The 72,089-nt window shown below is 35.0% G+C and overlaps 3 protein-coding genes and 1 pseudogene across 3 annotated transcripts; all 4 read right to left on the bottom strand.

Moving 5' to 3' along the window:
* Positions 1-1,103, bottom strand: part of LOC109505735 (wall-associated receptor kinase 17-like) — a 7,721-nt pseudogene extending 6,618 nt beyond the window's left edge.
* A 33,159-nt stretch (positions 1,104-34,262) lies between these two features.
* On the bottom strand, positions 34,263-43,448 carry LOC109505736 (wall-associated receptor kinase 17-like). Its single transcript, XM_073256209.1, has 4 exons — positions 43,333-43,448; positions 36,890-37,045; positions 34,961-35,456; positions 34,263-34,310 (listed from the first exon to the last, which is right to left on the bottom strand). Exons 1-4 carry the CDS (start codon positions 43,446-43,448, stop codon positions 34,263-34,265), a joined length of 816 nt encoding a protein of 271 aa, XP_073112310.1.
* A 5,290-nt stretch (positions 43,449-48,738) lies between these two features.
* LOC140857410 (wall-associated receptor kinase 17-like) lies at positions 48,739-51,676 on the bottom strand. Its single transcript, XM_073256208.1, has 3 exons — positions 51,369-51,676; positions 49,437-49,965; positions 48,739-48,786 (listed from the first exon to the last, which is right to left on the bottom strand). The coding sequence occupies exons 1-3, from the start codon at positions 51,674-51,676 to the stop codon at positions 48,739-48,741; spliced, it is 885 nt and encodes a 294-aa protein (XP_073112309.1).
* A 3,449-nt stretch (positions 51,677-55,125) lies between these two features.
* Positions 55,126-62,911, bottom strand: LOC105042605 (wall-associated receptor kinase 17). Its single transcript, XM_073256837.1, is given in 12 exon segments — positions 55,126-55,545; positions 55,548-56,387; positions 61,115-61,173; positions 61,175-61,220; positions 61,223-61,285; positions 61,943-62,014; positions 62,017-62,054; positions 62,056-62,224; positions 62,227-62,413; positions 62,416-62,620; positions 62,622-62,673; positions 62,676-62,911. Coding segments are annotated over 12 exon segments (2,187 nt in total). The 5' UTR covers positions 62,791-62,911; the 3' UTR covers positions 55,126-55,204.
* Between the last annotated feature and the right edge of the window lie 9,178 nt (positions 62,912-72,089).

The following is a 72,089-nucleotide window of genomic DNA, read 5'->3' as shown; positions in this document are numbered from 1 at the left end:
ATTTGATATTGAGAAGTTTGATAGTATTGGCAATTTTAATTTATGGCAAATTAAGATGCGTGCAGTCCTAATACAGAAGGGCTTGAAAAAGGTACTGATAGGAAAAGAGAAAATGCCCAGTAATTTGATAGAAGAGCAGAAAGAGGAGATGGATGATAAAGCTTTGACAGTGATCCACTTGTGTCTGTCTGATGGGGTTTTGCGAGAGGTGTTTTCAAAGAAGACAGCTACTAACTTGTGGTTGAAGATGGAATCTTTGTACATGATAAAGTCTCTTACCAATAAGTTATATTTGAAGCACCGTTTATGCATACTGTGCATGGCTGAAAGTACATCCATGAAAACTCATGTTGATGAATTTAATTCTATTATTACAGATTTAAAGTCTATTGATATTAATATTGAAGAGGAAGATGAGACCCTATTATTATTGTACCTCTCTCTTATAAGCATTTTAGAGAAACTTTTCTTTTTGGTAGAGAAACTATATCCTTAGAAGATGTTAAAGCTGCATTATTTTTTAAAGAGCTACTTGAAAAGCATATGTCTGGGAGTGTTACTGAAGGACAGGGTGATGCTTTAGTTGCTAGGAGAAGATCTAATGATAGGGGTTCCGGTAATAGTAGCTAGAAGCATAGGTTTAAGTTAAAAAATAAAAACTTGACTTGTCATTACTGTAAAAAAAAGGAACATATTAAATCTGAATGTTATAAATTAAAAAATAAGGAACAGAATAACAAGCAAGATCAGGGTCAGAAAAAGATTGAAAAATAGGCAAAAGCTAATGTTGTGGGAGAAGATTTTGATGATGCTGCCTATGTTCTTGCTGCAACCAATGATGCTTATTTTAGAAACAACTGACTCATAGATTCGGCTTGTTCTTTCCACATATATTTCAATAGGGACTAGTTCTCTACCTATGAGACTGTGAGCAGCGGAGTTGTCCTAATGGGCAACAATACAGTTTGTAAAATTATAGGGATGGGAACATTTGTACAGGTCAGTGGAAATGATGAGTTCTTTGCCTTCGAGATGTATGCACCGAATGGTGCTGCCAAGCATAATAGCAGCAGCCCAAGAATCAGTAACAACCTGAAAATCATGAGTTTGATTGACCTCTCTAGCTGCTCCCCTCCCCAGCAAGATTAATGTTTGTGGATCCCCACTCAACGGCAACCTTGTTAGAAGGCAGAGACAAAATCAAGGAGCGCCATCTATTGTTTATCCTATTCGATTCGTAGGTTTAGGATAGTTCTAAAAAAAAATCCTAATTTTCATTTTTTGAAAAAGCTAAAAATCCATGACCTACATAGATTTTTTTTTTCATAAAATATAAAAATTTTATTCCCATGATAATGGCACTTTCCAATCTCTTTCTTTTAAAAAGTCTAATTAAGCAAAAGAGGTTTCTTCATTTTCTCGTTAACCACACTTCCCTCTCTTCTTCCTACAAATCAAATGAGTCCTAAAAACTCTAGAAGCAACCAAAAGTAGATGATGAGGTCATTGGATCAGTGAATCAAATCACTTGCAATTCATATGAAAGTTCTTACAAAGGATGCATATGACGGACCCATTGAATCGATGGTATCACTTACTCTTGCTAAGGATACAATAGACCTATTGAATTTATGGTGGTATCATTAGGGAGTTACATGTGGTCACGCTCACATGGGAGGAGATTCGAGCATAGCTTGATAGAATCACTGTAACAAAAAGCAAAGCACAAAGGAACGACATGTGGCTTTAGGCTTTCTAGATACTTTGATTGGAGGGGATTCAGGGAAAGCGAGAAAGTTAGTCTTGGTGCATACATGGTGTCAAGTGGGTATACACATTTTGATTCTATAAGCACGAGGAACTGCAAATTTTTCTAGAATCATACAATAGATGCATAACTAAAAAATATGATAAGTGCATATATTTTATTTTTAGATATTATTGTTAGTTTATTATAAGTTGCAATTGCTGAGGAATCTACCTCATATACCACATGATACTTTTGGATGAGAAAATGATCAGAAAAATGACTTGATCTAACCTCTCCAAAATGAGAAAACAAAAGACATGCTCCAGAAAGTGGGAGAAGTCAAGCAGAAATGTGATGAGCCAATTTCTTAGTGGTTACCTTGTAATCTCTTGCACGTTCTCTTTACATCTACCTCACATTTGTGGAAGTATTTGTTACCACTGATTTTTAAATTAACATCGACATATTATGTCCTAACCTGTTTCCTATGGTGGCAATCATGATCCAAAATGTTAAACAGTTCTACATTCTATTCTATAATTGAATCAACATATTAGAAGAACTCGGCAACGGCATACACGCATGACCCATTTGGCAATCATACTATATAGCATGCAATTGATACAATAGAAAGTTTGAAGGCATCACCTCTTCTTGTGTACTAACAGTGGAAGCTAGAGAATCTATAGAAACACGGTTTTGGAGTGGTCTGGCATCATTAAAATCCTAATCTTAATTAGGAGCACAATGGAGCGTCAAAAGCCAATTGTTTTTGCTAAAAAGCTTCCCGGTGGTGTAAAATAGTGGGTGGAGGCGCTTGCTCCTTGCCCGTGTGGCGCGGGTCCTGCCATGGGTCCCACTTTTGGTGAAGATACTGTCCTTTTTTTTTTTTTTTTTTTTGAGGAAAGTTCGATGGGGTTACTCATGAGAATATTATAGTCACATATGAAACCAAGTAAAAAGCTTGAAGATTGAGTGGGTGTTTAATTTCTTTCAAGGATCTCAGAATTTTTGAGCCCCACAATAGTGAGTTCCAAAAGGTGGAGGTGGTGGAAGAGTGGAAATAGACTCCCATCACCCTACTTGGTCCATCATTTTTGAATGCAAAGGAGGCAGAAGTGCCACCTGAAATTTATTAAAGGGAAGAAGAACTACTTACAAGTGCCAACAGCAGTGCTGTCTAATTGCAAAGAAAATTCAGCAAATCGCCATTAGGCTGATCGGCTTGGCAATAGCAATCCTCAATCCAGCCGATCACTTCAGTGTTCAGCAAATTTCTTGTGGAAACAGGGTTTAGGAGCAACAGCAATCAACAGAGATGGTCTGTGGCAGCACTGATGATTTTAGATCATACCGTATTCTTTGTTGACCTTGCATTATCGTCTTCGAACCCAACTGCTCCCAGAACCTGAAAGAGTGCGGAGTCCTTTGTAACATGGAAAACACAGAGCTCTTTTTTGTTAAGGAAAATTAATGTCTGTTGAGCCCCACTTAATGGTGGCAGCTGGGCTCTTCTTGTTAGAAGGCGGAGACAAAATGAAGGAGCGCTGGGTTGCTCTAAATATGGAGGAGAGAAGTCATTGGAGCCAACGGGTAAACGATGCAGAAAAATTGTGCATGGGAGGGCCACGTGTGGTCCAAACATGAAGTCTTTGAAGTCAACGGGCAAACGATGCAGAAAAATTGTGGATGAGGGGGACAGGTCTGGTCCAAACATGAAGTCGTTGAAGTCAGGGCAGACGATGCAGAAACATTGAGGAAAAGGGGGCAAATGTGTCCAAATATAAATTCACTGAAGTCAATCGGCAAATCAACGGGCGAACAATGCAGAAAAATTGTAGATCAGAAGGGCCATGTGTGGTCTAAACATTGAGTCATTGATGGGCAAATCAACTGATAAATGATGTAACTAGACGTTGTTGGAAACTGTGGAACAAGCTCGTGATGAGTGAGAGAGGCTAGTGAGGAAAAGTAGTGGCTTGGGTTTCGGCATCCATCCCCATCTCAAGGGTTAGGGAATCTACGAAGGGCAGCGAGAGCTTTGATTTTGTTGGAAATTGTATGTCCAATTAGAATTTTATTTTTATTTATTTATTTATTTATATTTTATTTAAAATAAAATTTTATTTTTATTGTTATCTTATTTAATTAAGATTTGGATTGTAGTGAATTTTATTTTGTTAATCAGGAAAAGAATCAAACTCTTACCCACGTGGTGGTCTATTTAAAAAGATCTTTGGTGTCTCTTTAATGGTGTAACTATGTAGAGAACGATGTAGGAAGAAAAAAAGAGAAAAGACTATTTGTACATGTGGAGATACCTTTGTGAGGCACTTTTGTAAGGTTTTAGATTTTTTTTGAATAAATTTATTTTTTTCTTTTAATTTTAATTTTTTTATATTTTTCTCTTACGATTCTTTGCAAATATTTTTTTTGTTTGAAATATTTATTTTGAATCTTGGACCGGCATAATTGATTTACTCCATATAACATGCCATTCTATATAGTATCAGAGACAGATTTTGAGATTGATGGTTCATGTGTTTGTGGTTCTATATGGTAGTAGAGCCATAGGCTTGAAGAGTAGTTGAGCAATTTATGGCTTCAATTAGATGTATTCAGAGCGTAGTTTTTTTTGGAACAGTAATTTGATTGTTGGTGATCCCTTTATCGTAGCTTGGCATGATTGAAGAGCTTTCAATAATTTATTTTATGATGGTACAAGTGTATAGACTCTTGTTTGATAATTCAAGAGATGAATTATCATGATCGATGCTATTATTATCTCTCTTAATGAGTTTGAATATAAGATGCTTGATCTTACCAATATCAATAAGACTGCTTTTACCAATACCATCGGTCTTGGTAAGTTGAACAATATCTATTATGTATATTGAAAGACTCTTGTCAAATCTTATTCAACATGTCAAAATTTATGGGATATTTTGTATGAGTCAGAGACAATGCCAATAGATGAGATTACGAGAAGAAAGTAAAATTTAAAATCTCAAAAGGTAATATAGATTCTTTAGATTTTAGTTGATAAAAAAATTATTTTCATGTTCTAAATGCAAAGGAGCCAAAGAAAGTATGGAATATTTTTGCAGCTATCTACTTAAATTCTGGCAATGTCAAAAACAATAAACAAAAATTATCTGAAGAGTAGATCTGGTTCCAAGCTTTTTTAAATATTTTAAAAAAGAATAAAATTGGTTTAAAGATAAAGATTAGAAATAGAGGGAGTTTAATTAGTTAGAAATTGGAGCAACTTCTAGATATTTAAAGCATGACAAGGTTGATCAGCTTGAGAATCAATTAAGTCCAAAAAAAATCTTGAGCAAGAAAAGTTTGATCAAATATGGCTATATATGAAGTTCAAAAGAGATCATGATTGAAGAATCTATTGATTCTGAAATTACTTAGGATGAGTCAGATGATGCTATAGTTGAATCGATTATGGAGATCCCTAATGAGGAATCAAATCATATAGAATAAAACCTATCCAAAATTTGGATATTTTTTGTAGAGATTTAGTCAGTTATGAAGATATACTTAGTGAAGATGATTCTTTTTATACCTTGGTACCAATTGATTTTGAAGCTACTCCAAAGTTTTAACTGTTTAAAAAACTTTGTATAAAGAGTTGATTTCATGTTCAGAAGAAGCCAACCGTATACAGATACTTAAAGCAATACAAGTAAGGGCATGTGAATATGATCAAATTTTTGTTTTTGATTTTACTTGTATATAGGTAAGGTCGATGCTTATAGTTCTTGCTACCGATAACTTGATGTTCATTGGGATGAGTTGGATGCTCAAAGGAATCTTGCCATCATGATTGTTGAGTCAATGTCGAGAGAAAATACTATAGAACATCATCATTTTCGACATATGCATTGAAGAGGATGAGCCAGCGAAGAAATTATTGTTCGAGCCAATAAAATTATGTTATTCAATTATTAGTTTGATAAATTATTACGTATTGCTATTACTGTGATGATGATGGCGCTGGCTATGATGGTACTTATTATATCGATAACTTTTAGCATTGTCGATATGGATTTTACAATGAGTGTTGAAAATCATTGCATGTCCAACTAGAACTCCATTTTTTTTATTCATCTATTCTTTGTGTGTGTCCTATCTGAAATAGGGCTTTATCTTTATTGCTATCCTATTTAATTAAGAGTTTGTATTGTACTAGATTTTACTTTGTGAGTCAAGGTAGGAGTCAGACTCTCACCCATATGGTGGTCTACTTAAAGAGACCTTTGGTGTCTTCTTAATGATGGAACATGTAGAGAATAGTGTACAAAAAAAGAGAGAGGAGAGATTATTATGCATATGGAGACTCCTTCATGAGGCATTTTTGTGAGGTTTAGGTTTTTATTCTTCTTTGAATAAATTTATTTTTCTCTTCTAATTTTTATTCTTCCATAATTTTTTTATGATTCTCTGTAAATATTTTTTTATTTGATGTTTGTTTTGAATCTTGGACCCATACAATTATTTTGCTCTATGTAGTGTGCTGTTGGATGAAGGCAATATGGTCTGATCTAAGGTCCAACCTCAGATTCAGGGTATAGAAGATTGCAGATGAGGGTAGGAGGGTTGAGATAGTAGAGATTCCCCTCTCTAGCTCTACAATAGCCTCACATCTAAGCAGATTGGGTAAGAAGACTATGGTGAAGGAGGTTGGTAGGCAAAATCCGACAAGTGTATCAACTCATGGTGAAGCCTTGGCATTGGATCTAAAGAAGAAAGGCCTAAATGGTTTGCCTCCTTATAGTGGGTTAGGAACTCTGGCTATAGCTTCATCTTAGGGTGAAGCCTTGGCATCAGATCTGAAGAAGGGGCCTAATGGTTTGCCCCTTAGGAGTGCTGCTAGAGCTCAGATCTCGAAGCTTCCAAGATATGGGCTCAGGCTGTGCAAGGGCTTCGCATGTTCTATTGGGAGATGACAATGGTAACTGCAGAGTAGGTAACTACTTTGGAGAGAGATTCTCATAGGTTGTGGTGTTTGTTGATGAGGAGATGGAGCAATCCTGTCCATTCTGGAAGGCAGCTCCAGTGGGTAAGTGCATGGGTAAAAATTTTCGTCTTGATTTTATCCAAAAGGAGATGATGGTGAGATGGAATATTGAAGAAAAATTCTAGATCTCTTCTTTCTCAGAGGGTGTTCTTATGTTTGATCAGCCATCGGAGGAAACCTAGGCCCAAATTGTAGCACCCCACCCCTAGATCGGGCGTGGGTACTGCAAAACTATATCTGAGCTGAACTTTATTAATACCTTTCATAAGATATGATAAATATCGATCATCTTCTGATAACCTGTTCTTATTTAATTCAATCAACTTCTCAATCGGCTAACACAAGCATTTCAATTTAACTCATCATTTCTTTAAATCAATCTTAAGATTTTAGTCATCATGCTATGCTCTGCATATACGGTTCAAAAGAAAATAAAATACATCCAACATTTATTGATTTTCATAACTCAAATACATATAATATAGCTCAAAATATATTTCTCTTATAAGCTAATATGAACAGTTCAAACATACTAAATATCACAAAACATGTTCTTCTCATTAGCTAACAGGGCCAGTCTTTTCTAGTATTAACGCTGATAAAGATGCTGATGTTTTACTTCTTTATCTGGCTAAGATGCTCCAAAACTACAATAAAAAGAAGTGTGGGGTGATGAGACCTATGTCCCAGTGAATGAATAATCTATTTAATAATGAAAAAATAAAAAAGCTTAGCTGTAATACTTATCATAATATATAGTTGATATGACTGATAGGCTTTCAAAACCTTTACTAGAAAATGCTAAAAAAAATATTGATAAATGCTGCTAAAAAATGCTGTGGCCTGCTGTCGACTATACCACAGGACACCACTCCCATAAGTAGTCAATGTATAACAACTGATACTGCTGAGCCTCACTAGGCATGCTAAAGCTGAGCTCCACTGGGCATGCTAAATTTATGGTGTTTTTATGTTGTTTGTGGTACTGACTGTTTTGTTGCAGCTCGAAATGTTGATGCTATGACACACCTCATAGGTTAATCACTCCTATAGGTAGCCTTTTTTAAAATATGCCCAATAAAATTCTATATGCTAAAATGCTGATTTAAAAGCTAATAAGCTGATTTAAAATATTTCTCAAAGCAAAATGCTAAACTGTTCAAACCAGTAAGAGCACACACACCTTCAACAATCAACAAAATATCACTTCCTGTTCCCAAGCTTGTGTGTGTGTGTGTGTGTGTGTGTGTGTGTGTGTGTGTATATATATATATAAGCTGCAAATAATAGAAATCTAGCTCTCTTTTTAGAGGTAATTCCTTCATAACAAAATACAGTGAAAAAAACACCATAGTTAGATAGAAAAATTCACTCACCTCCTGATAGCTACCGCATCATCTTGGTGCTTAACTCACTCAAAGCACCCCTTGAGAGTCTTCTTCTTCTCCTATAACATTATTAAACACTGATAAATACCATACTACTCTTCTTACTCTTACTTTTATTCTATCTTGCTTGCTTTAGTTTAGATTTAACTAAATCTCAATATAAACTTAAGAATTTCCAACAGTTCAACTATATTTCCATTCTCACAAATGATTCTAAGTTCAGCCAACACAAATTCAGCTAATTGTCAAGACTGTTTAAATAATTTTCAGCAAAATTGACCGTACAATTCATCTTCAAATTTAAGTTTAAAGGCATACTTTGATTCTCCAAAATATCCAATATGATAGTAATGACTCAAAATTCAGTTTGAATCTAATTTAGGGATTACAAGTCTTACCTTAAGTGATTGAAACCCTGTTGCCATCATACCAGCTTCTTTCTTTTCTCGCTAACAACAACTTTTCTTTCTTCAAATAAGTTTATCAACAATTCACCTTTTTCCAGCTAACTTTTCTTTCATTTTAGACTAAGAAAACCACCTTCTCCAACTATCTTCCTCCTCTATCTTTTCTATTTTTATTAAAGAACCAAAACAGCAAACAAGAAAAATTGATGGATAACCTTTGAGAATGAATAATTTAAAGAACTAGCTTGCGAGGTGTCACTCCCATGGAACAACCAACAATTAGCTTGCTTTCTAGCTCTTTCTTTATATAAAATAACTGCTAAGTTATCCCCTTAAAAATACTTTTTAAATCCCAAGTTAAAGCACCTCGGCTGAACCCCATCTCTCAGATTTTCCTACAGCCCGAGTCGACTCCCCTTCCCCTGGGTTGCTGAATGTGCTATTGATCATGAATTTATACTTCAAAATTGCCACCCACACCAATGTTTTCTAAAGGATCTTTGAAAATATCATTTATTCTATGCTCAATAACCATCAAAATTTAACTCTAATACCATTGTTATTGATCCAGTTTCTCAATTATTTCTCTTCTTTATTAACAACTAGATTTATGCTTCATTAATGCTAATCAATTAATACTCAAAGGCTCAAGTATATCACGATTGAAATGCTATGCTATATATACATAAATGAATGCTAAACATGAATATAAATTTCTTAAGTCACCACATTCTCAGTTCAGGGTATTACACAGATCTTGGCCAGAGACCCTTGGTCTATGGCTGGCCAACTGCTAGCATTAGAAAGTTGGTGCCCAAATTTTAATCCTTTTTTGGATGTTGTGGGCTAGCTTAGAGACTAGATTTGATGGTCAAATCTTCCCATAGAGTTGTGGGATAGGGAGGAGATATTTAAGATAGTGTCCGTTGCTAGTTCACCCTTGTTTCTTGCCGATTGGACTGAATCCTTGACTAGAAGGGGGTATGTCAGGGTTTGTGTGCTCATGGATATAACCAAGGTTCTCTACTCAGGTGCTAGGATAAGGGTGAAGGACATATTAATATGGCAGCAATTTAGCCATGAGGAATTGCTAGACCTGTGTTATTCCTATGGGTACTTGGGAAGGACTTTAGAATCCTGTGGTTGTGCCAAAATCTAGGAGGCCAAACATGTGTATGGTCCCAAGATATGAGTAGCTCGAATACCAGGCTCTCCAACTACTATGAAAGAGGCTATCAAGAATCATGGTCCGCATCTTGTTGGTGGACAATCTGCTGAAACCTAGGCTCAACCAAAAAAGACTTCCAAATATTCTCCTTCAATAGGGTGCTAATAGAAGATGGCACTGCTCTAGTAGTTAGTTTGGATATCACTATGCTTTGTTGATGAATGACAATCCTGAGAAGTTGGCAGAACCCCAACACATGGACCTTGTGGTGGCACCTCCTCATCGGTGGGCAATGTCGGGTTGAAGGAGAAGTCGAGAAGGTCTCCAACTAAAGCACCAAAGGTTGGAAGGTCATCTGGGTCTGTATCCCCCCCACAGGCTAAAGTCCTACAACTTAAGGAATCCACTACTCAACTAAATGGAAACCAGCAGCTAACTACATCAGCATTAGTCCCAAAATAGAAAAGTACATGCAAAGAGGTTTGGAGGCTGGTGGGATCTTTTAGGTCTCATAACACTCTAGTGCTTCAAGAAAAAAAAGTGATTTTCTCAACAGATTCAACATTGGACAAGCCCACTCCACCGATCTCATAGGAGAGGAAGTCGAATCTAGGAAGAATTTGGCCTCCCCTCCACTCTATTTAGAGCATGAACCCTCCCCCTCTAAAGCCATCCACGACAAGCTCGACCTTTCTCCTCTCTTCTTCCTCTCTCTTCCTTCCAATTTTTGCCAGATCCCTTTTGTTGTGTTCATCAAAAATTGGAGCTAGAGACATAGTTGGAGCCGAGGTAAAAGTCTCTACCTTTCTTCTCTTTCTCTTCCCTTTCTCCCCTTGGCCTTAGGCTTTGCCGTCGGCCATTAAATTCGTCGAAAAATCTATCAAAGATGATACCCTATTTTACATCCCCTATTTTTTCAATTTATTTTTCTCTTTCTGGCCACCGGCATTACCATCCCTTGAAGCCAAGCCCAAGGTCGAGGACCCCGACCTCCCTATGACCCTCTAGCTAGTCCACGACCGCCGGCGAGTGGCCAATGGCCAAAAAATAATGAAGCCTCCTCTTTCCCCTGATTTTAGGCTTTTTTTCATAATCTTCTTGACCGACGGCCACTACCATCGACCGCCCCCTGCCCCACCACCATCAATCACCTCCGCTGCCACCCTCCTTATTTAGCTAAGAAAAGGAAGAAGGAAAGAAAAGAAGCAAGAGAAGAAAAGAAAAGAAAAGAAAGAAAAAGAGATAGAGAATTCTCTCTCTTATCTTTCTCTCTCTAAGATTTTTCTCTCTCTACTCCCTCTTTCACTCTGTATCTGATCGATGGACCCTAGCATGAACTCGAGATGAACTTTCAAAGAGGAATGAAATTGCTTCAATATTCATACAGTATGTCGGACCTCCCTCCAATCGTGTTGAATACTTTTAAAACTTACTATTGATAAACCCTGTTGATCAATCTTGATCTCAATTCAATGCATGCTTCATGACTCTTTGATCAAGTTGTTTAGATCTGACTCTTGACTAGGTGGCCTGAATTACCTCGATGCCAAGATAACCTATTAGACTGACCACCTAACCTACAATCTTCTTTTCTTATGATTGAATTTATCGAATAAGAATTAATTATTTTTTAATATATTAAATAGGTTCGATAAATTTATCGAGTGAAGCTTAAAGGGCTAGGATGGAAGAAGTAAGTAACTCGATGCTTCTTACTTATTTCTGAATTACTGGATGCTTTCAAGGCTTAAGATTTAATGAAATATAAAAAGAATATTTGACATCAATGATTCTATATTTTTTTAAATTAAGGATCAAGCATATGATATGATATAACATGTATTGTCATGAAAAGTATGATTTTATAAATATTTCAATATGAACGACTTGCTAATAAAATATGAATTTTATATTTATAAAATTTATATTTTATAATAAAAAAATAATTTTATAATTATTTTACTTTTAAAAATTATTTATAGACTATGAGTTCTATAAAATTATCTAGTATTTTATTTATACATGATTTAAGAAAATAAGATTTGATGAAGTATAATTTAAGAATGCTCGCTTTAAGAAAATATGATTTAAGAAGTATGATTATGGGCTCTCAGATAGTTATGTATGACCCTTGCTTAGCAGGTTATAGCAGCTCGACATACGGCCCTCGTCGATGGATTATAGTAGTTCGGTATACGGCTCTCGCTAGTAGATTGTAGTAGCTCAGCATACGGCCCCCATCAGTAGGTTATAGTAATTGGTATGATTTAATTATGGCCTTATTATGAGTATAAAGTAACTTTAGTATTTAATCTGAGAGAATTATTAAAAAATATAAAATGATAAAATGATAGATGATTTATGATTTTATCTATAAAATTAATATAATTTATGAATTTATTTATGTTATGTGTTAGAAACTATATTTATGAAAATTACATGATTTATGCATATATAAGAGCATGATTTATGTATGATATACTATTATTTTGAAAGTTTTATTTTATAATAATAATTATCTTCTCTAAATAATTTATTGATGCATGTATAAACTTATGCTTGATACGAATAAAATAGTATAAGGTTCATCTACTGAGCTAGTGTAGCTCATACCTCTTTATTTTTTTTTATAGAGGAATAAAGTTAGGAACAATGGGAGATCTAGACTTGGTGGTCTGTGTAGCAAGCTTGAATATTTTATAGCTGAAATTTAGTTTATTGAATGGTCATAGATTTATAGTCAGTCATCTATGAATTGTGAGACATGAGTTTGGCATTTTGGTTTGGATTTAGATGCATGCTTTGAATCAATTTTGATTTATTTGTTTGATGAATAATAGAATCAAATCTTTTATTATAACTTATTTGTAATGAATTTTTGCTGATTATGATTGTTAGGCTTCATGCTATCAAGGGCAACATCTCTTGGTAGCATGGCTATATTATGTCTTGAATTTGAGGCGTAACAAAAATAAGCACCTAAATAATAGCATGAGAAGTTTGATAGTATCATTTTTTCATATGATTTTCAAATCAATGAATTTGATAATGATCCTTATCATAAAAAATTTGATGATCAATATATTCTTCTTTGCCTCTATGTTGATGATAGCTTGATACTATCTTTTGACCTTGATCTAATTAATAATGTCAAGAAACTCCTTTCTCATTATTTTGATATAAAAGGTTTAGGTGAGGCTGATCTAATCCTTAATATGAAGATCATTCAATCCCCTGATTCTATATCTCTATTTCAATCTCATTATACCCAATTATTAATTGATAAATTTGGTTATTTTGATTTTCTTCTATTTCTATACTTTTTGATTCTTTTATCCAACATTTGAAGAACTCTGATAAATCTGTGAATCAAGAAAAATATATTTAAATCATTGAATCTCTCATGTATCTCTCTAATCATGCTAGACCTGACATTGCTCATGCTATTTTTAGACTTAATCAATATACTAGTAATCCTTGTAAGGTTTATTGGATTGCTCTTGAAAGAGTCTTTAAGTATCTTCAAGATACTATTTGTTGCCCAGCTATGCAACCTAAGAGGGGGGGGGGGTGAATTGGGTTTCTTTAAAAAATTAAAAACTTAACTTACAACTATGAAGATTATTTAACAATGAGCAAGATAAGTATAGAGAATGTAATTTATGCAAGGTGTAGAAGTTGGATGCGAGAATACAAGAGAATAAAGAAGTTTAAAAGAAAAGCAAGTAAGCATAACATAAACAAGAAGATTTATAGTGGTTCGGTGCCAACCTTGCACCTACATCCACTCTCCAAGCTCCTACTTGAGAATTCAAATCTACTAAACTGTATTCAACCTGAATACAACGTTGGAACCTCTGACTCTAGCTATCCCAAGCTAGAACACTTATTTTTCGTGTACAAGCCAACCTAATACAATCCGATTCAAGGTTCGGATCAATCTTTTCACGTTTTGGAACCTTTCCAAAATAAAAACAATAACTCAAAAAGAGTATTACAGTTAATGGCACAGAAATACAGATGTAGCTCCTTTAATGAGCGAATAAAGCTTTAAATACACTTTACACAATTGGAAGGAAGCTCTTTCTGATTTTCTCAAGGTGGTTGGAGACTTGAATGAACTCTTGAGGAGTTGGTGATCTTAAAATAAAAGCTTCTTGAGCTTTTGAGTGGGCTTTTGCTTAGGATTGAAATGAATGCTTTAAGAATCTTTTTAAAAAATATCTTTCTTGTCTTTGATTCTCTCCTTTAAGTCCCTTTTATAACTTCAAATAATGGTGAAGAGTAATTTGGGCTAAAATAAAGCCGTTAGAGCACATTAAATGGGTATTAAATACAATCAAAATGGGTTAAAAAACTAGTCGTTGCAAAAATTTTCTGTCACAGAGGTCGACTCATAGGGCCGACTCATGCTCATGGGTCGACTCATGGGGTCGACCTATGTGGAAAAGAGCAAAAAATGATTGTTTTATAATTTTGGCCTACAGAGCAGCAGAGGTCGACTTATAGGGTCGACTCATGCCAAGGGATCGACCCATGGGGTCGACTCACAAAGTGTGCCAGCCAAAAATTTTACGTGCCGTTCAGCCCTTTTAGCCATGAGTCGACTCATGGAGTCGACTCAAAAATATAAATCTGATTTTCTTACAAAATATACTTCCAAAAAATATTGAAATTGCCTCCAATAGATTGCATATTTCTTGCTCTTGAGGCTTCCGAATCAGGTCTTGATAAAATTACGATTTTACTCCTGAAATGTAATAAGTCTTTTTCCAAGCCAAAATCATTAGTAACCCCCTCAAATGCTTTGTAATCATCAAAATCAATTCAAGGAGCAACAATCTCCCCCTTTTTGATGATGACAAAATACTTGAGCAAAAGCATATATAAAACTTTGAACATAAATTTCAAATTTATGAAGATGCATCACTTAAATATTATAATCAAGTATTAGAATGAAATGCATCATAAGCAGTTTGAAGATGAATTTAAAATTTGCTAAAAATTTAAAATTTGCCTATAAGATTATTTTCTTAAAAAAAAGATGATGATTTTGATTCTTTGACACATGTGCCCATTTGCTTAACAATTTACTTATTGCTCATTCTTTATTGCTTATGGCTCAATCTCGATTTATTGCTTATTGCTCAATCTTGATTTATGATTCTCTCTACTCTCCCTTTTTGACAGCATCAATTAAGATTCTCTATTCCCCTTTTTAAGGACATATTTTCTCTATTCCCCCTTGTTGATGGGATCAATTTTACTTCTTTAGCCCCCTTCTTTGATTGCTTATTTCTCTATTGCTTATTATTTTACTCCCTCTCAATACAGCAAACGTAAAAGATATACCAATTTGCTTATTTAGAAGATATTGCAATTCATAGTATTTCTCAACAAATACTATCTCATATAGATTATTTTTCATATCTCATAATTAAAAATAATTCAATTTGATCACATTCATAGATATTCATGAAAGTCAATATATATATATATATATTCAAAAAATGACTGAATACATAGGTGTTTCAATACATATGAGTCAACTTAGAGTACAAAAATCATGGATAGAAACTATCCAAGAGTCAATCAGTCAACACATTACATAGCCCACAAGATAGATCCTAGACAAAAATAAAAGAAAGGACAGACTACACTAGATCTAATAGATGTCATGGCTGGAAGGATCAGAGTCTGATGAATCAGAGATAGGGTGAGGAGATGTAGGATCATGTCCACATGCTCAACCTTGACCGCGTCTGCCTCGGCCATAGGTAGAGGTACCAGCACGAGTAGAGGGGTGAGAAGATCCTGAAGGCTGAGAAGCTATGGACTGAGCTACCAGTGAGAGTCTGATGGTGTTCAGAAGATTTAAGGCTCTCGAAACAGATTGTAGCAGGGCACTGAACTGAGTGGAAGCATGTTCACTAGAGCCCCTGATCTCTCTCCTCAGGAAGTCAAAACCACTCTCTAAGACTCCTCACAGTCTGGCCACCTCCGCAGATAGGTCTGAGACCTCTATGTTGCTCTCATGTGGCTGTGGATGGGCAAGAGCTAACACTTGCCCCTGCAAGTCAAATACTCTGCTAGTCAGTCTCAATATACAATCCTCAAGTTGCTCAATGTGTACCGACTGATCAGTAATCATCTGAAAAATAGTAAAAATGTGAGGGATCAGTGTCTGATCAGATACATCTTGAGATGTTGATCCCTGTGCAAAAATTGAAGTACCCAACTGTCGAGATAGAATGGAGGCTACTTGCTGAGATATCATCTCAATCTGATCATCTGCCAATCTGAGCTCTAAAGGATGTGCTCTGCTGTCCGGCTACTAAACTGAAGTATGTCTCCTCGCAGACTCTAACGGGCCAGCCTCGTGATCAGAAACAAACTGAATATCTGGTAAAGCTGCTCTGTGATCACGAAGGGGTGAAAATAGTCCTTCCACCTCTGCTCTATCCTCAGCTCTCTCTTCCACACCTTTTGTCCAACCACCATCAGTTTTAGAAAATCTCATGCGGTGCAATGTGTGACGGTTGATAGTGTCGGAGTGGGATAGTCTAGCTACTGCCTCCCCCTCAAAGCTAACTCCGAACCTCCTAAAGACTAAAGTGAGAGCCATACCACAAGGCAAGTGTGCCTTGGACCTGTTCAAGGTCTCTCTCATAGCCTCAAACATCAATGTCGGGAGGTTCAGAGGGATTTGTGTAATCACATGATACATAATACAGATGTCCCGACCAGAAAAAAGATCATATCTACCACTTTTAGGAAAAAATAATTTAGTTACCATATGGTGTAGCAGTCTCATCTCAATAGAAAGAATCTTTGCCTCCAATTTGTTCAGACTTCCAGTGAAGGTTCTCCCTAAGATAACATTTATTCCTTCCTCTTTAACTGAGAGTTCCATGTTGGTATACCCCTCACAAGGTAAATGAAGTATCTGCCCTAAAAGCACAGGATCTAGGCTAATGTCTACACCCTTCACTGTGGATTGTACTGTTTCATTGCTGTACCCCAAATTCAGATAAAATTCTCTGTCAAGATCCACATATGTATTTTTTTTTAAGGAGTAGTAAAATTCCTAACCTTGGTCCTTAATCTTTGATCCGATAGTGAACCCTTCTCTTTCAAAAAATCTGAAATCAATATTTTTGCTGGGCTCTATTTTCTTATCAGAGAGGGGTACCTTACTAGGGCTGATAGGTGATCGGGTTGAAGCTGAAGCTGAACCAGGAGCAGGGTTTGAAGCAGAAGTGGTCTCGATTGCTAGTCTCTTTTGGCGCACACTTTCCTCCAGCCCTCGGACTAATTTCCTCCTCTGTGGAAGCTTCATCTTGGGAGCCATTTGCACAGGCAGGACTAGCATGGAACTTAGGAGAGCAAATGTGAGGGAGAGATGAAGGCTTTTTAGTGGAAAGATAAGGATTTTGGAGAAGTGATGTGCCGATTTGGAGAAGACGGGTAGAGTCTAGGGTAAGCTCAAATCGCTCCAAATGAAGGAGAAGGGGAGGAACTTGGTTCCTAAGTGGGCGATTTGGAGGGTGAGAGTCGGTGGGAGAAGAGTTTTGAGGGAAAACTTGGGTTTGAGGAAGAAGAGAGGGAGACCTTTGGTTCGGCGGAAGGAAGAAGGTGGAGAGTTGGGTCGGCTCAAGAAGAAATTTCCAACAAAAAGAAAGTGCCCGAAGGATTTAGTCATTATTACAAGTTTACCCTAGGGTCGATCCTTGGGGGTCGACTCATGGCACAGAGAAATTCAGAAAAATGATGAAATAATTTCGAAAAAATTTGAAACATTAGGAAAAAGATGTTTATCCAAAAATTGATCATGAAAAAGATAATTTTGAGCTTTTGAGCTCAAAAGAAAAGATGAGAATTAAGCTAAAATTTTTTTTGGCATTGATACCTTAGAATCAGAGAGATACTTAAGCTGATGGATCAAGGATTCCTAGTTTTCTCCTAATTTCACAAAATCTATCTTCACTTAAGGCCTTGATAAAGATGTCAGCTAATTATTTTTTAGTACAAACATAGTCAAGAATTATGTCTTTATTTTGGATATGTTCTCTCATAAAATGATGCCTGATTTCAATATATTTTGACCTAGAATGCTGAATTGAATTTTTAGTGAGATTTATAGCACTAGTGTTATCACATTTTATGGGAGTTTCATTAAGTTTGATACCAAAGTCTTCAAGTTGTTGCTTAATCCACAAGATTTAAGCACAACAACTTTCAGCTGCAATGTATTCGGCCTCGGCTATAGACAGTGCTACCGAATTTTATTTCTTGCTAAACCAAGAGATTAGGTTAACTCTAAGAAATTGGCAAGTTCTACTAGTACTTTTTCTATCTAATCTACATCCAGCAAAATCGACATCTGAATATCCTATTAAGTCAATTAATGAGTCCTTAGAATACCATAATCCTAGAGTTTGTGTACCATTTAAATATCTAAGGATTCTTTTAATTGCATTCAAGTGTGATTATTTTGGATTTGATTGAAAGTGAGCACAAAGACAGACACTAAATATAATATCAGATCTACTAGCAGTTAAATATAATAGAGAACCAATCATGCCTCTATAAAATTTTAAGTCTATACTTTTACCTTCTTCGTCCTTGTCAAGCTTACATGATGGGCTTATGGGTGTGCCAATTGCTTTGGAGTTCTCCATTCCAAATCTTTTGAGTAATTCTCTTGTGTACTTGCTTTGGGTGATGGAGATTTCTTCCTTTGTTTGTTTGATTTGAAGTCCGAGGAAGAATGTAAGTTCTCCCATCATGCTCATCTCGAACTCTCCTTGCATGAGCTTTGCAAAATCTTGACAAAGAATTTCATTAGTTGACCCAAAAATAATGTCATCAACATATATTTGTATAACTAATATATCATCTTGATTTTTTTTAATGAAGAGGGTTGTGTCTACATTTTTTTTGAAAAATTATTATTAAGTAGAAATTTACTTAGCCTTTCATACCAAGCCCTGGGTGCTTGTTTCAAACCATATAGAGCTTTATTTAACTTAAAAATATGATTAGAAAAAGCATGATTTTCAGAACCTGAGGGTTGTTCTACATAAACTTCTTCAGCAATATATCCATTTAAAAAAGTACTTTTGATATCTATTTGGAATAATTTAAATTTCATAAAGCAAGCATATGCAAGTAGAAGTCTAATTGCCTCTAATCTAGCAACAGGTGCAAAGGTCTCATCAAAATTAATTTCTTCTTCTTGATTATAACCTTTAGCAACCAATCTTGCTTTATTTCTTATTACATTTCTATGTTCATCTAATTTATTCCTATATACCTATTTTGTGCCAATTATTGAATAATTTTTAGGTCTTGATACTAAAGTCCATACATTATTTCTTTCAAATTGATTAAGTTCTTCTTGCATTGCATTAATCCAATTATAATATTTTTCAGCTTCATCTATAGTTTTAGGTTCAAGATGAGAGACAAAAACAAAATGATTGAATGCTTCTTTAAGTGAAGAACGAGTTCTTACACCATATGTAGGATCACCAATGATTAGTTCCTTGAGGTGATTGTGATCATACCTCCATTCTTTGGGTAGATCATTTGTACCTTGAGATTGATCTTGTTGTTCTTCACCTTCCTCATCCTGTTTGTCTTCATGTTCTTCATCATCTTGAATTGTTGAATCTTTTAGAGTGATCTCCTTCATCCCTTCTATAAGAGGATCCGCATCATTAATACCTTCATTCTTCCTTGAAGGAAGATCATTAGTTTTATCAAAGACAACATGTATTGACTCATCTACTACTAAGGTTCTTTTGTTGAAAACTCTAAAAGCTTTACTAGAAGATGAGTAACCAAGAAAAATCACTTCATCGGATTTTGCATCAAATTTTCTTAGTCTTTCTTTACCATTGTTTAACACAAAAGATCGGCAACCAAAAATATGAAAATATGCAATATTTGGTTTTCTTCCTTTCCAAAGCTCATAGGGAGTTTTCTTTAAAATTTATCTAATTAAAGCATGATTTAATATGTAACATGCCGTGTTAATTACTTTCGCCCAAAAGTATCTTGGAAGGTTGCTTTCACATAGCATGGTACGGGCCATTTCTTCAAGAGTTCTATTTTTTCTTTCTACTACCCCATTTTGTTGGGGTGTCCTAGGTACCGAAAAGTTGTGGCCTATTTTTTTTTCATCACAAAACTTTTTAAAATCTTGATTTTTCAATTCGGTTTCATGATCACTTCGAATATTTTGAATTGAAAAATCTTTCTCATTTGTGATTTTTCGATAAAATTTAGAGAAGACATGAAAAGTTTCATCCTTATGTGCCAAAAAAAAAAACCCATGTAAAATGAGAGAAATCATCAATAATTACAAAGCCATATCATTTTTCTCCTAGACTAGTAGTTCTAGTAGGTCCAAATAAATCCATGTGCAATAGTTCTAATGGTCTAGAAGTTGAAATAATATTTTTAGATTTGAATGAAACTTTTATTTGTTTACCTAGTTGGCATGCATCACAAATTCTATCCTTTTCAAAGTTCAATTTGGGTAAACTAATAATCAATTCCTTCTTAATGAGTTTTGAAAATGAATGCATGCTAATATGTGCAAGCCTACGATGCCAAAGTCAACTAGTCTCATTAATCTTGGCATTCAAGGATACTAGGCATTGCATGTTTATTTTGGATAGATCATTCAAATCTACCATATAAACATTACCATGTCTATGCCCAACAAATTTAATGCCTTCATTAATAGGACTAGTTGCAATGCAAACAGAAGATTCAAAAATAACTTTATATCCTTTATCACAAAATTGACTGATGCTTAATAAATTATGTTTTAAACCATCTACTAATAAAATATTTTCAATATGCTTGGAGGGAGTGATACCAATGTTATCTATACCGATGATCTTTTCTTTGTCATTGTTTTCAAAAGTGACCATCCCTCCATTTTTAGCATCAAGTGTGATGAATTGGGATTCATCACCAGTCATGTGTCTCGAGCATCCGCTATCAAGATACCATTTTCGGTTTGCTCCTTGGGATGCTAGACACACCTGCAGGCAAAAGTCAAGTTTTTACTTTAGGTACCCAAGCTTTCTTGGATCCTTTTTGGTTAGTCACAATGGTTCCTTTTGAAACCCATATTTTCTTTACATTAGAATTTATGGATTTGTTAGAGAGACAAGTGTATAACTTGTGACCTATTCTACCACATTTGAAGCAAGTAATATTTGAAAACTTGTTGCTTGAAGAGTTTACATAGATATTTTTTAGAAACTTTTATTTCTTTAAGGGGTTGTAGCCAAGACCAGCCTTATCATAAACGGTCTTTTGATTTTCAAGAATCATATTAAGTTTATTTGAACTTAAGGTGAATTTTTCAACTATTGATTTTAGCTTGGCAATTTCATTCTTTAAATTCAGATTTTCTTGAAACAGGATAGATTTTTCATTTGAAATGCTCTCATTTTGTTTTAGTAAAGATTGATTCTTTGATTTTAACTCTTTATTCTTTACCCCTAGCTTCTTTAGTTCATCAATTAAATCATAAAAGGCTTCATGAAGTTCTTCAAAGGTAAAGTCAATAGGAGTTTCAGAATTTACCTCACTTTTATGTGCCATATGGCACAAGTTGGCTTGTTCATTTGAGTCTTCTTCTTCGGAGCTTGACTCATCACTTCCACTCCATGTAGCCATCATGGCCTTCTTCTTGTACTTCTTAGGATCCTTCTTCAGTTGTGGACATTCAGACTTAAAGTGTCCCAGTTTCTTGCATTCATAGCAAATGAGGGGTTGGTCTTTATCCTTTTCTTTGCTATGTTTCCCTTTTGTGGGTAGCCTCTTCCTCATCTCTTGTTTCTTTTTCCTCAAAAACTTCTTAAACCTTCTAGTAATGAGAGCCATTTCTTCATCCTGCTCTTCATTTTTCGTATCATCAGTTTCTTCATCAAGTTGAGTCGTGGATTTGAGGACGATTGTCCTCTTCTTTTTGACTTCTTCTTCTTAATGTTGTTTCATGCTCAGCTTATGTGTCATCAGTGATCCTAGAAGCTCTTCCAAGGGTAGGATGTTCAGATCTTTGGCTTCTTGGATAGCGCTCACTTTGGCTTCCCAAGTTCTTAGTAAGGACCTAAGAATCTTTCTCACGAGATCACTGTTAGAATAAGACTTACCAAGACTTTTTAGACCATTTATAATATCAGTAAAATGAGTAAACATTTCAGTTATAGATTCATCATGCTCTATTTTAAAAAGTTCATATTTATGCACGAGCATGTTAATTTTGGATTCCTTCACTTGATTAGTTCCTTCATGAGTTACTTCTAATCTATCTCATATTTTCTTAGCAGACATGTATGTTGAAATACGATTAAATTCATTAGCATCTACAGCACAATACAAAATATTCATGGCTTTAGCATTTAGTTGAGCCATTTTCTTATTAACCTCATCCCATTCTTTTTCGGATTTGGTTGATTCCACACCATCAATTATTTTAGTGGGTATGTGTGGTCCATTTACTATGATACTCCACATATCATAGTCAAGAGCTTGAATAAAGATTTTCATCCGAGCTTTTCAATAGGTATAGTTTGACCCATTGAAAAGTGGAGGTCGGTTTGTGGACTGCCCCTCGGCTAGAGAAGTGCCAACTTGTGTTGCCATAAATCTTTAGCTCTTTGATGGTTAAATCAAAGTAGGACTAGAGCACCGGGCTCTGATACCACTTGTTGCCAGCTATGCAACCCAAGAGGGGGGGTGAATTGAATTTCTTTAAAAAATTAAAAACTTAACTTACAACTATGAAGATTATTTAACAATGAACAAGATAAGTATAGAGAATGTAATTTATGCAAGGTGTAGAAGTTGGATGCGAGAATGCAAGAGAATAAAGAAGTTTAAAAAGAGAGCAAGTAAGCACAACACAAATAAAAAGATTTATAGTGGTTCGGTGTCAACCTTGTACCTACATCCACTCTCCAAGCTCCTACTTGGGAATTCAAATCCACTAAACTGTATTCAACCTGAATACAACATCGAAACCTCCGACTCTAGCTATCCCAAGCTAGAACACTTATTTTTCGGATACAAACCAATCCAATACAATCCGATTCAAGGTTCGGATCAACCTTTTCATATTTTGAAACCCTTCCAAAATAAAAATAACAACTCAAAAAGAGTATTACAGTTAATGGCACAGAAATACAGATGTAGCTCTTTTAATGAGCGAATAAAGCTTTAAATACACTTTACACAATTGGAAGGAAGCTCTTTCTGATTTTCTCAAGGTGGTTGGAGACTTGAATGAACTCTTGAGGAGTTGGTGATCTTAAAATAAAAGCTTCTTGAGCTTTTGAGTGGGCTTTTGCTTAGGGTTGAAATGAATGCTTTAAGAATCTTTTTCAAAAATATCTTTCTTGTCTTTGATTCCCTCCTTTAACTCTCTTTTATAACTTCAAATAATGATGGAGAGTAATCTGGGCTGAAATAAAGCTGTTAAAGCACATTAAATGGGCATTAAATGCAATCAAAATGGGTTAAAAGACTAGTCATTGTGAAAATTTTCCGTCACAGGGGTCGACTCATGCTTATAGGTCGACTCATGGGGTCGACCTCTGTGGAAAAGAGCAGAAAATGATTGTTCTGTAATTTTGACCTGCAGAGCAGCAGAGGTCGACTCATAGAGTTGACTCATGCCAAGGGGTCGACCCATGGAGTCGACTCACAGAGTGTACCAGCCAAAAATTTCGCGTGCCGTTCAGCCCTTTTAGCCATGAGTCGACTCATGGGATCGACTCAAAAATATAAACCTGATTTTCTTACAAAATATACTTCCAAAAAATATTGAAATTGCCTCCAATAGATTGCATATTTTTTGCTCTTGAGGCTTCCGAATCAGGTCTTGATAAAATTATGATTTTGCCCCTGAAATGCAATAAGTCTTTTTTCAAGCCAAAATCATTAGTAACCCCTCAAATGCTTTGTAATCATCAAAATTAATTCAAGGAGCAACACTATTCTATATTGTCTTAGATTTATTGGCTATCTAGTTGTATTGGAGGGGTACAATGATGCCAGTTGGATTTTGACTCATCTGATATTAAATTCACCTCTAGCAATATATTTCTTCTTAATGATAATATTGTTTCTAGAAAATTAGTCAAACAACCATACTAGCCAGAAGTACAATGAAAGCTGAACTATTATTTTTGATTCTACCTACTCTGAAGTTGAATGGCTAAAAGATCTATTGTCTAAAATTTCATTAACTTCATCTCCTATTCCTTCCGTTTCGATCCATTGTGATTCTCGAGTTGCAATTAATTCCTACATAGTTCTATTAATATTGATTCAACTATCTAGAGGGATAAACCATCATGCTTACATACTTCATCAAAAGATATCCAAGGCTTTTTTTAGAAGCATCATTATAGATAGTGAAGCCCCCACTCCCTAAAGGTAGTGTGAGAACAGGGCCCGATGCAAGGCATTTCTTCAACTCCTGAAAACTCTACTGACATTCTTCTATCCATTTGAATTTGATCGCTTTTTGAGTCAAGCATGCCAGAGGCATTGCAGTTCAACAAAATCATTTGATAATCCTCCTTTAGCAACTAACTAGCTTGAGAAAAATATGAACCTAGGACACATTGGTTGGTCAACTCTAATATACGATTACATCTTATTAAAGTAGTGTATTCCTTAAAGTTTGCATATAAATGTAGACATTTATTGGAATAATGAAAACATTATTCATGAGGATTGAATAAATCTAAGTATGCTCTAAATTTGTTCACAACTAGGAGTGAGATTGGGCATCACACCTATAAACCTAGTGAGGAGGATAGTGAAGGTGTAGAGTGTGTACTTCACCAAGATTAGATCTTATACTGATACTTAGATGTATCATCACACTGAATGGTCAATATTAGAAATCTATCTCATGAAGCATTGTTAGCAATAAAGATACAAACTAGGTGCATGAGCTTGCAAGTCATCCCTCAATATGAAGGACATGATATCTTGTTATATTTTGGAGAAAATTTGCAATCAAACAAATGTATTAACTATGGTATCCTAGAATTTATCTTTGACAGAGAGTACAGTGGTTTTCTAGATTTATATATGAGTGAGATGTAGGATTAACCAACATAGAAACCATTACATAGAATTTATATTAGAATAGAGACATGGTCAAATATATAAGTCCTAAGGCCCAAACAGTAACTTAAAAAGATTTTACAAATAATAATGATTAATAATTAATTATTTTAAAAAGAAGCTTCATATGAATAGTTTTCATAAAAGGATGTCTCTGATGGACCATGATATCATATAACTAATGATCTGATAAGATTATATTCAATGGTCATACGAGGACATTGGAATGATGGAGGACTAAATTGCAGTACATAACTTATATAAGAAAAAAGAAATAGATTGGTTTCATCCTATTCATTAAAAGATTCGATAATGTGATATGACCCCCATATCCCTATGCTGGACCATTGTAGCTAGTATGTGACAAAGCAAACTTGAAGAGGCAAGTCTTTGGTGAGTGGGAACCCAAGTAGAAGGCAACTAACCTGAGGTAGTGCCCTTGCCTAATGAAACATCTATCCTCCAAGAAGGGGGTGGCCGTTGTAAAACGGACCACCACCACCACCTCCTTTCTCTCTCTTCATCACTTTGAATTTGAGTCCAAGGACCCAAAAAGGACAATGCCTCCTTGGTCTATATAAGGAGGGCAATGTCCCTCTTGTTAGTGCATCCTAGGAGAGAGCCCTACACATTACACATAGATAGAGAGAGACATACAAAAGACTGGGGTGGTCCTTCTCCATTAAGAGAGAGGAAGGGGGGAGGAGGAAAGCTTGTTAGAAAAGCTTTTTCAATAACGCATCCCCTAGGCTCACAATTTCTAGGGACTTATAGTTTAGCAAAGCTTTAGAGTATAGGTAAGTAGATTAAAGTGGTTGTGAATATTAATTCTTAGATGTTTATATACATTCATAGCCTTGGCATCTACTGGGAATGTGAAGATAGCATCATCATCATGGGTAGATACAACTTGCTTTATCCCTTGTGCGTGCATTATATGTGGTAACATAAACATAGATCCTAATGTTTCACTGCAAGTACATAGATGAACCCCAAGATTCCATTACCTCCACCTCTGAATCCATATGATACCATCTTTAGAAATTATCCCTTGTGCATGCATTATATGTAGCAACCATAATGATACTTCCATCTGGGATGGAGACACGCAACTCAAAATCCAAAGACATAGGCATGATGCAACTTTTCTTAATGAACCCTAGTGGTGAAGGAGTGGGTAGCTCCAAGGTCAAATATAACATCGACATACACAGATGATATGCTAATAATAATGATCACAATTTTGGATTTAACTATTACTCACAAGCCTAATTAACTATAGAAAACATGATTTATAGCTAACATAAGAGCATCCATGTATATGTTTAAGCATTAATAAATAATAATAATTCATTAGGATACTTGTCTCTATATTGAATGCCTATGCATCTTGCTGAATCGAGGCATAGACATGAGCCCAACTGCTGGGCTTCCTCCTTAATCCTACCCGATAGAAGAGCCTGATCAAGTTAAAAAATCTACCTAACTGGAGGAATCTAAGAGGATGGTAATTCGGCACAATTTTAGATATCTAAATATTGGGGTTTGCAATGATAAGGCCACTATGCTGCATTGTAGCCCCATTAACCACACTCAAAATAAACCCCTCAGGAAGCAATAGTAGCCCTTCTCAACATGGTAACTACTACATCTGCCATACCGAGGTCCCCTCCTTTGCTGGCCCATCATCATTCCTAAAGTTTTAGTATCTCTTGGTTGGTTACCTGAAGGCGGAGCATCTTGTTGCCCACCAAGTCAGATCTTAGTTTTCAAATTATGATCCCTCTCCAGATGCACATTTTCAACCTTGCTCCACCAATTTCACCTTGTATCCGGCCAACTCTAGAGGTCGGATGCTAGGATTAGATCCTTGGCTGGAAGATAACTTGTTTAGGAGATCTAGTGAGAGTTTAAAGTCATTCGAAAGTATGTAGTGCAAAGCAATAATCCAGATTATTTTATATTTTGCTTTTGGATACTTTCTATTCTATATGATCTATATTGATAAATAATAATAAATAATAATAATTTTATAAATGCTAATAATTAAAATAATGACACATAATATATCTAAATTATTTTATATATTCAGATCTCAAGCAAATTCAAGATGAACTTAAGCAAGCTAAACCTAGCTCTAGCTCAAGTAATTTCCTAACCAAGCAAGACAAAATCATCAATTTCAGGTCAAAACTCATGCTAAGTTGCAAACAATTTGCTTGTTTGCCGGACCTACTTCTTTGGCTTGTTTGCACATCAAGCCCTATTTATCTTACAGGTCTTTGAAGCAATCATGTTGTTCCTGGGGGATGCCTATAGCCTGGATAAAAAGTGTGTCCCCAGCCCCTGCATTCTCTGTAGTATAATGGATCAACTTTGCCAGATAGCTTCATTCATAGGCAAACCAAACATTCTAAATAATAGGTTAAATCCTCATGGACAAGCCTTCATAATGGTCCTTTGACAAGTTTAGGAGCAATATATTACAACAAGTTGCATTTGCTTGAAACCTTTCTTCTCAGAAGAAATATTCATTTGAAACCTAAATAGGTGTCGTAAAATCAATAGTATTGTTTGCCACTATTCTTCATGCTACCAGGCTCAAAATCTCAGACAGAAAGATTGGATGAAGCTATAATGAGGTGGTTGTAGTGATCTGATCCAAATCTTCTTCGAAAGAACCTACAAAATAAGTCAAAAATCGATGAGGATCCTCCGATCTTTGATCCTCTGATGCTTAAGTTAGTTTGAGCCTCGAGAATAGGAGGTGAAAAAATAAAATAGAAAGCAGGAGGATTTATATGGAATTAGAAGATTTATGACTTTGTGGGAGCTAGAGTCCCAATGACAGAGTCTCCCTCTAGTTTGAGCTTGGGACTTGAGAGTCAAAATTTATTTGGAGGATCTTTTGGCTCTCTATTTATAAAAAAGTTGATGAGATCGTTAGAGAGTTTGTTAGACCATTAGAGAAGTTTGTTAGGCCGTTAGAGGCCAACTGTAAGTAAGCTAAAGCATAGTTGTATGTATTGACTAGAAATGAGGTCATACTTAACTGTATATGTCAGTTGAAGATGAGCTGTAACACAACTGTATGTGAGATTATGGTCAGTTGTAGCTTAATTGTAAAGATCATGGTGGGGTTTAACAAGATGACTACGATCGTAAATATAATAGTTTATCTCTATAAAATATCAAGATAAAATCAAATATCATATAAAACTCTGAACGTCTGAGATATATGTAATACTCTGCTTTAGGTTGATATTTATATGAGCTGAAATGAGTTAGATCGATATTTATATGAGCTAAGATGAATCAGATCGGTATATATATGAGCTAATCATAATACTTCATCAAAAGTCAATTCAAGTAGCTCAAGTCGATGTTTATATGAGCTGAAATGAGTCAGATCAGTATTTAGTCTCCAATTCAAATCGGCTTTATATGAATTCAACTTTTAATTCAGGTCGGCTTCCTTATAAGCTCAGTCTTTAGTTCAGATCGATTTTCTTATGAGATCAATCTCTTGTTCAGATAGACTTTCTTCTGAGCTAAGGTCAAATAAACCCCACAATACTTGCCCTCCATTTTTGAGTCTCAAAAATTTATTTTGGACAAAATAAGTAGTTCAAGAAATAAGTTTTCAGCTTGGTCGAGGTGGTGAATTTGAATCATTTGGTTTTTCAAGTGAACTACTCATAATCTTGAGTAGATCGAAAGATATCCTCGATGTGGAGATCGATATTTAATAGAACTTCAAAAATAATCATGGTCTGAAGATCGATAATGAAATTTCACTTTGATCCGAAGATCAATAATAAAATTCTAAGATAATTTTGATCTGAAGATTTGCATTTGATAGAATATCAAAATAATTTTGATCTTGAGTTTGATATCTATATGAGCTAAAAGATAATAATGATCCATAGATCGATATTTGGAAGATCTTATCTCTATTTGTGCCTCTCAGAGCTTTACCAATTTGGAGATTGAATTTATAGAGACTTTATCTCCATTTATGCCCTTTAGTGCTCTATTAATTCAAAAATTAGATTTTCATAGATCGAAAGATAATGTGCAAGAATAAGCTCATCGTAGTATTTTTTTTTATTGATAATACTTTCAAAGATTTTTAAAAATTTGAGTATGGAGAGATCGATAGTTTACAATATAACCTCAATCCTGAGGTCGGTATAACTTTGACTCAAAGGTCAATATTTTGTAGAGCTGAAAAAATAACCTTGATGGTGAGGTTGGTATTTATGTGAGCTAAAATATAACCTTGATCTTGAGGTCAGTATTTGATAGAAATCTAAAATAACCTCGATCTTTAGATCAGTATTTGATTGAACTGAAAGAGAACCTCGACCTTTAGATCGATATTTTATAAAACTAAAAGATAACCTCGATCTTTAGATCGATATTTGATAGAACTGAATGATAATCTCGACCTTCAGATCGGTATTTGATAGAACTGAATGATAATCATGACCTTTAGATTGATATTTTATAGAACTAAAAGATAACATCGATCCTTATATCGGTATTTTATAGAACTAAAAGATAACTTCGATCCTCAGATTGATATTTTATAGAATTGAAAGATAATCTTGATCTTTAGGTTGATATTTGATAAAACTAAATGATAACTTCGATCTTCAAGTCGGTATTTGATAGAACTGAATGATAATCTCGACTTTCAGATCGACATTTAATAGAACTGAATGATAATCATGACCTTCAAATCAATATTTTATAGAATTGAAAGATAATCTCGACCCTCATATCGATATTTTATAAAACTAAAAGATAACATCAACCCTCAGATCGATATTTTATAGAACTGAAAGATAACCTCGACCTTCAAATTGATATTTGATAGAATTGAATGATAATCTCGACCTTCAGATCGATTTTTGATAGAACTGAATGACAACTATGACCTTCAGATCAGTATTTTATAGAACTGAAAGATAATCTTGATCCTCAAATCGGTATTTTATAGAGCTGAAAGATAATCTCGACCTTTAGATCGATATTTGACAGAACTGAATGATAATCTCGACCTTCAGATTGATATTTAATAGAACTGAATGACAACTATGACTTTTAGATCGATATTTTATAAAATTGAATGATAATCTCGATCTTCATATCAGTATTTTATAAAATTAAAAGATAACCTTGACCTTCAAATCGATTTTTTCAAAATAACTTTGACCTTTAGATCGATATTTTCAAGATAGCTTCGACTTTCAGATCGATATATGATAGAAATTTAAGATAATCTCGACCTTTAGATTGATATTTTATAGAGCTGAAGATAGACTCAACCTTTAGATCGATATTTTATAGAGCTGAAGATAATCTCAATCTTTAGATCAATATTTTTAAAATAATTTCAGCCTTTAAGTCGATATCTAATAGAACTGAATGATAATCTCAACCTTCAAATTGGTATTTCATAGAATTGAGAGATAACTTCGATCTTCAGATCGATATTTGATAAAACTGAATACTTTCATATCAGTAGTTTATAGAACTGAAAGATAACTTCGATCTTCAGATCGATATTTTATAGAATTGAAAGATAATCTCGACTTTTAGATCGATATTTTTAAGATAATTTTGATCTTTAGATCAATATTTAATAGAATTTCGATCCAAAGATCTTATCTTCATGCCCTTTGGGGCTCTACCGATCCAGAGATCGAACTTTAATGAGGAGACCTTATCTCTATGCCCTTCGGAGCTCTGCCAATCTGGAGATTAGACTTTGATGAGGAGATCCTATCTCCATGTCCTTCGGGGCTCTACTAATCTGAAGATTGAAGTTAGGGATATCTTATCTCCATTTGGATCTTTTGGTGCTTTTTCGATTCGAAGATCAGATTCGGAGAGATCTTATCTTCATTTGAGCCTCTCGAGATATTATCGATTTGGAGATTGAATTTGGAGAGATCTTATCTCTATTTTAGCCTCTCAGGACTCTATCAATTTTGAGATCGGATTTGGAGAGATCTTATCTCCATTTTGGTTTCTCAAAATTTTATCCATTCAGAGATCGAATTTTTGATGATCTCGACCTTCTGATGAGGTCGACCCTTCTCTGATGAGCTTGACCTTCTAGTGAGGTCGGCTTTTAGCTTCTTAATGAGGATAACTCTTTGATAAGCTCGTCCTCCAGATGAAGTCGGCTTTTAGCTTTCTGATAATGAATTTGAGAAGTATTTTTGAAACTATATACTTTTGAGAAAAGAGAATAGTGTTATTGAGTTTGTATAAAATTTAATATTACACAAAATGAAACACATTTTCTGAAACTAGCCAAATTTGATTTAAATTTAGGAAGAAAAGTAGTTTCATTTTCTTCACTCTCAATCCTTATTTTTTTAAAAGGAGGAAGTCTTATTATGAATTTGAAAGTTAAACTCGAGTTTAATTTGAAAAGGAGAGAACTCAAATCAAATTTTAAAAATTAAATATCTTTAGATTTGAGTCTTTATTTGATTTTATTGCTACCAAAAAGGAGAAGAAGATGTATGACGAGTATATTGCTTGAAATGAGCATATGTATACGTTGAAATTTAGTATCAAATGTCTAAAATCTGAATTTAGATAAATTAAAATTTTAATGAAGTGTCTATTCATATATGTTTATTTTGTCACTTCATGATTCATATTGGCAAGTTAATTGAAATACATTATGTTTAGTTATTATGGATTATTTATAAATTTAGATATAGATACTATATTTTATACTATCTTGATGTATCTTTTAATATTCTATTTTATTGGATGAAATTATAGATATTGATTTTTTAGTATGTATTGATATATTAGGCTGACATTATATACTTATCTGTAAACTTATTATGATTGATATACTCTATCGAACTTCTATATCTCTTATTGATGTGAACTCATGTGGTATTTTGGCTTACATTATGTAGTAAATGCCAAATGTGACTATTGTTGGCATGATCTTCTGTGTATCTTATTTGATACATTTTATTATATATTTTTTTGTTATTTATGTGGCAGATTCATTATATTTAAATAAATATGGGGAGTAGTTTCTAATTAAGAATGTAAATTTTTTTACCTATATTGATGATGTCAAAAAGGGGGAGTGGTATAAATTAGTATTATATTGTATAAGCAGAAATGTATGCAATGCATGTAACTATATCAAATTTGAAAATTTCTGCATCATGTGTTAGAACCGTAGCCCCTAACTCCTCTTCTAAAAAAAATTGTTTAATAAAAGTTAATGCCTTGAAGAGATGCATTAATTGAATACATAGGTATATATCTTAATCTCAAGCTCATTCATTTTAAATGGCACTACTTTACTCTAATATTTTATATGCTTCATTTTGCTTATACTCAAATATTTTGTCATTATCAAAAAAGAGAAGATTGTTATCTCAAAAATTGATTTTGATGACCATAAAATATTTTAGAGAAGTACAATAATTTTTATCTTTTGGAGAAGCTTAAGTGTGTATTTCAAAAAATTCAAGAATTTGAATTGATAAAGATGCTTAGAGAAGGCCAAAATTATAAATTCATCAAGTTGAAGATAAAAATAATATTATTCGAAAGCCTCAAGTATATTCAAGATGACTTCGGATCATTTGAAAGCAATTTTGAAAGTTTTAAAAATTAAAAAATGAAAAAAATCTTTTTTGGGCAAAAAGGGACGACCTTTTTCTTAGAGGACGACCCATGGGTCCACACCAGACATAAAAATGTGCATAATGATTAGATTTTTAGGCCGCTTTTAACATATTTAATGCTTCATGATCATTCTCCAATAGTTTTAAATAGCTACTAAATTTTTTTCAGCACTGATTAAAGGTAAAGGCATTCAAAAGGAGAGAAAAAACAAGAAAAATAAAAAAAAAAAGATTGAAAAAAAAATTCATCTCCAAGACAAAGAAGCATTCATTTGAAGTTGAACTACCTCTCAAAAGGAGATTCAACTTTTCATTCCATCTGAGAGTGTTTTTAAAGGCTTCTACTACATTAAATAAAGTATATTTTAAAGTTTCATTGTGCTTATTAAGGAGCTAAATCTAATTTACATTGTTATATTTTTTGTTCTTGCTTGCTGTTTTGTATATAAATTTTGGAGAGATTTTAAAACTTGAAAAAGGTTGATCCGAACCTTAAATCGGAGTATATTGGGTTGGTTTATATCTGAAAAATAAGTATCTAGCTTGAAAAGCTAGGGTCAGTAGGATCCGATATTGTAATCATTGTATATGATTATTGGATTGAAATTCTCAAATAGGAGTTTGGAGAGTGGATGTAGATGCAAAATTGGTACCAAACTACTATAAATCCTCTTTATTTATGATGACTTGTTTACTCTTGTATTCTTATGTCATTCACTTACTTGCTAGTTTCATTATTTATTACATTGTTTGTTATTGTCACTGCACATTGCACTTTCACACTTTTAACATATTTTTGTGGTTTACTTTTCACTTAAAATTTTTTAACAAGTTAATTCACCCCTCCTCTTGGGTTGCATAGCTGGGCAACAATTTTTGAAAGAAATTCTTTGGTAATTAGTAAATAATTATTGGGATCCATACCTTTTAAAATTGGTTTTTATCTACTTTTATAGAATTGTTAGAAAATGAGGTTAGCTTTACAATCTTTTGAAGTTAAACATGTTTATAGAGAGGTAAATAGTGCTGCAGAGTGAAAAGTTGGATGCATGAATTAGTGGATATTTTTTTCCTTAAAAGAATGAAAACTTGTTGTTTTATATCAACCATGAGTTCTATCCTATTAATTATAGTAATCCATATTTTTAGAAGTTTTATAATTAAGCCTTTTACATATATTATCGCATAAATATGACTTATTATATATTTACTCTCCTAAGATCACTATTTGCATATATAGCTCTCAGATCATATTGTGTTTCCATTGATACATCTCCTATCAGATTTTTGACTAATAGTATTGAAATTATCATTTTAAATCTAAAAGGCATTATTGCCCTTCTGCATTAAGACTCTTAAAATTTAACATTTTGTTTATATTGTAAAGATTTATTTTTCTGATAACATTTTAGGATAATAAATTTGTTTTATACTTAAAGCAGCTTTCTATTGATACCATCAATCAAATCTTACAAGATGAATATTCTGGTAAAAATAGAAAGATTCAAGGATATATGTGTAAATAGTGAATTTTGAAAGGTAAATAGGTGGTAAGTCATATATGCAAGGGTATATATATAAAATAATAAATTATTTAAATGTATTACTTTGATATATTTTATTTGTTCTATTGCATTCATGCTTTCAAATGGTCTATATTTGACCCTTCAATCAATGTAACCAAAACTATCCTCTAAAAGTATGAGCAAATATGTAAGTAGTTTTGAACAAGCACAAAGAACTTCAGAAGCAACCAAAAGTATCGAGCTTTTACAACTCATACAAATAAGAAATCAAGCTTTGTACTATTGTGAAGGTTTGCTTCAACAACAATAAGACATGACAGTAGAGAGGCTGACTTTGTCTCCAATGAGGGGAGCCATGGGTTCATCAAGGCACTGGAGGGGCCTGTTAATCAACTAAATTCAAGGAAGATCATTTATGAGGAGATGGTGATGTTTGAAGAGCAACCTAAACATTGTGAGCAAGAGGAACGAGGCAATGAATCTCAAGACTATGTCAAGGAGGAGTAAAAGATGTCTTGGGTTCAACCATTACGTTTAATATAGTACATCATCAAATGTTGCATGAATAAATTCAATCTGTAGCTAGATCACTAGTTTCTATCACATAGATCTTTAGTACAACATGTAGAGATAGCAACAAAATACAAAAGTTCAAATGAATAATTTGATCAATATTTGCTTAAGGAAGTAGGAAGCATCAATAGCATAGACAATATCTCAACAGCTCTCTACAAAAAGAGCGGTTTCTCATAAATCCATCACCGTGCAAGATCCATATACGGAAGCTAATATATCACCTTCTAAACTATATTGTCTGCTTGCCTTCGCAATGTGTCCACTTGATCATATGGGACTGACATTGAAGCTCCAGAGTCCAATACTTTAGCTGTATAAATATCATCTAATAGTATATTTGTAGACTTGATATCTTTGTAAATGATTGGTACCAAAGCAATTGAGTTCAAATATGCTAGCACTCTAGCAGTTTCCGCAGCTATCTTTAGATGAACTTCCAATGGCATCAAGAAATCATGACTTTGACTATGGATATGATGGAAGAGGGTTCCATTGGATATGAACTCATACACAAGCAACGGAACTTGGATCTCTAAATGGTAGCCCAAGAGTCTTGCAACATTCCTATGAGTGATGTGAGAAAGAATGATGATCTCATTGATGCATTGCTCAATTTGGTTCTCATCAACTAATTTGGACTTTTTGATGGCCGCAACATCTTGACTTGGCAAAATATCCTTGTATACAGTACCATATCCACCACGATCGAGGATCTGCCTCTCGTTGAAGTCGGTAGTTGCCTTTTCTAGTTTCTCTATACTAAAGATCTTCAATGTTGCATTAGAATCTTGACTTAAGATTTATTGTTGCAGAAACAAGCCTACATTTTGTTGAAAGAACTTGGCTTTCATCTTGATTAGTTTTCTTTTGTTGGAAAGCTAGTATAACTTCAAACTTTCAGTGATAATAAGCAAGAGGCTTAGGCCCACACCTGCATCCAAATAGTAGGAAGTTTAGTTTTAAAAAATCTCAATTGATGGAAGTTCTTTCTGGCAAGCACAGGTGATGGTTTTATTGCTAAGCTTTGAAACTTTAAACATACTAGAAAGTATGTTGCTCCACTTGTAACTTTGTTTGTTCACAAATATACATACATATATATATTATATACACACACGCGCGCGCGTGTGCGCACTTCTCTGTGGCACTACCTTGATCATCCAAACTTAAATTTCAAGCAAATATTTCATCACAATTTTGTAGGCCCAATTAAATTTTATTCTTATAAGAACTAATAATGTGTATTTATCTAAGAACTGATTTTGATAAATACAAAATATTTGAGTATTTATTTTTGTACTAATGTGTTGTTGAAGTTCATGTAAAGAATGTTTCAAAAAACTAAAATCACTTAGAAGCATTTTTTGAATGTCAAGCTATGAAGCCAAAGAGAGTAGAATAGAAGAAGTCACATCATAAAAAAATCAAATAGAAGAGGTCAAAAACTGACTCCAAGCTTCAAAAAGTTGACTTTGGCATATAATTATGAAGTGACACAGTTTAAGAGTTGACTCCTACTTTTTGTGAGTTGACTCTCTCGATAGACAGAGAGTAGATTCTTTAGCACTAGCCTTGAATCGACTCCTACTTGACCTCGAGTCGATTTCCTAAAAAAAATAGAGAATCATATTCTATAAATCAGACATCGAGTCAACCCCTACATCTATTGAGTCAACTCAAAATTATTTCAAGTCGACCTCTACTTAGTCTCGAGTCAGACTCGACTGCAATTGATAGTTCTAAGACTAGTTCTGCAAAAGTTTTAGGAAGTGCACAGAATTATTCCAACAGCTAGAAATAGTCATTTAGACATTTTAAGTGGTTTTAAAGACTACCAAATAAAGAGAAGATCTATGAGAAGAAAAAAATAAAGAGACAACTAAAGTGTATTTAGTGAGCATTCAAAAAAAGATAAAGCTTCCAACCATCATTTTCTTAAAATATTTAAGTGGTCTTTAGTACATTGATTGTCAAGCTTCCTCAACATGATCTTCTAAAGTTTCATCAGCCTTTTATTTATTTTTTTAGGAGCTTTTTATTATATTATTTATTCTATTCTTTCATTTTATTATAAATAAGTTTCAATTAGGATTGAAACTTGAAGAAAGATATATCCAAGTCTTAAATTGGAGTGAAATTATTGTGTAAGTCAAAATAATCGAGTAAAAGACGAACCAAGGGTGAGATCTTACAAGCTTAGCAAGCTGATCCGGAGGGTGGCATTGCCGTCAAAGAAGGTTAGTGCCAGTACCGCACCAAAGAGGGTGTGGCCACGATCATGGCCAGCGAGGATGGCGTAATACTCAGCGGTCCCCTTTTCTAGCCACCTGTCGGGGAGGTTCTTGGCCCTGCATTCCACCCACCGACAAACCTAGTCGGAGAAGCTGTGGTGGAAGGTGAAGCCCAGGGTAGCTGCAGCATCAACATCGCAGATCAAGAAGTACAAGAAGAAGAAGAAGAGGATAGAAAAGGTGGAGAAGCAGGAGAATGCGGTGGCCATTAGGAAAGGAGATCAAGTTAGGGGGAGAAACCCCAAAGAGAGAGGCATTGATGTATCAATAGTGGGGGCTTAAAACGGAGCTCGAGGTCGAGGAACGAATCAATTTCATGGCGTGACATCGACATCAAGTGTCTCGTGCTACTTATAGATGATGCTTGATGAAATTAATGATCTTTTTATTTTCAAGACTAATAGCCGATGGTGATCGCTAAGTGGGAAGTGGTGGGTCCAATAGATCCACCACCTAATTATCTTTCAGGTTCTTGGTTCGGATGTCTCCAATGCCGGTGGATCTAACTGTGAACATTACATATTTTATTTTTTATTATAAAAAAATTATTCTTAATTTTCAAGACCATGACACCAAGGATCTAAATTTGCAATGGTATGGTACCTTGCAAGGTTAAACCAATATGGAGAAGTATATTTCGTTTGTTGATTATCTTTTTCTTTTTTTGGTAGAAACCATCTTTTTGCTAATGCATGAACAAAAAACAATAGTACATCTGCTTTTTTGGAAATTATGTTTGTTAGTTCATTTGATAAAAGGGTTTGGAAATTCATTCTTTAATACTTTGACAGCCAAACATATTATAAAATTTATATCGATCCACGAGAGGAAATGGGTGTCATTTAGGAGGGAAAAGTATGGTGAGTGGTTTGCTACATCTTCCCTGGCATATTAATAAAATAGTTCGCTTCTTTGGAAGAAATTGTGGGGGTACTTGGTTAGAGGGATTTGAGGTCTGTAATAGGAATCGAAATGGATGACTCACATTCCAACCACTTGGTTGGAGGGATTCACATTCTGATTCTGATTTCGGGATGGAATGTGAATAGCTTAATCTACCTAAAACTCTATCTTTATTCTTCCCTTTGGATTCAAATTTTCATTCTAATTTCGATTTTGATTCTAGTCATAAACCAAATGCTTCGGAGAATTTGGTCATTTCACTGCTCATTCCAATCCATTCCGATTTCAATTTCGATTTCGATTCCAGCCGCAAACCAAGCATCCCCTGTGTGTTCTTTTGCTCTCTTAATATTATCTACTCTTAGGTGGATTGTGAACAATAAGTCATCTATCGACATGATTCAAAACCTTTGGATGTCATCTATACCATTGGACACTGGCCTACTTTGGTTGATATTGTCTATTTCTCTTCCTTAGGATGCATAACTTTATGATGCTTGATGTGAATGATTGGAATGCCCCGATGATATACCAGTATTTTTCTAAGACTTTGGCTTAAAGAATTCTGTCTATTCCTCTCCCTAGTGGAGATATTGCTGATGGTTGTGATGGGGTCGTTCGACTAGATTATTGATTAGAGTTGGACATTTTTATAAGTATTTTAGACTTGAAGAACTATCAAATAGAAGTACTGGTTGGATCTGAAGGACTTTTTAAGTTCATCCCAGCATTGCCTTATTTATGTAGAAACTAGCATGGAATCATCTTTGTCATGACCTTTGTCATGACTTAGAGGAATCCACTGCTAATATTATCTTGCCTTGCATAATGGCGACACAGATTTGGGGATTGGCTTTGATTTCTAATTCTTCAACTATTCTTGCTCTTTCTTTAGATGATTTTCTCTAGAATATTAAAGAGAGAATTGGTAAAGAAAATAAGAGATCAAAAGGCTATTCTGATGTCTTATATCACATAGCAAATTTGGTATGCAAGAAATAATTGGATTTTTCATAAAAATTGTTCAGAATCTCATATTAGTTATAGTTCGAGCTCAAAACAAGCATAGGAATACATTAATGTTAATATCTTAAAAGACACTTTGATAGCTAGGAAATATTTTGTGGCTTTGTTTCTCTATAGGTTTTGCATCTTCTCGGAGAATTTATTTTACTTGGATGCTATCACCCCTTGGTTTCCTCTAGGTTAATTTTAATAATAATGTGCTGCACATAGCTGATTTAGGTGGACCTAGCTTTGTTATAACGAGCTCTAGTGGAGTTTTAGTAGAAGCTCTAGTGGAGTTTTGGTTGTGGTAGTGGATGGTTGTTTGGTTGATACCACAGTACCGATAGCAGAACTTTGTATTGTATGGGAAGATATATCATGTGCTTCAAGAAGTTTGAAGGCAACTCCCTATTATTTTTGAAGAAGGTTCTTTAGCAATTGTTAAATAGTTGTTAGGATCCGAACCTTTTAAGATTGGTTCTCATCCATTTTTACAGGATTGTTAGAAAATGATGATTGCCTTATAATCTTTTGAAGTTAAACATATTTATGGAGAGGCAAATAGTGCTATGGATTGAAAAGTTAGGTGCATGAATTAGTGGATGGTTTTTTCTTTAAAGAATGGAAACTTGTTGTTTTATATCAACCATGAGATATATCCCTTTAATTGTAGCATTCTATAGTTTTAGAAGTTTTATACTTAGGCTTTTTACATATATTATCCTATAAATATGACTTATTATATATTTACCCTCCAAAAATCACTATTTTCATATATAGCTCTCAGATCATCTTATTTTTTCATTGATACATCTCCTATTAGATTTTTGACTAATAGTATTAAAATTATCATTTTAAATCTAAAAGGCATCATTGCCCTTTTGCACTAATATTCTTAAAATTTAACATTTAGTTTATATTATAAAGATTTTTTTTTTGATAACATTTTAGGATAATAAATTTTGTCTTATACTTAAAACTGCTATCTATTAGTACCATCAATCAAATCTTACGTGATGGGTATTCTTGCAAAAATAGAAAGATTCGATGATATATGTGTAAATAGTGAATTTCTAAAGGTAAAGATGTGGTAAGTCATATCTGCAAGGGTATATATATGTAACTAATAAATTATTTAAGAGTATTATTTAGATATATTTTATTTGTTCTATGCCATTCGTGCTTTCAAATGGTCTACATTTGACCTTTTAATCAATGTAACCAAAACTATCCTGTAGAAATACGACCAAACATGCAATTAGTCTGCAACAAGTACTAAGAACTCTAGAAGCAATGAAAAGTATTGAGCACTTACAAGTCATAGAAGTAGAAAATTAATAAAGCTTTGTACTATTGTGAAGGTTCACTGCAACAAGAATGAACCATGACAGTGGAGGGGCTGACTTTTCCTCAAGGAGGGGATCCATGGATTCATCAAAGGCACAACAGGTGCCTATTAATCAGCCAAATTCAAGGAAGATCACTTATGAGGAGATGGTGTTGATTGAAGAGCAATCTGAACATAATGAGCAAGAGGTGCCACGTAATGAATCTCAAGACCATCTCAAGGAGGAGTAAAAGAAGTCTTCGGTTCAAGCGGCATATTTAATATATAAAGTACTGTTGGAAAATGTGTCCCAAAAAGCTAATCGTCAAGCTGTTGACGGTTGAGCAACCAAGTATTGTAATTGATTTGTTAATAAATAAAATATATTTGGCATTTTCATCATAAGCTTTCATCTTCTAATGAACTCCGTTGTTATGATGAAGTCCTTAAGACTATTTAAGTTCGATAAAGAGAGGATTTATCGATTAGTCCTTAAAACTGTTCACGACCAAATGATAGGCTGTTAATAAGGACGACAGCTTCTATCAAGCATAGGTCACTGTAGGCCATATGGGTTGGTTGTCCTCTTAACCAAGGAGTGTGGAGACACTGGTATGGCATACAGGTGAGATGTAAGGGTACATCGTCATTGAACGTGACCAACTCCAGAGCATTCTGCTGTCGAGAATGTCTCTGATGAGATATAGGTATAAATGTCCCTTAGACTTGAGATCGCCTCATTGACTTGCAAGCAACTCACTGTGCTTTGGTACTAGACTAACTGAATTTTTAATTCAGGGACGGAAGGCTTCTGGGCACAGTCAAGTACTTGCGAAGTCAGAGTGTGATCGAGATGGGATTGACCACTCCAAGAGTTGGAGAAGAATGAGTCGCTGTATTTCAATTTAGCAAAACCTTGGCCAGGGTAATCCATCAGATGGATTTGATATTTTGAAATACAATGTGGACAACCTGATCAGAGTTGACAGTTGAGCTCTGGGGTGTCCTATGATCATTTTAGTCAAGGAGATGAATTATATGAAAACTATATCCGCATGGGTTCTAAGGATGTTGTTCTACACATTCGACCTATTCGGACGTCGGGTACCATTGCTAGATGGTCACTTCGATTGGTATAGAAATTTATTTCTATGCTACCGGCTTAGGTTCGGACTTATGAGGTCACACACATTAGAGTTTATGATCCGATCGGATGGTTGATCAACGATTAAGAATCATTATAGGGTTAAATAATCAATACGATTGACATTTAACCCAGTGCAAGTGTTGCAGGAGGATCGATTAGCAATTTGATTGCTAATTGGCTTAATTTGATTAATCCAATGGGCTGAGATTAAGTATAATTAAATATGATTTAATTAGATTTGGTTTGGGCTTGATTGGATCAAGTCCAATTGGTTTATTGGATAAGCCAAGTGCAAGGAAAGACTAGTCCTAGTTCAACTAGGACTTGGGTCAATCTAATTTCTAATTTGATTAGAAAATTAAATCAGATTTAAATCTAATTTAAATCTGATTAAATTAGGTTCTTAATTGGGTTAAGACCTATTTTAATTGGGTTGATCTAATTTTGATTTGATTTAGTTTGAGAAACCAAATTAAAACAAGTTATGAGACAGAATCCTAGTAGGACTAGGATTCTACCTTGCGCCACATAAACCTTCTCCACGCCCTCTCTCTTATTCAACGCCAATCTCCACTTATTTTGTGCGACAAAAGCCCTCTCCCAGATCTCTCCCACATTCACAAAAGGTCTCCTCTCTTCTTTCTTACATGGAAGGTGATTTGGATCAAATCTAAAAGGAATAAGTTTGGATTTCGAATTCTATGAGATAGAGTTTTAGAAATCCAAAACTCTTTCAATTTTGCACCGAATTTATCCAAATTTATTTTGGAATTTTTGTGGATTTTAGGGTTTATATTGTGCACCCTTTTCTGTTGATCCATCCACAAAAATATGAAGGAGGTGCTCAAGAGTTGGGCGTCCCTTTACTTGCCATGTTTGGATAAGCCTTGACTAGGTGTTTGACCTAGACAAGGACTCTATCATATCTCTCTATATAAGATGAGTTTCTTCGTGAAATTTTAAGGGGAGATAGTTTTTTGAGAGGCCTTTCTTCCATCCAAAAATCAGAGAGAAATACCTTTGGGTCGTGGAGATATAAAAGACACAAGTTTGGGTGTCTAGAGAGAAAAACGTGAAGAAGAAGAGGGTCTTCTTCTAGAGTTTTTATTTTCATATCTTTCCTCCTTCCATCTTGAGTTTTCTGAGAGCGTCTCAGATCTGAAACTCCTCCTTCTACTTTTCATCTTTGGAAGAGTCCAAATCAAAAAGAAGGAGGCACCTGATCAACCATCAAAGAAGGATCAGCGCAGTACTAGCATACTGTGCTGATTTCCTGAAGCAGGACTTCTGATCGAGATTCGTGGGCTCGTGTGGACGACTCCTAGAGGCCGGACGCGTGTGCGGCTTGCAACATCATCCTTAAGCCCGGATCAGCAAGGTTAGAGCATCTAACTTGCAAGGTAATAGATCTGATCTATTATTTAATACATACATTAGATGTAGCTAGTATAGAAATATGTTGATATGATCAACATGTAGTTCATACTATATTTATATATATTTTAATTTTTGATTTAATGCTATGTAATAATCATGTAATAGGATCTTAGATCTAGGGATTTTCTGATCTTAGAAAATAAATTTTGATTTATTTTAGTCTTCCGCTGTATGATCTTGAAAAAGTTTCAAGATCTAATCCTGAATCTCAAGACCATCTCAAGGAGGAGTAAAAGAAGTCTTCGGTTCAAGCGGCATATTTAATATATAAAGTACATGTCTCCAAATACTTCATGGATAAATTCAAATACTCGGTAGTACATAACTACATCAATATGTAGCTAGATCACTATTTTTTATGACATAGATCTTCAATAATACAATATGTAGACATAGCAGCAAAATGCAAAGTTCAAGGAACAATTTGATCAATATCTACATAAGAAAGTAGAGAGCATCAATAGCATAGAGAAAATCTCAATGGCTCTCTACAAAAAGAGTGGTTTCTCATCAATCCATCACCTTGGGAGATCCATGGAAGCTACCATATCAACTTCTAAACTATGTTGTGTGCTTGCCTTCTCAGTAATGTATCCACTTGAAGGTCCAATACCACCTAGCAAATGCTCTGTCTCCATTTATGCCCTTTAGTGCTCTATCAATTTGAAAATTAGATTTTCATAGATCGAAAGATAATGTGCAAGAATATGCTCATCATAGTATTTTTTTTTATTGATAATACTTTCAAAGATTTTTAAAAATTTGAGTATAGAGAGATCGATAGTTTACAATATAACCTCAATCCTGAGGTCGGTATAACTTTGACTCAAAGGTCGATATTTTGTAGAGCTGAAAAAATAACCTTGATGGTGAGGTTGGCATTTATGTGAGCTAAAATATAACCTTGGTCTTAAGGTCAGTATTTGATAGAAATCCAAAATAATCTCGATCTTTAGATCAGTATTTGATTGAACTGAAAGAGAACCTCGACCTTCAGATCGATATTTTATAAAACTAAAAGATAACCTCGATCTTTAGATCGATATTTGATAGAACTGAATGATAATCTCGACCTTTAGATCGGTATTTGATAGAACTGAATGATAATCATTACCTTTAGATTGATATTTTATAGAACTAAAAGATAATATCGATCCTTATATCGATATTTTATAGAACTAAAAGATAATCTTGATCCTCAGATTGATATTTTATAGAACTGAAAGATAATCTTGATCTTCAAGTCGATATTTGATAAAACTAAATGATAACTTTGATCTTCAAGTCGGTATTTGATAGAACTGAATGATAATTTCGACTTTTAGATCGGCATTTAATAGAACTGAATGATAATCATGACCTTCAAATCAATATTTTATAGAATTGAAAGATAATCTCGATCCTCATATCGATATTTTATAGAACTGAAAGATAACCTCAACCCTCAGATCGATATTTTATAAAACTGAAAGATAACCTCGACCTTCAAATTGATATTTGATAGAATTGAATGATAATCTCGACCTTCAGATCGGTTTTTGATAGAATTGAATGATAATCTCGACCTTCAGATCGATTTTTGATAGAACTGAATGATAACTATGACCTTCAGATCAGTATTTTATAGAACTGAAAGATAATCTCGACCTTTAGATCGATATTTGATAGAACTGAATGATAATCTCGATCTTCAGATTGATATTTAATAGAACTGAATGACAACCATGACTTTCAGATCGATATTTTATAGAACTGAATGATAATCTCGATCTTCAGATCAGTATTTTATAAAATTAAAAGATAACCTTGACCTTCAAATTGATTTTTTCAAAATAACTTTGATCTTTAGATCAATATTTTCAAGATAGCTTCGACCTTCAGATCGGTATATAATAGAAATTTAAGATAAGCTCAACCTTTAGATCGATATTTTATAGAGCTGAAGATAATCTCGATCTTTAGATCGATATTTTTAAAATAATTTCAGCCTTTAAGTCGATATTTGATAGAACTTAATGATAATCTCAACCTACAAATTGGTATTTTATAGAATTGAGAGATAACTTTAATCTTCAGATCAATATTTGATAAAACTGAATGCTTTCATATCAGTAGTTTATACAACTGAAAGATAACTTCGATCTTCAGATCGATATTTTATATAATTGAAAGATAATCTCGATTTTCAGATCGATATTTTCAAGATAATTTTGATCTTTAGATTGGTATTTAATAGAATTTCGATCCGAAGATCTTATCTTCATGCCCTTTGGGGCTCTACCGATCTAGAGATCGAACTTTAATGAGGAGACCTTATCTCCATGCCCTTCGAAGCTCTGCCAATCTGGAGATTAGACTTTGATGAGGAGATCCTATCTCCATATCCTTTGGGGCTCTACTAATCTGAAGATTGAATTTAGGGATATCTTATCTCCATTTGGGTCTTTTGGAGCTTTACTGATTCGAAGATCAGATTCGAAGAGATCTTATCTTCATTTGGGCCTCTCGAGGCATTATTGATTTGGAGATTAAATTTGGAGAGATCTTATCTCTATTTTATCCTCTTAGGACTCTATCGATTTTGAGATCGGATTTGGAGAGATCTTATCTCCATTTTGATTTCTCAGAATTTTATCAATTCAGAGATCGAATTTTTGATGATCTCGACCTTCTGATGAGGTCGACCCTTCTCTGATGAGCTTGACCTTCTGGTGAGGTCGGCTTTCAGCTTCTTAATGAGGATAACTCTTTGATAAGATCATCCTCCTAATGAAGTCGGCTTTTAGCTTTCTGATAATGAATTTAAGAAGTATTTTTGAATCTATATACTTTTGAAAAAAGAGAGTAGTGTTATTGAGTTTGTATAAAATTTAATATTACACAAAATGAAACACATTTTTTGAAACTAGCCAAATTTGATTTAAATTTAGGAAGAAAAGTAGTTTCATTTTCTTCACTCTCAATCCTTATTTTTTTAAAAGGGGAAAGTCTTATTATGAATTTGAAAGTTAAACTCGAGTTTAATTTGAAAAGGAGAGAACTCAAATCAAATTTTAAAAATTAAATATCTTTAGATTTGAGTCTTTATTTGATTTTATTGCTGCCAAAAAGGAGAAGAAGATGTATGACGAGTATATTGCTTGAAATAAGCATATGTATACGTTGAAATTTAGTATCAAATGTCTAAAATCTGAATTTAGATAAATTAAAATTTTAATGAAGTGTCTATTCATATATGTTTATTTTGTCACTTCATGATTCATATTGGCAAGTTAATTGAAATACATTATGTTTAGTTATTATGGATTATTTATAAATTTAGATATAGATACTATATTTTATACTATCTTGATGTATATTTTAATATTCTATTTTATTGGATGAAATTATAGATCTTGATTTTTTAGTATGTATTGATATATTGGGCTGACATTATATACTTATCTGTAAACTTATTATGATTGATATACTCTGTCGAACTTCTATATCTCTTATTGATGTGAACTCATGTGGTATTTTGGCTTACATTATGTAGTAAATGCCAAATGTGACTTTTGTTGGCATGATCTTTTGTGTATCTTATTTGATACATTTTATTATATTTTTTTTTATTTATGCGACAGATTCATTATATTTAAATAAATAAGGGGAGTAGTTTCTAATTAAGAATGTAAATTTTTTTACCTATATTGATGATGTCAAAAAGAGGAAGTGGTATAAATTAGTATTATATTGTATAAGCAGAAATGTATGCAATGCATGTAACTATATCAAATTTTAAAATTTCTGCATCATGTGTTAGAACCGTAGCCTCTAACTCCTCTTCTAAAAAAAATTGTTTAATAAAAGTTAATGCCTTGAAGAGATGCATTAATTGAATACATAGGTATATATCTTAATCTCAAGCTCATTCATTTTAAATGGCACTACTTTACTCTAATATTTTATATGCTTCATTTTGTTTATATTCAAATATTTTGTCATTATCAAAAAAGAGAAGATTGTTATCTCAAAAATTGATTTTGATGACCATAAAATATTTTAGAGGAGTACAATAATTTTTATTTTTGGGGAAGCTTAAGTGTGTATTTCAAAAAATTCAAGAATTTGAATTGATAAAGATGCTTAAAGAAGGCCAAAATTGTAAATTCATCAAGTTGAAGATAAAAATAATGTTATTCGAAAGCCTCAAGTATATTCAAGATGACTTCGGATCATTTGAAGGTAATTTTGAAAGTTTTAAAAATTAAAAATTAAAAAAAAATCCTTTTTGAGCAAAAAGGGATGACCTTTTTCTCAAAGGACAACCCATAGGTCCATCCCTGAGATGAAAATGTGCATAATGATTAAATTTTTAGGCCGCTTTTAACATATTTAATGCTTCTTAATCATTCTCCAATAGTTTTAAATAGCTACTAAATTTTCTTCAACACTGATTAAAGGTAAAGGCATTCAAAAGGAGAGAAAACACAAGAAAAATCAAAAAAAAAAGATTGAAAAAAAAATTCAGCTCCAAGACAAAGAAGCATTCATTTGAAGTTGAACTACCTCTCAAAAGGAGATTCAACTTTTCATTCCATCTGAGAGTATTTTTAAAGGCTTCTACTACATTAAATAAAGTATATTTTAAAGTTTCATTGTGCTTATTAAGGAGCTAAATCTAATTTATATTGTCATATTTTTTGTTCTTGCTTGTTGTTTTGTATATAAATTTTGGAGAGGTTTCAAAACTTAAAAAACGTTGATCCGAATCTTAAATCGGAGTATGTTGGGTTGGTTTATATCTGAAAAATAAATATCTAGCTTGAAAAGCTAGGGTCAGTAAGATCCGATATTGTAATCATTGTATATGATTATTGGATTGAAATTCTCAAATAAGAGTTTGGAGAGTGGATGTAGATGCAAAATTGGCACCAAACTACTATAAACCCTCTTTATTTATGATGACTTGTTTACTCTTGTATTCTTATGTCATTCACTTACTTACTAGTTTCATTATTCAATACATTGTTTGTTATTGTCACTGCACATTACACTTTCACACTTTTAACATATTTTTGTGGTTTACTTTTCACTTAAATTTTTTTAACAAGTTAATTCACCCCTTCTCTTGGGTTGCATAGCTGGGCAATAATTTTTGAAAGAAATTCTTTGGCAATTAGTAAATAATTATTGGGATCCATACCTTTTAAAATTGGTTTTTATCTACTTTTATAGAATTGTTAGAAAATGAGGTCAGCTTTACAATCTTTTGAAGTTAAACATGTTTATAGAGAGGTAAATAGTGCTGCAGAGTGAAAAGTTGGATGCATGAATTAGTGGATATTTTTTTTCTTAAAAGAATGGAAACTTGTTGTTTTATATCAACCATGAGTTCTATCCTATTAATTATAGTAGTCCATATTTTTAGAAGTTTTATAATTAAGCCTTTTACATATATTACCACATAAATATGACTTATTATATATTTACTCTCCTAAGATCACTATTTGCATATATAGCTCTCAGATCATATTGTGTTTCCATTGATACATCTCCTATCAGATTTTTGACTAATAGTATTGAAATTATCATTTTAAATCTAAAAGGCATTATTGCCCTTCTGCATTAAGACTCTTAAAATTTAATATTTTGTTTATATTGTAAAGATTTATTTTTCTGATAACATTTTAGGATAATAAATTTGTTTTATACTTAAAGCAGCTTTCTATTGATACCATCAATCAAATCTTACAAGATGAATATTCTGGCAAAAATAGAAAGATTCAAGGATATATGTGTAAATAGTGAATTTTGAAAAGTAAATAGGTGGTAAGTCATATATGCAAGGGTATATATATAAAATAATAAATTATTTAAAAGTATTACTTTGATATATTTTATTTGTCCTATTGCATTCATGCTTTCAAATGGTCTATATTTGACCCTTCAATCAATGTAACCAAAACTATCCTCTAAAAGTATGAGCAAATATGTAAGTAGTTTTGAACAAGCACAAAGAACTTTAGAAGCAACCAAAAGTATCGAGCTTTTACAACTCATACAAATAAGAAATAAAGCTTTGTACTATTGTGAAGGTTTGCTTCAACAACAATAAGCCATGACAGTAGAGAGGCTGATTTTGTCTCCAATGAGGGGAGCCATGGGTTCATCAAGGCACTGGAGGGGCCTGTTAATCAACTAAATTCAAGGAAGATCATTTATGAGGAGATGGTGATATTTGAAGAGCAATCTGAACATTGTGAGCAAGAGGAACGAGGCAATGAATCTCAAGACTATGTCAAGGAGGAGTAAAAGATGTCTTGGGTTCAACCATTACGTTTAATATAGTACGTCATCAAATGTTGCATGAATAAATTCAATCTGTAGCTAGATCACTAGTTTCTATCACATAGATCTTTAGTACAACATGTAGAGATAGCAACCAAATACAAAAGTTCAAATGAATAATTTGATCAATATTTGCTTAAGGAAGTAGGAAGCATCAATAGCATAGACAATATCTCAACAGCTCTCTACAAAAAGAGCGGTTTCTTATAAATCCATCACCGCGCAAGATCCATCTATGGAAGCTAACATATCACCTTCTAAACTATATTGTCTGCTTGCCTTCGCAATGTGTCTACTTGATCAAATGGGACTGACATTGAAGCTCCAGAGTCCAATACTTTATCTGTATAAATATCATCTAATAGTATATTTGTAGACTTGATATCTTTGTAAATGATTGGTACCAAAGCAGTTGAGTTCAAATATGCTAGCACTCTAGCAGTTTCCGCAGCTATCTTTAGATGAACTTTCAATGGCATCAAGAAATCATGACTTTGACTATGGATATGATGGAAGAGGGTTCCATTGGATATGAACTCATACACAAGCAACGGAACTTGGATCTCTAAACGGTAGCCCAAGAGTCTTGCAACATTCCTACGAGTGATGTGAGAAAGAATGATGATCTCGTTGATGCATTGCTCAATTTGGTTCTCATCAACTAATTTAGATTTTTTGATGGCCGCAACATCTTGACTTGGCAAAATATCCTTGTATACAGTACCATATCCACCACGATCGAGGATCTGCCTCTCGTTGAAGTCGTTAGTTGCCTTTTCTAGTTTCTCTGTACTAACGATCTTCAATGTTGCATTAGAATCTTGACTTAAGATTTATTGTTGCAGAAACAAGCCTACATTTTGTTGAAAGAACTTGGCTTTCATCTTGATTAGTTTTCTTTTGTTGGAAAGCTAGTATAACTACAAACTTTCAGTGATAATAAGCAAGAGGCTTAGCCCCACACCTACATCCAAACAGTAGGAAGTTTAGTTTTAAAAAATCTCAATTGATGGAAGTTCTTTCCGGCAAGCACAGGTGATGGTTTTATTGCTAAGCTTTGAATCTTTAAACATACTAGAAAGTATGTTGCTCCACTTGTAACTTTGTTTGTTCACAAATATTCATACATATATATATTATATACACACACGCGCGTGCGTGCGCGCACTTCTCCGTGGCACTACCTTGATCATCCAAACTTAAATTTCAAGCAAATATTTCGTCACAATTTTGTAGGCCCAATTAAATTTTATTCTTATAAGAACTAATAATATGTATTTATCTAAGGATTGATTTTGATGAATACAAAATATTTGAGTATTTATTTTTGTACTAATGTGTTGTTGAAGTTCATATAAAGAATCTTTTAAAAAACTAAAATCACTCTTAGAAGCATTTTTTGAATGTCTAGCTATGAAGCCAAAGAGAGTAGAATAGAAGAAGTCACATTCATAAAAAAATCAAATAGAAGAGGTCAAAAACTGACTCCAAGCTTCAAAGAGTTGACTTTGGTATATAATTATGAAGTGACACAGTTTAAGAGTTGACTCATACTTTTTGTGAGTTGACTCTCTCGACAGACAGAGAGTAGATTTTTTAGCACTAGCCTCGAATCGACTCCTACTTGACCTCGAGTCGATTCCCTAAAAAAAATAGAGAATCATATTCTATAAATCAGACATCGAGTCAACCCCTACTTCTATTGAGTCAATTTAAAATTATTTCAAGTCGACCTCTACTTAGTCTCGAGTCAGACTTGACTGCAATTGATAGTTCTAAGACTAGTTCTGCAGAAGTTTTAGGAAGTGCACAGAATTATTCCAACAGCTAGAAATAGTCATTTAGACATTTTAAGTGGTTTTAAAGACTACCAAATAAAGAGAAGATCCATGAGAAGAGAAAAATAAAGAGAAAACTAAAGTGTATTTAGTGAGCATTCAAAAAAAAATAAAGCTTCCAACCATCATTTTCTTAAAATATTTAAGTGGTCATTAGTACATTGATTGTCATGCTTCCTCGACATGATCTTCAAAAGTTTCATCAGCCTTTTATTTATTTTTTTAGGAGCTTTTTATTATATTATTTATTCTATTCTTTCATTTTATTATAAATAAGTTTCAATTAGAATTGAAACTTGGAGAAAGATATATCCAAGTCTTAAATTGGAGTGAAATTATTGTGTAAGTCAAAAGAATCGAGTAAAAGACGAACCAAGGGTGAGATCTTACAAGCCTAGCAAGCTGATCTGGAGGGTGGCATTGCCGTCAAAGAAGGTTAGTGCCAGTACGGCACCAAAGAGGGTGTGGCCACGATCATGGCCAGCGAGGACGGCATAATACTCAACGGTCTCCTTTTCTAGCCACCTGTCGGGGAGGTTCTTGGCCCTGCATTCCACCCACCGACAGACCTGGTCGGAGAAGCTGTGGTGGAAGGTGAAGCCCAGGGTAGCTGCAGCATCAACATCACAGATCAAGAAGTACAAGAAGAAGAAGAAGAGGATAAAAGAGGTGGAGAAGGAGGAAAATGCAGTGGCCATTAGGAAAGGAGATCAAGTTAGGGGGAGAAACCCCAAAGAGAGAGGCATTGATGTATCAATAGTGGGGGCTAAAACGGAGCTCGAGGTCGAGGAACGCATCAATTTCATGGCGTGACATCGACATCAAGTGTCTCGTGCTACTTATAGATGATGCTTGATGAAATTAATGATCTTTTTGTTTTCAAGACTAATAGCCAATGGTGATCGCTAAGTGGGAAGTGGTGGGTCCCATAGATCCACCCCTAGTTATCTTTCAGGTTCTTGGTTCGGATGTCTCCAATGCGGTGGATTTAACTGTGAACATTACATATTTTACTTTTTATTATAAAAAATTATTCTTAATTTTCAAGACCATGACACCAAGGATTTAAATTTGCAATGGTATGGTACCTTGCAAGGTTAAACCAATATGGAGAAGTATATTTCGTTTGTTGATTATCTTTTTTTTCTTTTGGTAGAAACCATCTTTTTGCTAATGCATGAACAAAAAACAATAGTACATCTGCTTTTTTGGAAATTATGTTTGTTAGTTCATTTGATAAAAGGGTTTGGAAATTCATTCTTTAATACTTTGATAGCCAAACATATTGTAAAATTTATATCGATCCACGAGAGGAAATGGATGTCATTTAGGAGGGCAAAGTATGGTGAGTGGTTTGCTACATCTTCCTTGGTATATTAATAAAATAGTTCACTTCTTTGGAAGAATTGTGGGGGTACTTGGTTAGAGGGATTTGAGCTCTGTAATGGGAATCGAAATGGATGACTCATATTCCAGCCCTTGGTTGGAGGGATTCACATTCTGATTCTGATTTCGGGATGGAATGTGAATAGCCTAATCTACTAAAACTCTATCTCTATCTTCCCTTTGGATTCAAATTTTCATTCTAATTTGATTTTGATTCTAGTCATAAACCAAATGCTTCGGAGAATTTGGTCATTTCACTGCCCATTCCAATCCATTCCGATTTCGATTCGATTTCGATTTCAGTCGTAAACCAAGCATCCCCTGTGTGTTCTTTTGCTCTCTTAATATTATCTAATCTTAGGTGGATTGTGAACAATAAGTCATCTATTGACATGATTCAAAACCTTTGGATGTCTTCTATCCCATTGGACATTGGCCTACTTTGGTTGATATTGTCTATTTCTCTTCCTTAGGATGCATAACCTTATGATGCTTGATGTGAATGATTGGAATGCCCCGATGATATACCAGTATTTTTCTAAGATTTGGCTTAAAGAATTCTGTCTATTCCTCTCCCTAGTGGAGATATTGCTGATGGTTGTGATGGGGTCCTTCGACTAGATTATTGATTAGAGTTGGACATTTTTATAATATTTTAGACTTGAAGAACTATCAAATAGAAGTACTGGTTGGATCTGAAGGACTTTTTAAGTTCATCCCAGCATTGCCTTATTTATGTAGAAACTAGCATGGAATCATCTTTGTCATGACCTTTGTCATGACTTAGAGGAATCCACTGCTAATATTATCTTGCCTTGCACATTGGCGACACAGATTTGGGGCTTGGCTTTGATTTCTAATTCTTCAACTATTCTTGCTCTTTCTTTAGATGATTTTCTCTAGAATATTAAAGAGAGAATTGGTAAAGAAAATAAGAGATCAAAAGGCTATTCGATGTCTTATATCACATAGCAAATTTGGGATGCAAGAAATAATTGGATTTTTCATAAAAATTGTTCAGAATCTCATATTAGTTTTAGTTCGAGCTCAACGCAAGCATAGGAATACATTAATGTTAATATCTTAAAAGACACTTTGATAGCTGGAAATATTTTGTGGCTTTGTTTCTCTGTAGGTTTTGCATCCTCTCGGAGAATTTATTTTACTTGGATGCTATCACCCCTTGGTTTCCTCTAGGTAATTTTAATAATAATGTGCTACACATAGCTGATTTAGGTAGACCTAGCTTTGTTATAACGAGCTCTAGTGGAGTTTTAGTAGAAGCTCTAGTGGAGTTTTGGTTGTGGTAGTGGATGGTTGTTTGGTTGATACCACAGTACCGATAGCAGAACTTTGTATTGTATGGGAAGATATATCATGTGCTTCAAGAATTTTGAAGGCAACTCCCTATTATTTTTGAAGAAGGTTCTTTAGCAATTGTTAAATAGTTGTTAGGATCCATACCTTTTAAGATTGGTTCTCATCCATTTTTACAGGATTGTTAGAAAATGATGATAGCCTTATAATCTTTTGAAGTTAAACATATTTATGGAGAGGCAAATAGTGCTATGGATTGAAAAGTTAGGTGCATGAATTAGTGGATGGTTTTTTCTTTAAAGAATGGAAACTTGTTGTTTTATATCAACCATGAGATATATCCCTTTAATTGTAGCATTCTATAGTTTTAGAAGTTTTATACTTAGGCTTTTTACATATATTATCCTATAAATATGACTTATTATATATTTACCCTCCAAAAATCACTATTTTCATATATAGCTCTCAGATCATCTTATTTTTTCATTGATACATCTCCTATTAGATTTTTGACTAATAGTATTAAAATTATCATTTTAAATCTAAAAGGCATCATTGCCCTTTTGCGCTAATATTCTTAAAATTTAACATTTAGTTTATATTATAAAGATTTTTTTTTGATAACATTTTAGGATAATAAATTTTGTCTTATACTTAAAACTGCTATCTATTAGTACCATCAATCAAATCTTATGTGATGGGTATTCTTGCAAAAATAGAAAGATTCGATGATATATGTGTAAATAGTGAATTTCTAAAGGTAAAGATGTGGTAAGTCATATCTGCAAGGGTATATATATGTAACTAATAAATTACTTAAGAGTATTATTTAGGTATATTTTATTTGTTCTATGCCATTCGTGCTTTCAAATGGTCTACATTTGACCTTTTAATCAATGTAACCAAAACTATCCTGTAGAAATACGACCAAACATGCAATTAGTCTTCAACAAGCACTAAGAACTCTAGAAGCAATGAAAAGTATTGAGCACTTACAAGTCATAGAAGTAGGAAATTAATAAAGCTTTGTACTATTCTGAAGATTCACTGCAACAAGAATGAACCATGACAGTGGAGGGGCTGACTTTTCCTCAAGGAGGGGATCCATGGATTCATCAAATCAGCCAAATTCAAGGAAGATCACTTATGAGGAGATGGTGTTGATTGAAGAGCAATCTGAACATAATGAGCAAGAGGTGCCACGTAATGAATCTCAAGACCATCTCAAGGAGGAGTAAAAGAAGTCTTCGGTTCAAGCGGCATATTTAATATATAAAGTACATGTCTCCAAATACTTCATGGATAAATTCAAATACTCAGTAGTACATAACTACATCAATATGTAGCTAGATCACTATTTTTTATGACATAGATCTTCAATAATACAATATGTAGACATAGCAGCAAAATACAAAGTTCAAGGAATAATTTGATCAATATCTACATAGGAAAGTAGAGAGCATCAATAGCATAGAGAAAATCTCAATGGCTCTCTACAAAAAGAGTGGTTTCTCATCAATCCATCACCTTGGAAGATCCATGGAAGCTACCATATCAACTTCTAAACTATGTTGTGTGCTTGCCTTCTCAGTAATGTATCCACTTGAAGGTCCAATACCACCTAGCAAATGCTCTGTCTCCTCGAGATTTTGGGGAGCTAGCTGCTGCTTATGGAATCTCCTTAGCCCCTCTAACTCCATGGCAACTTCTTTCATGGTCGGTCTTTCTTCTCTTTTTAAATTTAAACACCTCCTAGCAAGTTGTGCAACGACAAAGAGTTGCTCCATTCCAGCTTCCTCTAAAATTTGAGGCTCTATCAGTTGAAAAAGGTGTTGTTCATCAAACATCAATGTAAAAAAGATAGTAGATTCCTTTGATCGTCTGACCTAGCAAAAGATACTGGAGTCTTCCTAGTTAATAGCTCTACAAGAACTACCCTGAAGCTATAGACATCGCTCTTCTCTGTTAGCTGGCTTGTGTAGAAGTACTCTGGATCCAAGTATCCCAATGTCCCTTGCACAAGGGTGGTTATATGTGTTTGATCAAATGGGACTAATCTTGAAGCTCCAAAGTCTGATACTTTAGTTGTATAATTCTCATCTAACAGTATATTTGTGGACTTGATATCTCTGTGAATGATTGGTACTGAAGCAGCTGAGTGTAGATATGCCAACACTCCAGCAACTTCTGTAGCTATCCTTAGACAAACTTCCCATGGCATTAAGAAACTATGACTTTGACCATGGATATGGTGGAAGAAGGTTCCATTGGATATGAACTCATACACAAGCAATGGAACTTGGATCTCTAAACAGCAGCCCAAGAGTCTGACAACATTTCTATGATTAATTTGAGAAAGGATGATGATCTCATTGACGAATTGCTTGATTTGGCTCTCGTCAACAAATTTGGACTTCTTGATGGCCACAACTTCCTGGCTTGGCAAAACACCCTTGTATACAGTACCATATCCACCACGATCGAGGATTTGGTTCTCATTGAAGTTGTTGGTTGCCTTTTCTAGTTCCTCTATATTGAAGATCTTAAATGTTGCATTATAACCTTGACTTAAGATCTGTTGCTGTAGAAACAAGCCTCCATTTTTTTGAAAGAACTTTGCTTTCATCTTGATTAGTTTTCTTTTGTTGGAAAGCCAATATAACCACAAACTTCCAATGATAATAAACAAGAGGCTTAGCCCCACACCTGCATATAAACAGTAGAAAGTTTAGTTTTAAAATTCTTAGTTGATGGAAGTTCTTTTCAGCAAGGGCAGGAGATGGTTTTATTGCTAAGCTTTGAGACTTTAAACACTACCAGAAATTATATCACTCCAGTTGTAGCTTTGGTTGTTAAAAAAAAAAAAAAACACCAAAAGAACTATATATATATATATATATATATGCTTCTCCATGGCATCACCTTGATCATCAAAATTTGATTTCAAGCAAATGTTTCATCACATTTCTATATGACCAATCAAATTCTACTCTTGTAAGGACTAATAACATGCTTGAAACATTTCATTAACAAATTATAGGCTGCCCATTCATTGGATGGTGGGGGTTTTGTGGTTCTGTAAACTGTTGTTTTCTATTATAGCATAGCTCCTCAAAAAAAAAATGATATAAATGTGCATCTCAGAGCAAAATAATCCTGAGAAACGTTTTGAGAGAAAAAAATGTAATCATAGAGTTGAGGCATGCCATGCGAACAGCTTCTAATGACCACACCACATCTGATGTATAAGGGTATAGTGGTAAAATTATCTTGATAGAGCATTTTCTTTTCAATAGATCAATTTGATAATTTTTACAAGGATAATCTGTTTGTACGTCAAGCATTTCCTCTGATGGCCTTGTTGATTAGGTTTTTCTTCTTTTATTATTTGAAGGCGGGTCCCATGCACTTCACAATCCAAAATCGAGATTAAGTGGGCAACGGAAGGAAGACTTTCAGAAAGATTGTTGGGGGATCATCAACTATCATGTTTCCTTGGCTCTTCCAGTTGGCTGAAAAAAGAACATCATGAAATAGGATTATGTTTCTAGGGATGCTAGCTCTATGAGACTGGGGTAACAGTTCGATATTTGTTTGATGAAGAGGAGTAGGAGGCAACCTCATATGCTAAGTCTTGGTTAGCTGAGTAATCAAAAAGATAGGGTCATATGGATGTGGAATAGTTCTAGTTGCTTCTCTACAAAGGGCTATTATAATTTTTTCGTGGCAGGAGTCCTTTCTCCCTTTAGATAGATTGTTCTACTCAAGTATCTCTTTGGGATGAATTCCTAGCATGTTTTGTACGTCATCCTTTTAAAAATATTTAGAAAAATATTGTTAAAATCAAATATTTAGATGGATGGACTCAAAAGTATATAAGTACCACTGGAGTCCTTAACCTATTAGATCTAGGAGTAAAATTCGTCAACAAATATTCAAGAGGCCTTACTACCTCATTTTCTCCCATCTCTCTCGTTCCTTTCTCTCTCTTTTTATGAAAAAGCATATATATTACACATTAATTTATTTATTAATAATACATATAATTGAAAAGATTTTGTGTTAATTTTAAACAACTGGCTCAAAGCCAACCTTACCATAATAGTGAAAATGCCAACATCGGCGCCCCCATCCTAATTTCCCTACGTGCCACAAAGGGATTAGAGGGGCAAAAAAAATGGAAAATTCAATTCCCATGCCCTCTCTTGCCTGAGCTCCACCAATAAAATAAAAAAAAATAAAATTATATATGCATATAGAGGACACTACTCTTATCATAATAGAAACTTTACAGGTGCATCCCTATCCTCTGTTCCGCTCCCATAGATCCTTTGACTCTGCTCTACTTTTTCATCTCTCTCTCTTATATATATATATATATATATATATATATATATATATATATATATATATATATGAAAATGTTATATTAATACCACTAATTGAAAATCGAGCAGAATGGATATTGTCCAAATACTATAATTTAATGTTAGATATATATATATAAATAATATTTTTCAGAAGATAAATATGTAATAAGATGCATATATACATACATACATACATACAAAAGACTAAAAGTAAGAAAATAAATGCTTAATTTGATCACTTGAAGGATCATATTAATTAGATTAGGGCCCGATTGGGCTGAATCTGGCCCGACTTAGCAGATGCACAAGTCCAGTAATCAACGAGTTTATGACATGGTTGCCACATAGATCCCATACAGGGAGTGGAACATGGCAAATTGGCATGTACTAGCTAGAAGTATTTCTAACATTTAATATCAGAACAAATAAATTATGGACGTTAGGGCTGTTTCAAAGGGTCTATCAATAAGACTCTAGTAGGTTTGCTAAACTGGAATAAAGCACAGACCATGATATGCCACTTTTGTAAAAAGAATCCAATGTATATTGTGAACACTAATACATGAGTTTTGATTAATTAAGATTAAGGTTTAATTATCTTAGTTGTTCGACACTCCTAATTTTTGTTCAAACCTTAGGTTTAAGGGTAATCCATCTAAGGCCTGCACTATGCTAAATCCAAGTTTGTTTTCTCTCAACCTTTTTATGCCAAATATATTATTAGCAAATAAAAGGAGGATTTTAGCATAATATTTCCTAATAATAATAGTTTTAAAAAAGATAAAACTTCGTTAGGTAGTTTCTTCTAATAAGAAGTCTATTATCTGAATTTTTGAAAAATTAGATAGTTATTAGCTGTTAGAAAACTTCTACAATGTTTAAGGAAAAATATAGAGAGTTGCATTGTTTCTAAAAAAAGGTAAGTACGCAATGTTTGAACTCTTATAAATCTATCAAAACATAAAAATAGATAATAAATTTAGTCTTGTAAATTTTCTATTTCTATAATTTTTTTTCTCTGTAAGTTTTCTTCTACACTTTATTTTCAGGATATAGCTCTTGACTAAAGGTGATTAAGAAATGTGATCTTATACCGTCTTTAAGTTGGGTATTATATTGTGGGGGTTAGGATTTTCAAGAGTTCTTTTGTACCTAAAAGGAAGAAATTACTGTCTTTACTTCTTGGAAATGCCTTATCCAATTGAATTATCTTCCTTCATTCTTCTATATGGCATTTGTACTTTTTTCTATTTCTTTAAAATAGCACAATAGGGTAAAGAAATGAAGACTTTTGGAAAGATGGTTGGTTGGGGATCAACGGCTAAATGTCTTTATTCCCTGGTTCTTCCAATTGGCTAAATTAGAATAGCGTGAAGTAGGATAGAACTGGCAAAATGAAACTGGGATAAGATTTAGATCAACGGGCAACAAAATTGGCTTATATTTTATATCCTGGTCGGTTAACTAATCGAGAAGAGAGGTCTCATAGAGGTGAAATAGTTTCGATTCTCTATAAAGGGCTACTGTAATTTTTCTCAAGACAGGAGTGCTTTCTCCCTTTGCATAGATTGTTTGGAAGCGCTAGCTAAGAAACATCTAGGAGAACATTTAGGAGTCATTTCTCCATTATTTTCTCCAACCTCTCCCTTTCCTTTCTCTCTCTTTATGAAAAGACATGTGCATCACATTTGCTAAAACTAGTCTATTTATCAATGATATATAATGAAAGAGGTTTTGATGTCAATTTTATACCACCACCCAAAGCTTCAAGTTAGGCCTCACTACAATGAAACAGTGAAAATGCTTTCCTTGCATGCCCTTTCTATCATAATTTTTCTACATCCCAAATAGGAGGGAAAAAAAAATGCAATCCCCTAGTTGCTCTCTTGCCCATGCTCCATCAATAAAAATAAAAGAAAAATAAAATTATACATGCACATGTAGTACTCTAATTATTATAATGGAAACTCAATCAGATGCATTATTCTTATTCTCCAAGCTCCACTCCCTATGGGCCCTTTGACTCTTCTCTGCCTCTCCACTACCCTTGTCTAACCTTGTGTGCATGAATATTGGGTGGAGCAGTACACTCCAGAATCAATTCTCATCTACCTATATAGAATGAAAGGAAATTGAAGCTGCCTTAATTTGTGTGGTTAGCACAAAGCTTGAAGCCAAAAATAACTTCCTCTCCTCTCCTTGACTCTCTCTGTATCACTTGCCTAGCCAACTGCACCACCCCCAGTCCCCACCCAACAAAAAAAATAATAAAAATAAATAATAAATAAAAATCATACACACCCTTGCAAATATGACTTATTATATATTTATTCTTATTTCGATTTACAAATATAACCCTTAAATTATCTTGTTTTATAACAATACCTTCTTATTAGTTTTTTTATTTTTATTTTTTATTTTTTTGCTGATAGTACCAATAAATAATTAGTTTCAGTGCAAAATGGATTTAATTGCCCTTTTGTATTAATATTATTGAAAAAATATTATGCAATAAATAGATCTTTACAACATAATTGAATATTAAACTTTTTATAGATATTGATGTAAAATGATAATATTGGCATTTCACACTTAAAATGAAATTTTTTATGTCGACACCATTGATTAAAAATCTCATAGAATGGATATTGTTTTAAAGATAGGATAATTTTACAGGTATATATGTAAATAGTATTTTTCAGAAGATAAATATGTAATAAGACATATTTATAAGAAAATATATGCAAAAGATCCAATAGAAAGAAAAATAAATACTTAATTAACTTTGCCTCTTTTGAGTATCAGATCAGATTAATTAAGCCTGGAATGGGTTGAATCTTGCCGGACTCCGCAAATGCTCAAGTCTAGCAATCACCGACTTTATGACGTGATTATCGCACAGGTCCAAAGCAAGGGAGTGGACCAAGATGGCAAACTAACATGTATCAGCTAGGAGTATTTCAAATAGTTAACATCTAATAAAATAAATCATAAATAAAGTATATAACTGTAGTCTCTAGTCATACTTCCCCATTTAGTAATAATAGAATTTGAATATATTACCCAAAGCAACCGCCAGAGGGAAGGCCGTATCCTCTTCGTTCGGCATGCAACCACTTCCTCCTTCTGCCGTCACCATATTGACCATGTGGGCAGGCGCAAGAAAACTTCCTGGCTTGTTGAAGCATTTTTTCACACAAGGGTAGGCCTTTGTATCCTCACATTCATTAATATCTTGCAAGAGTGAAAATATGTGGAAGCCAACAAGAAATGGGCCAACAAGAATATATTAAGGTGGAGTAAAAGTAAAAAAGTATTTGATTCATAATTAAAATCAGAATGAGAATCGAAATTAGAATGGTTTGAAATCGAAATCAAAATAATCAAAATTTTGAAGTATTTGGTTCGTGATCGAAATCGAAATTGAAATGAAAATTTGAATCTATAGAGAAAATAGGAATTGAGGTCTATATAGATTGAGCATTCTCATTCCATCCTGAAATCGAAATCAAAATGGGATTTTTCTCAACCAAATGGTTGGAATGGGAGTCATTCATTTCGATTCCAATTCCAGACCCCATTCTCCCAACCAAACATCCCCTAAATGTAAATTAACAAGATATAGTACTAGCTGCAAATTGGGTTATAATCCTTTTTGAGTGAAATGGATCATAGCTCAATATTATATTCATATATTTTTATGTATATCTCCATGTTTTTGTACATAACCACAGGTAACGAATATGTATGCGGGACTAATTTGATGAACTAGTATATTATGTGTATATCCATATGTTTTTTATGTGTATGTATGGTATGTATGTAATGTTTCATGAAAATGTAAACTGATGTATACATAGAATGTTTCATGGAATGTGAACTGATGCATACCTTTGCATCCAACGTAAGGATTTCCGTTGTATCCTTGGCTGCAATTGCAGCGGTACCCGGACCCATTTGTTGATTGTAGCAATAGCTGTTCTCTTTGCAAGCATAGGTTTCCTTCTTCCATCGCTTCTTCGCATGTCTCATTCCCAATAGCCCAATCCAACGTCATCAGGTAACCATCTGGAAAAATTGTTCGGTATACATCATGCAACAGCTTGTCTCTAGAGAATGTGAAGCTGTCTTTGTTAGCAAAGAAGGCCTGGCTGCACCGGGGGATGTTGGCCTATTGTTTTGGAGGTCACTAATATTTCCAGATGACATGTTGAAGCTCTTGAACCTTTAGGGATGGAGCCTGACAACAGCCAAGCCAGAGCAAGACCCACTGACAATAGTCATCGAAGGGCAGTAAGTAACACAACCAACCATTGCCAAGCTACTAGTAGTAAGATCCTCAGAGAAATGATTGCCACATAGTTACAACCAACCATCGTCAGCGCATTCTGTGTGTCCGAGATCACATAGGGAGTTCCTGTCAGGTTGATCAAGCCAGATCCTGAAGTGAAATTCATGTCGCAGATCTGAAAAATGGCACCAGTGTAGATGCTCAGGTAGCCTTGCAGCAATGAGATGTTTGCAATCTGGTAAGACTTATTTCCGTTCAGCTGCAGAATTGGAGAGTGTGTTGCAGCGTATTTCGAATCCTTTCCTAGCTTTACCTGATTGCCCGAAGGGGAGGGAACGTCGGTACAGGTCAGTCGAGATGGTGAGTGCTTTGCCTCAGACATGCATGTACCGAGCGATGCTGCCAACAGTAATAGCAGCTCAAGAATCTGCAACAGCCCAGAAATCATGTGTCTACCCTCTCCGGCCTCTGGCAACGTGGCTCTTTTTGTTAGATGGAAAAGACAAAACCAACGACCACTACACACGTCTAAACATGGAGGAGAGAAGCCATTGAACTGGGCCAAAAGTAGTGCCTTCTCTTATAGCACAACCGACCAAATCAACGAGGCCAGATGCAGAAAAGTTCCACGAAAACTTTCTCCAATCAATATCTTCAAAAAGAAAATTTCTCTAATCAATAACATAGCGCCATGCGCGGATAAGGGTTTTGTTCTTCCAATCATAAAATCAAACTCGACAACGACCAATCTGACTTCTTCCGCTCCAACTGAGGAGTAAAAGCAAGCTAATTTATTTTCTTGTGTTCGTACAAACGTGTTGGTTACCTTGAAGTGGTCTTAATTAAGGAAAGGTCTGGCCATCACAGTTGATTTGTGGAATTGAATTATTCAAATCAATTAAACCGGCCCCTCCACATTATTGTTGGAGGAAATAGCAGAGGAATGGAAGAAAAACAAAGAAATATGGCAAGCTAGAAGGAGAGACTATTTGTTGGTCAAATAATAGTATAGGATATAATTTCTCCTCCCATGTTCCCTTGTCAAATGAGTCTGCATGTCCGCATGACAGCAGCATGAAGTAGCAGGGGGATATGACACTAAGAACCCAAAAGAAGATGATGAGGTCATTGTTTCAATGAATCGAATCACTTGGGATTCATATGAAAGTTCATGCTAGGGATATCACCTACATACTGATTTAATCAACAGTATCACCCGGTACAATGGACCCACTGAATTTATGGTTCATTAGAGAGTTACAAATGGTCATGCTTACATGAGAGGATATTTGAGCACATCTTGATAGGGCGTGCTAAGCATGGAAGGGCCTCTATAGAATCATTATAACAAAAAGCAAAGCATGAAAGAACGGCCAATCGCTTTAGGTTTTCAAGATACTCCAAAGGAAGAAACTTAATCTCGGTGCACAGATGGTGTCTAAGTAGGTAAATACACTTTAATTGTATATATAAGCTATAAGGAACTATAAATTTGTTTAGAAAAAAAAATTTTTGTGGTGTAGAACCGTGTGTACTCCCGCGTGATTGGCTCACATGCGGAATCGAAAGAAAATTTTTTTTTTTTGTGCACCGTGTCCACCCTCGTGCATGAGCCAATCGCCGTAGGCGGTGCGTGCGTTTTGCACTGTCCGCGGTACATAAAGAATTTCTCTTTCTAAAATCATACAATAGATGCATAATTAAGAAAAATGATAAATATAAATATTTTATTTTTTAATTATTATTGCTACTTTATTATAAGTTGTAATTGCTAAGGAATCTATACCGTATGCAACATGATATTTTTGGATAAAAAAATGATCAGAAAAATTACTTGGCCAAACTTCTCCAAATTGAGAAAACAAAAGGCATATCCTCTGGAAAGTAGGAGAATTCTAGTAGAAATGTGACAAAATGATTAGAAAATAGAGGAAAAAAAAAAAAAAAGAAATGCACTAAGCCACTCCCTTAGTGGTTACCTTGTAATCTCTTGCATGTTTTCGTTACATCTACCTCACGTTTGTGGAAGTATTTGTTACCCACCGATTTTTCAATTGACATCAACATATTATTTCCTCACATGTTTCCTATGGTGGCAACTATGATCCAAAAAGTTAAAATATTCTACATTCTATTCTACAATTGAATCAAGATATTAGAAGAACTTGGCAACTGGCATACATGCATGAGCTATTTGGCAATCATACTACATAATATGCAATTGATACAATAAAAAGCTTGAAGGCTTCACCTCTTCTTGTGTACCAACAGTGGAAGGCTAGAGAATCTATAAAAACACCTTTTTGGAGGTTCTGGCATCATTAAAAACCTATGCTTAGGAGCTCAAAGAAGCCTCAAAAGCCAATTGTTTTGGCTAAAGAGCTTCCTGATGGTGTAAAATAGCGGGTGGAGGCGCTTGCTTCTTGCCTGTGTGGCACGGGTCCTGCCATGGGTCCCACTTTTGGTGAAGATGCTGTCTTTTTTTTTTTTTTTGAGGAAATTTTGGTGGGGTTATTCATGAGAATATTATAGTCACATAAGAAAGCAAGTAAAAAGCTGGAGATTGAGTGGGTGTTTAATTTCTTTCAAGGCTCTCAGAATTTTTGAGCCCCGGTTCCAAAAGGTGGCGCGGCGGTGGTGGAGTGGAAATAGACTCCCATCACCCTACTTGGTCCATCATTTTGGAATGCAAAGGTGGCAGAAGTGCCACCTGAAATTTATTAAAGGGAAGAAGAACTACTTACAAGTGCCAACAGCAGTGCTGTCTAATTGCAAAGAAATTCAGCAAATCGTCATTAGGCTCGGCTTGGCAATAGCAACCCTCGTTCCAGCGGATCACTTCAGTTTTCAGCAAATTTCTTGCGGAAAAGGGTTTAGGAGCAACAGCTAGCAAAATTGTGCATAAGAAGGCCCCGTGTGGTCCCAACATTAGGTCTTTGCAGTGAATGGGCAAATCAACGGGCACGTGGCCCAAACATGAAGTCTTTGAAGTGGACGGGCAAATCAACGGACAAACGATGCAGAAAAATTATGGATGAGAGGGACATGTCTGGTCAAACATGAACTTGTTGAAGTCGGGGCAAACGATGCAGAAACATTGTGGAAAAGGAGGCAAGTGTTTCCAAATATAAATTCGTTGAAGTCAATGGGCAAATCAACGGGCGAACAGTGCAGAAAAATTGTAGATAAGAAGGGCCATGTGTGGTCTAAACATCAAGTCATTGATGGGCAAACCACTTGTAAATGATGTAACTAGACGTTGATGGAACTTGTTGAACAATCTCGTGATGAGTGAGAGAGGCTGGTGAGGAAAAGTAGTGGCTTGGGTTTTGGCGTCCATCCCCATCTAAGGGTCAGGGAGTCCACGAAGGACAGCGAGCGACTTGGTTTTGTTGAAAATCATTATATATCTAATTAAGATTTTATTTTTTTATTTATTTTTTTTTTATTATCTTATTTAAATAAAATTTTATTTTTATTATTATTTATTTAATTAAAAATTTTATTATAATGAATTTTATTTTGTGAGTCAAGATAGGAATCAAATTCTCATCCACATGGCAGTCTATTTGAAGAAACCTTTGGTGCTCCTTGATAATGAACTATGTATCGAATAATATAGAAAGAAAGAGAGAAGAGATTATTGTGCAAAGAATCTTTTATGGGAACTTTTATGAGATTTTGATTTTTATTCTTCTTTGAATAAATTTATTTTTTCTTCTAATTTTTATTTTTTCATAATTTTTTCTTACAATTCTTGCAAATATTTTTTATTTGAAATATTTGTTTTGAATCTTGGCCGATATAATTAATTTACTCGATGTTGCATGCCATTTTACATAGTATCATAGCTAGATTTTGAGATTGGTGGTTCATGTATTTGTGATTCTACATGATAGCAGAGCCATAGGCTCAGAGAGTGGTTAAGCAGTTTATGACTTCGATTAGATGTATTTATAGAACAGATTTTTTTGGAGCAGTAATTTGATTGTTGGTGATCCCTGTATCGTAGCTCGGCATGGTTGAAGAGCTTTCAGTAATTTGTTTTGCAGCAGTGCAAGTATATAGACTCTTATTTGATGATTTAAGAGGTAAATCATCATAATCGATGCTATTATTATCTCTATTAATGAGTTTGAATATGAGATGCTTGATCTTACCAATATCAATAAGACTACTTTTATTAGTACCATTGATCTTGGTTAGTTGAATAATACCTATTATGCTTATTGGAATACTCTTGTCAAATCTTATTGGACAGGACAAAATTTATGAGATATTTTGGATGAGTCAGAGACAATGCCAACAGATGAGATTGTGAGACGAAAGTAAATTTAAAATCTCGAAAGGTTATATAGATTCTTCAGATTTTAGTTGATAAAAAATTTATTTCCATATTCAAAATACAAATAAGCCAAAGATGCATGAAATATTCTTGTAGCTATCTACTTAAATTCTAGCAATGTCAAAAATTATAAACAAAAATTATCTAACGAGTGATTCTGGTTCCAGGCTTTTCTAAAAATTTTAAAAAAGAACAAAATTGGTTTAAAGATAAAGATTGAAAGTAGAGGGAACTTGATCAGGTAGACATTGGAGTGACTTCTGGATATTCAAAGCATGACAAGATTGATCAGCTTAAGGATCAATCAAGTCCGAAAGAAAATCTTAAGCAAGAAAAGTTTGATTAAATATCTACCATATGAAGTTCAGAAAAGATCATGATTGAAGAATCTATTGATTCTAAATTGCTTAGTATGAGTCAGATGATGCTATAAAGTTGAGCCAGTTATTGAGATCCCTAATGAAGAATCAAATCATACAGAATAGTCTTATATTGAACCTATCCAAAATTTGGATATTTTTTGTAGAAATTTAGTTAGTCATGAAGATAAAGAATTGGCTAAATTTGAAGTAGTTTTGAAAATTAAGGAATAAGAAGATGTTGCAAATATTTTATTTCTTAGTTATTATTGCTACTTTATTATAAGTTGTAATTGCTAAGGGATCTATATCATACGCAACATGATATTTTTGGATAAAAAAATGATCAGGAAAATTGCTTGAGCTAAGAAAACAAAAGGCACGCTCTCTAGAAAGTAGGAGAATTCTAGCAAAAATGTGACAATGATTGGAAAATAGAAAAAAATTACCCTAAGTCACTTCCTTAGTGGTTATCTTGTAATCTCTAGCATGTTCTCTTTACATCTACCTCACATTTTTGGACGTATTTGTTACCACTGATTTTTCAAGTAACATCAACATATTATTTCCTAACATGTTTCCATGGTGGCCACTATGATCCAAAAAGTTAACATGTTCTACGTTCTATTCTATAATTGAATCAAGGTATTTGAAGAACTTGGCAACTGGCATACATGCATGAGCTATTTGGCAATCATACTACATAATATGTAATTTGTTGAGGCTATGTGCCCAGAATGAGCCTTCCCCCCTCCATCAAACACGTGAGGTATTATCCACTCCGAGATGGTGCGTGCCCCGAGGGGTAACTAAGAATGCCGCCCCTCACAGTTTTGTTCCACAAAAGGTGCCTCGCATGGGCAAGGGAGAGCCGCACTCTTAAGCAGTAGACACTCTGGACTGTGGTCGATATGGGACTTTCGAGGCTCAGCCTCCCGATGCCCGACCCACAACACAACCCCCCCAGTCGAGAGGGTCTGCGTGTGGGTGCGGGGATGGGTTTCCCTATCTGGCGCGCCAATGTTGAGGCTACGTGCCCAGAGTATGAGCCTTCCCCCCTCCACCAAACACGTGAGGTATTGTCCGCTCCGGGATGGCGCGTGCCCCGAGGGAAATGTTGAGGCTACGTGCCCAGAGTATGAGCCTTCTCCCCTCCAAATATGTGAGGTATTGTCCACTCCGGGATGGTGCGTGCTCCGAAGGGTCACTAAGAACGCTGCCCCTCACGGTTTTGCCCCGCAAAAGGCACCTCACGTGGGCAAGGGGGAGCCGCACTCTTAAGCAGTAGACACTCTCGACTGTGGTCGATATGGGACTTTCGAGGCTCAGCCTCCTGATGCCCGACCCACAACACAGCCCCCCCAGTCGAGAGGGTCTGTGCGTGGGTGCGGGGACGGATTTCCCTACTTGGCGCGCCAATGTTGAGGCTACATGCCCAGTGTACGAGCCTTCCCCCCTCCACCAAACACGTGAGGTATTGTTCGCTCCGGGATGGCGCGTGCCCCGAGGGGTCACTAAGAACTCCGCCCCTCACAATTTTGCCCCGCAAAAGGTGCCTCACGTAGGCAAGGGGGAGCCACACTCTTAAGCAGTAGACACTCTCGACTGTGGTCGATATGGGACTTTCGAGGCTCAGCCTCCCGATGCTCGACCCACAACATAAAATATTGAGGCTACGTGCCCAGAGTACGAGCCTTCTCCCCTCCACCAAACACGTGAGGTATTGTCCTCTCCGGGACGGCTCGTGGCCCGAGAGGTCACTAAGAACGTCGCCCCTCACAGTTTTGCCCCGCAAAAGGTGCCTCACGTGGGCAAGGGAGAGCCGCACTCTTAAGCAGTAGACACTCTCGACTGTGGTCAATATGGGACTTTCGAGGCTTAGCCTCCCAATGCCCGACCCACAACACAGCCCCCCCAGTCGAGAGGGTCTGCACGTGGGTGCGGGGACGAGTTTCCCTACCTGGCGCGCCAATGTTGAGGCTACGTGTCCAGAGTACGAGCCTTCCCCCCTCCACCAAACACGTGAGATATTGTCCGCTCTGGGACGACACATGCCCCGAGGGGTCACTAAGAACGCCGCCCCTCACGATTTTGCCCCACAAAAAGTGCCTCACGTGGGCAAGGGGGAGCCGCTCTCTTAAGCAGTAGACACTCTTGACTATGATCGATATGAGACTTTCGAGGCTCAGCCTCCCGATGCCCGACCCACAACACAGCCCCCCCCCACTCCTGAGTCAGATATCGTGTTGGCCAATGTTTCCACGTGGGCGATGGCTTCGGGCGAAAGGAGTGGTTTTTCATCACGTCATGCTCCGACTCTGGCGACCGTACCAATGAACAATCCGATGTCAGACGTTCCATTGGGGAACGTGAACCACTATTTTCTTGGAAACATGAACTGTCATCTCCTTGGGAACACGAACCGCCGTCTCCTTGGGAACACGAACCGCCGTCTCCTTCGGTTAATGAATCCCGAGACGTGGTTTTTCTGCCATGTGTCAAGGGGCTATTGGGTCGAAATTGTTCAGGCGGATGGAGGTGATGTGGCTCGATCTGAGGGCAGGTGCATCGAATCATCGGACCGAGGAAGGACCCAGGCACTGCCACGTGTCAGCATCCGGGAAACCTTCGTTCGGCGAGCTTTCATCTCAACCGTCGAAGGGCCTTATATATATGCGGCCACCTACATCCAAAACTTCACTTTTTTCTACAAATCCATTCCTGGTGCTGAGGTCCTGTCGAGTTATCCCCCAGTTCCAGGTAGTTGTTTCCGTGCTCTCCTTTTGAAAGCTCTTCTCGAAGTTTTGCTTGTTCTTGTCTCCTTGCATCCTTTTTCTTTTGCCATTTTCTTTTTGTTCTCCTTTCTGGGGCTAGCGTTATGGCTAGAACCTCTCCTCGAGGAAGTCAGTCGGAGAACCCGACCGATGATTCCCGATCGACCCCGGAGGTGGAGGTTTCTTCACTTTCGGAGGCAAACATCGAACGGCTCAGGGAGCAGTACAGTATTTCAGAGCAGTTCGAACTCTTCGCCCCTAGGGCTGAGGGTCGGGTTAACAACCCGCCTTCGGGCCAGGTGGCCTTTTATGTTGAGGACCTTCGGGCAGGTCTTCGCTTTTTGATTCTGGAGTTCGTCTGGAACGTCTTAGATTATTACGGGCTTTGCCCGACGCAACTGGTGCCGAACTCAGTCTGATTGATAATCAGTTTTACTTTGTTGTGTCAGCTTTTGCCGACCTTTCCCTGCATTTCTCTCTTCCGGGTGTTCTTCATCCTCCGACCCCACCCGAAAGCCTGAGGGTGGTGGTTCTTCAATCTCCGAAAGGGTCTTTCGTTCATCACCGATCTTCCATCGTCGATCCACGGGTGGAAGAACTAATTTTTCTTTGCTTCCTCTTCACTAACTTGGGGGTTCCCTTCCTGCTGGGGCGACCCTCGGACTCAGCTGAATGAAAATAGTCGGGTGGAGGCTGGAGACCGAGAGGACTTTCATCGACTGAAGGATGTGTCGGTACCGAAGCAGAGGGAGCTCGTCACTGAGCAAGCTCTGTACGATGCCGGCCTGAGTTCGGTTCTCTATTTAGGTACAGTTCGATCTGTCGATCATTTTTTTTTATCTTTTTTATCCGTCTTCGGACTTGCGCTAACCCTTTGTTGAAATTGCAGGCATGCCGTCGAGAGTGAGATTGACAGATACTGACATTCGGCAGCATACGACAAGGAAGAGACCGGCGTCTGGGATCGGACCTTCGCGGCCCCCCAAGAGGCCCCAGATATTGTCTCCGACCGACATTGCGACGGCGGCAACGCAGCCTGACACCGAACATGGGTCGGGCTTTGAGCTGGTCATCGTCCTGTCGGCGCTGGCGGTGCCACTCGAGGCACCGTCCGAGGAAGGGGCGGCAGAGGGGGTAGCCAAAGGAGTGTCGGCTCCCCCAACTATGGAAGATTTATTTTACTTGGAGGATTTATTTTACTTGGATGCTGTCACCCCTTGGTTTCCTCTAGGTTAATTTTAATGATAATGTGCTGCATAAAGCTTAGGTGGACCTAGCTTTGTTATAACGAGCTCTGGTGGAGTTTTAGTAGGAGCTCTTGTGGAGTTTTGGTTGTGGTGGTTGGAGGGGGGGTGTTTGGGGGTTGTTTGGTTGATACTATAGCATTGATGGTAGAACTTTGTGCTACATGGGAAGGTATATCATACACTTCAAAAATTCTGAAGGCAACTCTTATTATTCTTGAAGGAGATTCTTCGATAGTTGTTAAATAATTGTAAGAATCAATCCATATCTTTTAAGATTAGTTCTCATCCACTTCTACAATATTGTTAGAAAATGAGGATAGCTCTACAATATTTTGAAGCTAAACATGTTTATAGAAAGGCAAATAGTGCTGTAGATCGAAAAGTTAGATGCATCAATTAGTGGATGATTTTTCTTTAAAAAATGGAAACTTGTTGTTTTATATCGACCATGAGATCTATCCCATTAATTGCAGCAATCTATATTTTTAGAAATTTTAAAATTAGTCATTTTACATATAATATCCATAAATTTAATATGACTTATTATATATTTACTCTCCAAAAATCAATACCTACATATATAGCTTTGAGATCATCTTGTTTTTCCATTGATACATCTCCTATTAGATTTTTGACTAACAGTATTAAAATTATCATTTTAAATCTAAAAGGTATTATTGCCCTTCTGCATTAATACTCTTAAAATTTAATATTTAGTTCATATTGTAAAGATTTATTTTTCTGATAACATTTTAGGATAATAAATTTGTTTTATACTTAAAGCTACTATCTATTAATATCATCAATCAAATATTATGAGATGGGTATTTTTGTAAAAATAAAAAGATTCGAAGATATATGTGTAAATAGTGAATTTTGAAAGGCAAATATATGGTAAGTCATATCTGCAAAGGTATATATGTAAAATAATAAATTATTTAAGAGTATTACTTTAATATATTTTTTTTGTTCTATATTATTCATGCTTCCAAATCGTCTGTATTTGACCCTTCAATCACTGT

This window comes from Elaeis guineensis, chromosome 4 (assembly GCF_000442705.2).
Source record: "Elaeis guineensis isolate ETL-2024a chromosome 4, EG11, whole genome shotgun sequence".
Classification (NCBI taxonomy): Eukaryota; Viridiplantae; Streptophyta; class Magnoliopsida; order Arecales; family Arecaceae; genus Elaeis; species Elaeis guineensis.
Note: the sequence above shows the minus strand (reverse complement) of the source record. Positions and strands in the feature narration are given on the sequence as shown.

What these genes read in the sequence shown, in the direction of transcription:
- LOC109505736 (XM_073256209.1), bottom strand. Translation starts at nt 43,448, where the DNA reads ATGGAGACAGAGCATTTGCTAGGTGGTATTGGACCTTCAAGTGGATAC. An exon ending in CGGATCAGCTTGCTAAGCTT is followed by an intron (nt 35,457 to 36,889) that starts GTAAGATCTCAC and finishes GAAGATCTTTAG; the next exon opens with TATAGAGAAACTAGAAAAGG. An exon ending in TGTCAGTCCCATATGATCAA is followed by an intron (nt 34,311 to 34,960) that starts GTGGACACATTG and finishes TCAAAACTACTT; the next exon opens with ACATATTTGCTCATACTTTT.
- LOC140857410 (XM_073256208.1), bottom strand. Translation starts at nt 51,676, where the DNA reads ATGGCCACTGCATTTTCCTCCTTCTCCACCTCTTTTATCCTCTTCTTC. An exon ending in CAGATCAGCTTGCTAGGCTT is followed by an intron (nt 49,966 to 51,368) that starts GTAAGATCTCAC and finishes ATAAATCTTAAG; the next exon opens with TCAAGATTCTAATGCAACAT. An exon ending in TGTCAGTCCCATTTGATCAA is followed by an intron (nt 48,787 to 49,436) that starts GTAGACACATTG and finishes TCAAAACTACTT; the next exon opens with ACATATTTGCTCATACTTTT.